The following is a 72,089-nucleotide window of genomic DNA, read 5'->3' on the forward strand; positions in this document are numbered from 1 at the left end:
TCAATACCTGCCATGTCAGTTCTATGTTTATGAGGAATCCCCGTCTGCAGGGTCATCTACAGACTCGGCAGTGTGTTGCGCCTTTGGTTTCAAGTGTTACTGATGGAGCTTCTATCTGTGGACTGCAGAAGGTAGTGTGAGGATTGCAGTCTGTAGATGGTGAAAGCTGTGACAGTTACTGACTTCATTTCCCCTTATAGGACATATGTTGCAACAAGCCATGTTATAACAGTAAATGTATGAGGTTATCAAAGCAACATGTCAATATTGAACCTGTGTATGTGCTTCCAGCCTCAGCTCTGTCATCCTTTGCACATATGTCGTGCATGAAGAGGTGCATATGTGCTGTACACCATAATTAGTGTCTTCATATCTGATAACAAGCCATTGAGATATCAGACTGCTACACATGTTATGTATAGTAGGGGTTATATTTGATGACATAACCTGGACATACTGTGGTTGTTTGTACAGTACTAAGGTCTGTGTACTTATGGTGAATGTCGACAGTATGTGTATTGTTAATATGTACCTTGGCCTGTGTACATACTGTGGTTGTTGTCATCGACCTAAGTCCCACCCTATCTGATGCTACATGGTGCTCCACTGTATGTTACCGTATTGGCTTACATGTTTGTAGGGCCATACACACGCATGTCCCATACCACAGTCAGCCATCAGACCAAACTGTGTAGCGGCCCAATATATGTAGGGTTAGTGTGTGAGTGGCACATATGAGGATGGTGTTGAACAGATAGTCCATATACAGTAATATTATGCTAGTTTGCCATATGTGGCTGTGGCTCTGTTCTCATTGGTTGTGGTTATGCACTTTCACACAGGTGTATCTTACCCTGTGCTGTGACATGCCTGTACAGCCTGCTATATATGCAGGTACATGTACATTTCCCCATAGGAGATGTAGACCAGTGTTGAGCCAGTCTGTCTGTAGCCTGCACAGTGCATTGTTACATGCCTAGCAGCTTAGTGTACTTACCCAGTGAGATGTCATGTGCAGATACTTGCCAGATGTACTGCTGCTGGGCCTTCCTTAACAGTCATGTATGTCAGACAGAGCAGTGGGATGCTGTACAGATGTATGTCAATATCTAGTGGGTAGTATGTGGCCATGGCACCCTTGTACCAGTGGGTAGTACATGTCAGGCCAGACAGTTGTGTGTGAATGCATAACCTATGGTGACATATATATATATCAGTTGTTATGTGTTATACTCATCTACATGGTGGTTAACATCCATGTTGTCAGGCATGGTACACATGTTTTGCACTAAGGGGTTCTGTGTCTACCTCTGGACTGTGCAGTGTGTGTCAGAATGTCGCCACATATTGGCCAATATCTCTGCTGCAGTCGATAGGGGCAGTACGTGCTAGCAGTAGTACTTTACTATGATGTCCTTAGGAAGTCTGTCAGTAGCCAATGGCACATGTGGAAAACAGTTGTGACCCTCCACACACACACCATGTCTGTGAAGACAATCCCAATTGCAGTAGCAATAGTATATAGAGCTGTAATAGTACACAAATAAAGATTTTCCATTCCTGCAAACCTGTGTGTGGTGGTTTTTCCTATGATCTGTCTGTGGGTATATGTTGCAGGCAATGATTGTCATTCATATGGGTGGCCCATACAGTGTTCAGTTGTTCAGGTATGAACTGTAGGCATAGTGGCTGTTCCATATTTTGTGCACCTCCTACATATGTATCTTACTGTACATATCTCTGCATGTAAATGTGTAGTCACATGTATATCTAATATATATATGTGTGTGTGTGTGTGTGTGTGTGTGTGTGTGTGTGTGTGTGTGTGTGTGTGTGTGTGTGTATCTGTATCTGCATATATGTGTCTGTGTATATGTATCTTGGGGCTGTTGATAGTTTCCACATTTTACATTTTCTATGGGAGCCAGACTGTACTGCATGATATGTTACCAATACCAGCCTGACATCATACAGGTGGGATGTAGTACTGTTAACATCTTGTGCCCATGTCATGTCAGGTCCTGGTTATGGGATCTGCAACACTTGGAGGGCAGACGTGTTTGGCTGGTGGGGTATGCCTATTCGTACAAGACGTATATTGTTTGGGGCCTCTCAACCCCATTAATGGTGCATGTGGGCATATTTGTTTTTGTTAATCTACCATTGCTATCTACAGATGTATGGCCACATATATACCTATATATATATATATATATATATATATATATATATATATATATATATATATGTATATATAAATATATATATATATATCAGCTTACATATGTATGATTATGTCTGTATATACCTACATAGTTATATACCTGCGTACATATACGTACCTTGCTGTGCATATGTTGACAAATAGGTGTACACATACATATATGTCGATGCAGGCATTTGCATGTATATATGTTCATATATATTTATATATATGCATATATTTTTAAATATGTATGTATGTATATATATATATATATATATATATATATATATATATATATATATATATATACATATATAAATATGTTGTATTTGTTTAGATATTAATATATTTACACACACACATACATCTAGTTGGTTACATTCTCTGTACTGTAGCATGACTGGGCTGGACGATATGTTTCTGAAAACATCAGATTTATGTTTATCTATCATGTGTTAGAGGTAACTCACTTTGTCTTTGGTGTGCAGGGTCTTGGGTTTGAGCCTTGCAGAGGCTGTTTATTTTGTTGCTGGGCAGAACACGGGCCATTAGATACAATGTGATTAAGGTACTTTAAAGCAGTTGTAAGCGGATTTGCTCAGAGGAAAGCAGTGCTAACTTCCGGTTACAGTTTCTTACTCTCAGTTAGCTTCTAAATTGCTCAGTCTGTGTAGGCATTGCTTACCCCCATGCAAACAGGCTTAAACCTGCTCACTGCTGCTTAAATGTGCTTACTCCTACTTACCCCTGCGCTAATTTCTTTAAAAGAAAAGAAAAAGGGGTTGATAGGAAAGTGGTGAAAAATAGGGCACAAAGATGGAAAGACAGTAAGGACAATAGCCAGAGATGTGCAGGAAGGGTGTAGGGAAGGTCCATAGCTGCCCATTTCTTCTACAGCAACAGCTGTGCATATACACCAAATTTGGAGGTAGATTTGCACAGTCAAACTCCTGGGAGGGGGTGAGGAGGACAACAATAATTTGTTGTGATGCCAATTAGACCGGATTACATGTGTCCAGTGGACACGTGTGCAAAATGGACAGCTTTGTATGGGGTGAATTTTTTTTGTGGGAACAGATTGCCCTTTTTTTTCCCAGGTGAGAGTGGGATGTTGGGGAGGGGTAGTATGTATATTTGGGGAGGTAGGTTGGGTAGGTTAACAGACAAGACAAACAAGATGCATACAGGGGCGGTATATGACACATGTTGGGGTAAACGCCTTGGATGGGGAGGGGTGTTTGGAAGTCACAAGCCCATGAGCCCCAAAATGGAAACAACAGGATTGAGGACTCCACCCATGGGCAGTCACCACTGCACCTTCATGGCCCCAAGCGTGGCTGTGCTGGGGGCTTGGTAGGAGGGGCAGGCTCACCCTCTAATTGCACCATGCCGCCCTCAAGCTGGTGTAGCCGGTCTCCAAACTTGCTGTCGAGCTCCCTATGCACCACAGCCTGGACCTGATGGTGGGTGACAGGTACCTCTCCACCCTCGCTCCCAGGGGGGGCTGAGCCCCATCCCCTGTGGAGGTTCCACCCAAAGGTGGTACAGGGCCAACGGAGGAGGAGGTCCCAGGCTGGGCCCCAGATGTGCTGGTGCCTGGTGCCATGGCCAGCTGAGGTGGGACAGGTGGGTCCGCCGGGACCGACCTTCCCATATGAGCTATGGTGTTGCAGTTTTAAGAATGATATGGGTTAGTAATAGTCAACAGCATTCAGGTTATAACAGCATGCATAGGTATTCCCATTAACCCAAGACATCAGATTTACAGTTGCAGAGCAAGCAGAACGCATGCATATATGGGACAACAGTGGCCATTACAACAGCATGCAAGTTTCATTGATGGCAACAGGTCACCAGTATGGAGGTATTTTAACATGGCACATGCATAGAACCAAATGTGAATATTTGTAAACCAATAGGACATATTGTCCCAACAAAAGTATGGAGTGTACACATACCCATTGAGGTGTGTAATTGGGTTATTGCTGCACATATGGTGGGGGTGAGAGAGAGAGAAAGAGATCAATTAACAAATAATATATCCCTGCAGTTTTCACAACTTTCTTAGTCACTGAAGTGATCTGCCCCTTACATGTATTATTACACTACCCAATGGCCTTACTTTGTACAATGGTATGTTTGTAGATTAGTATATACGTGGACTGTGTCTTACGTATAGTCTACACCTCTTACCTGTTATAACTATTGAGAAAATCATTGTTAACACTACCTGACAAATTCTACACATACTCCCAGATGCCATGCTTGTAGACAAGTATGAGTGAACTGTGTTGTAACTACAGTCTACACCTCTTACCTGTTATAGATGTGGGGAAAATCATTGTTAACACTACCTGACAAATTCTACACATACTCCCAGATGCCAGGTTGATGTTATACACATACCTAACAGTCCATTATTGCACACACTCTGGTCAAGGCTTGACAGGATACAGGTGTTAATGTGACATATTTTGGAATAGCTGTCATATAATTTGGGTGAGATGCTACAATGACTGGTTTGTTTTCATATGCATTCTCTTTTTATGTTCAGGTTTGACTATCCACTATATGTCAGTATAAGCTGCCTACATTTCTTGGATCATCACACTTATTTGTCAGGGGAACAGGTTACCGGGTAGCATATTTATGCCCGTTATCTGCACATGCTGGACAGATCAGGACAGTTGAGGGGTATGACTATGTATACAGCTTACTACCTGAACATTCTGCCACAGTCTGTAGAAGTGATGGTTATGATTATGCTTACAGCGTACTACCTGAACATTCTAGCAAAGTCTGTACAGTTGTTGGGTCTAATTATGCATACAGCTTTCTATCTGAGCATTATCACAAACTCTGTACAGTTTTGGGGTATGATTATGCATACAACTTACTACCACTCCTGGGATTCAAACCCCTGCTGTGTGTGGTAAAAATATTACAGTTAACATCACAGTACACTGTGCTATCAGGGATATGGTATAAAGCATTCCAATCTTTTCTGTCTCCCTCAGTTGTTCTATATGTCTGACCTCTTAGGACTTCCAACATTGTTATACTGAACTTCCTACACATTTTAACTGCGTTCAACAGTGTGGGTAAGACTGCTTAATACAGCAGTACTGTTTCTAGAATGCAACACTACAACAACATATGAAAGCAGAATGTACACAAGCACTCCAGGGGTTATACTTTTATTCACAAGGTATTACACCTTTTTTCCATACAACCTATATGACAGTCTTCCTGCCATATTATCTGGTTTATTTAGTACATTCCATACACAATACATTTTTATACTGGTACAATCCTTTCTAGTACTGTTATATTTATTTGTTATGACAGTACATGCAAGAATATTACTAACCTGCCTTGTGATGCAGCCTTTGCAGCCTAGCAGCAAGGGCTTGCTGGTTCGCAACCCGCTCAACTGCAGCTGTTGGAGAAATACAGTGATATTTAGCCATTACCTATCCATAGTATACACAAGCTAGGCAAACATTATCTACGTAGTAGAATGAGTACTTACTCAGTGCTGGGGCATCAGCCATTTGCCTGGATTCTTGGATCCACTGGTCCAAGAGATCACCCCTCCACTGCTTTAGGTCAACATGGCGATGCCTGATCTGCTCACCAGTCCTGGGGATACCAGTGGCACTGGTGAGGTCATGGGTGAGACTGTCCCAGGCCTCCACTTTAGACTGAGAGCTCTGGTACTGGCTCTGCAGTAGTCTCTCCTCATAGTGTTTTACCAAGAGCCATACCATGAATCTGGACTCCTGGGTGCACCAGCGCTGCACTCTAAATTGAGTGCCTTCCCCAACTCCAGCCATTCTGCCTACAGTAGGGAGCTGCAACCAGTTATGGGAATTATTGGTGCCTGTGGGATTTAAATACACCCGATTTCCCCACACTTTCCCGTGATAGGATGGTTTTGAAAAGGCTAAAATATGGGCACACCTGCTTACCTAATGTTGGCATTGCTTAAAGGGGCATACCACTGGGCAGATTGAGTTAGTCATCCTACACATTGCTTACACCATGTAAGCTGACCTGTGCAATGCTTAGCATTGCTTAATATCTAATTAGCATTATATTTTCCTTTTGACATTGATTTATTATTTGTTACATGTTATATCTGTGTCTGGTATCCAAGGTTCCCTTGGAACTAAAACTTTCAACTTAAGCACTCAAGCCACTCATTTCTCAGCCTGACACTTACTCAAAACTTATAGCAAGCACTTATAAACCCTAGCACTAGACCCTCCTGTACTGTACAGAAGGACAAGGCTCTCTATTCGACCTTACCAGCCATCCAGTAAAACAGTTCACTGTACCTATCCAGGCATGTCCAAAGGGCAGTTTCAGGTGTACTTTCCAGTCCAACTGGTGAATCTGGGCATTTTGAGCCAATGTTACAACTGCCTCATGTACACAGACAACCCCCTCCTCCTGCCACCAAACGCTAATACATGCAAGAGATGCAATTATACAGCCAGACTGGAGGCTAAGCTCTCTCAACCCAAGACTGGATCAGACAGTCAAGAGGAGAAGGGAAATACTTGCATCAAACCACCAGTCTCACATAAACCCATTAAAGCAGCACTGGAAAAAACACACATAAATACATGAAAACATACTTGGAGGCTCTAAATAAACATCTGCAAAACCAACAGAGACCTCCAAAGCAAACATCCAAGCAACCTCCACGCCCCAACACAAACCATGAAACACATACTTCACAAAACCAGTGTGCCATGCAATCACAGCCCTTAAGGCAAAATAACATACCCAACATACTAGTAATAGGTGACTCTATAGTCAGGCACAATGACGTCCCACTCACAAGGCTGAATGAGTAGAAGGTTACTGTTAGCTGCCTGTCGGACGCCAGGATCTGCCACATAACACAATCACTCAGGTCACTACAGAACAAGTACAAATATGACTCTGTCATTGTCCATGTTGGTGTGAATGACCTGAGCTGTACCTCTCTGGACTACATGAAAAGAGACATGGAAGAGCTCTCTGATCATGTAGCCCAGACCGGTATGACCCTGACCCTGAGTAGCATCCTGCCCTCACCAAGAATGATACCACGGTATAAAGAAAAAATTCTCAATTTCAACAATTGGCTAAGTTTCTGGTGTCATTCAAAAGGGATCAGTGTCTGTCCACCTGGGATGACATGCTCGACAAGCCATGCTGCTTCACTAGAGACAGCTTGCACCTGTCACCCTTAGGCTTTCGAATACTGGCCAAGGCTCTTGCCACCCCTATAGTGCCTTTTTTAGGCAAGGCTCAAAAGACAAACCTACCGCCATAAATAGCACAAGTAACAAAAAACTGAGGGTAGTGCTACTCAATGCCAGAAGTCTGAATCTCAAAATGCATGCACTCGAGGCACTCCTCAGTATGGAGAAAATTGATATATGTGCAGTAACAGAAACCTGGTTTAAGGATCCAGAGAGCATCCCAGCACTACCAGACTACAACTCATACCATACATTTCAGCCACAGAACCCAAACCAAAACACAAAAGGCGGGGGCGTATCCATATTCATCAAGGATACCCACACCTCCAGGTTAGTGGCACAGCACAATGCTTCAGAGATCATCCACGTGCAACTAACAACGAGCAAAACTGCAATTCAAATTGTAGCTTGCTACAGATCACCCACCATGTCCCAGGACCCCCATTCCGCTTTCCTGGAAACACTGGGAAACATAAAGGTCCTACCAAACACCCTAATATTGGGCGATTTCAATTATCCAAACATTAACTGGGAGAACTACTCAAGTACTAACTCCCTTGCCCAACATTTCCTAGAATTTATAAACTCAAACACCCTGGATCAACTGGTCAACACTCCCACCAGAGGTGACAACATATTGGACCTGGTCGTCACCAACATGGGCGACCGGTGTTCCACACCGGAGGTCAACCCCTTGCTGGTTAGAGCTGACCATAAACAAATCACTTTGCATATCCACAGTCCGCCCCCACCCCTGGACAAGAAAACCACCGTGAAAAACTTTTCAAAAGCAAACTTCACGTTACTTAAGACCGAGGTGGAAAGTTTCAAAGTCCCCATGCTGAAGGATAACTCTGTCCAAGCTGCAAAATTCTTTACTAATGCATTCTATGGGCATCTACAAGAATACATGGATCATGCCATCCCAAGCAAAATCAAGACTCACTCCTCCAAGAAAAATAAACCAGTCTGGTGGACTCCTGCCATAAACAAGCTATACAATAGAAGGAGGAAACTAGTACAGAAAAGAGTAAAATCCCAAGAAGGCAAGACATCCCTGATCAGTATCAGCATGAAACTACGATCCCTCAAAATCATCCAAGGTGAGTTTTGAAAGAAAAATTGCCAAGGACTCCAAAGATAACCACAAGGCATTCTTTAGCTATGCCAAGAATCTAAGTGGCAATGCTCAGATCTGCTCGGAGTTAGTGCAGAATGGCACAAAATACACTGAACCGACCGATATCGCCAACATCCTGGCAGACAGATTCAGCGCAAACTTCACCCCCCTCTCACCCCCAAGAGGGCCCATAACCATACCAGAAGAATGTAGAGTCCCTGAAATCACAGATACTCAGGTTAAAACAGCCCTCTCCAAAGCCAAAAACACAGCATCAATGGGACCGGACGGTGTCCCAGGCTGCATCCTACACGACCTGAAAGATGAACTAACCCCTCACCTAAACACATGGTTCAAACTCAGCCTCTCCACAGGCTACGTACCCATAGAGTGGTGCACAGCAGTGGTTATTCTGCTCCACAAAGATGGAGCCACAACAGACCCTGGGAACTATCGCTCTATAAGCCTGACTAGCTTGGTCTGCAAGGCTATGGAGCGCATCATCATGGAACTCATTAACAGAGACATTGGGAACCTTCAGACACTGGACCATACCCAGTTCGGCTTTGTTAAGGGCAGATCATGCCTCCTAAACCTGGTGGACTTCTTTGAGATAGTTACCAAGGCTATAGAAGAGGGAACGGTGGTACACACAGCTTACCTAGACCTCACAAAGGCCATCGACACCATTCCCCATTCTGGTATTATAGACAAGCTTACCAGCCTGAACATAAACCCCTACGTCACAAGATGGGTTGCCAACTGGCTCATGGAGAGAACCCACATGGTGAGAGTTGCGGGAGCTAGGTCCGACTCTAAATTGGTTACAAGTGGAGTTCCCCAGGGCTCAGTCCTGGGACCCCTCCTGTTCAGCATATACTTCTCAGAGGTACAGGCAAGCACAGGAGGACTATGGCTGACCAAGTTCACAGACGACTGCAAACTAGGGGCTATAATTGACACTCCAGCTGACACAGACCTCCTCCAAAAGGGTCTCACTGAGACAGATACCTGGTGTCCAAATCATGGCCTCAAGCTAAATGCCAAAAAGCGCATAGTCATCCCCTTTGGAAAAAAACAAAGTATCCACAAACTACCACATAGGTGGTAGTCCCCTAAATATGGAAGACGTAATAAGAGATCTGGGGACCCAAGTAGATAGTAATCTCACCTTTGATAATCACATTGCCGAAGTGGTTAGAAAATCCTTCTACGTGGCCCACCTAATCACAAAAGGGTTCACATCCAGATCAAAAGAGGTCATTGTGCCCCTCTACTCATCACTCATTAGACCCATCATAGAGTACAGCGCCCCATTTGGGATGTACCTTACAAGACACCTGCAACAGCTGGAAAGACCACAGAAGTACCTCACCAAGAGGATCTCTGGCCTCAAACAGATGCCCTATGCAGCTCAACTGAAGAAATTACAGCTGTACTCAGTTGCATACCGCCTACTCAGAGGTGATCTCTGCCTGACATACAACGCCATGTCCAACCCAGAACTGATGGACATGCTCCACCTAAAGAAAACCTTATCCCCGCGAGCCACATGCTCTAAGGATCTAAACCTCACCACAACAATAAATAGGACGTGCTGGAGGGATAGATTCATGTCCCAGAGACTTCCCATGCTCTGGAACAAGATTCCAATCAACATTAGGCAGAGCTCCTCGCTAACCCTCTTCAAGAGAAACCTTGATGAGTGGATGGGAAACAGAAAGTTTACCTCGGGGATCACTTCAGTGGCTCTGCTGGACAGAGGAACACTGAACTAATCTAAGGGGGTGGCAAAAGCCAACACATTCTGGCTAGGCTTATAAATGCCTTTGGGCAGATAGCCTAGTTACCTACCTATGAACCTATGATTCATGTTTACATATACTGTATGGGGTCCTGGGGAATTCAACACTTTATTACAATAACGCCTCACATCTGGCCTTACTGCAGTACTCTAGTTCACATATTTATGCTATGTAGCAGATTATACAATATCACACTGCACATAGATTCATTTCACATGTTCAGTTTGATTTCCTTATGGTGAGGATTTGTTTGTTGAAACCTCAATCTTATGTACTGCTGTGATGCCTTAGTGGTTAACTACTGTGACTGTAGTGTATAGGGTCCTGGGTTTGATCCTTGTAGAGACTGTTTATTTTGTTGCTGGGCAGAACACAGGCCATTGGATACAGAGTGATTAAGGCACTTTAAAGCAGTTGTAAGCAGGTGTATGCAGAGCTAAGCGCTGCTAACCTCTGGTTACAGTTTCTTATACTCAGTAAGCTTCCAGATTGCTTAATCTGTGTAAGCATTGCTTACCCCCACACAAACATACCCAAACACGCTTACTAGTGCTTACATATGCTTACTACTACTTAGTTGTGTTTAGACCTGCTTACTAGTGCCTTATTCATTATGACACTGATACTTCACATGTGCATTTCCTGTAGTACTCTAGTTCATAATTATGTGTTATTTAGTGGGTTTTGCAACATAAATATTGGTTATAACGTGCTTTGCCATGTAAAATAGACTATGCTGCAGTGGGACTTGAACCAGGAATGCCTGCTTATTAGGCAAATGCACGACCCACTACACTATCGCTGTGTTGCTTTGTTTTCATATATCTTCCTTGTTATCCTCTTCAGCCTTTTTAGCTGCTTTAACTGTAGCTAAGTGGTGGGCACACCCGTGTACCTACGGTTAGCTTTAATCAGATTTAAAAAAATATAAAAGGGTTTCTTCATTTACTTTTTCTGTACTGTTGCTGTTGTACACATGGGGAACTGTTGGTGGGGATCTGCGGACACCTGTCAGTGATCTCGCTCATTTCTTCCCACTTTCTGCTGTTCTACATTGCAAGGGTGTGTTTATTCTGAGAACTCTGCTCTCAGACATGCCCCCTGCACTCGTACACGCTCCATGTAAGCCTATGAACTCGGGCAGTGTGCCTTCTTTGATATGCATGGCGCGCTGCCGTCCTGCTCCTAAATGGGTGCTTCCGTGCAGGACTAAGCTAGTCCTGCATGGAAGATCAGTGACTCCGGGGGTATGTTATCATCTTTAAACCTAAATCACAAGATGCCTTCCCTAAACTTCAAAGCACCCTCTCTAATTATAATTGGACAATGATTATGCCTAGGCCAGACCCAGACTAACCTTCCAACTGTGTAACATCAATACTTCTAGCCGTATAAAACAAGCTATTCTCCCTAATCTCCAGACTCCACAAGTCCTGGATTAAATGTCTAACCATGGAATTACAGGCATTGTTGAGCTCTGACATGAAGCTCAGAAAGCATGGATGCAAAACAGCATGAAATGATCTAAAGAAAAATTCCTTAACCTCAGGAATTAGTGAAACAGACCATTAAGAGGCATAAAGCTATGCACTAATCAAACCAACCTAAAAAGTTCCTTTATAGCCCTATAAGCAAAACACAGGTCACCCCTAAGGACTCTATAACAAAATGAGTATAGAGATAAAACTTAAATTCTTTCTTTATAGCTCAGCTCTTTTAGGCCAGTGATTTTTTTAGTTACAGACATCCAGGGTCCCTTCTAATTGCTTAATATAATTATTACGGTACATCCCAAAGGGGACGTTGAAGTCAATGATGGGTCTAACCAGTGGGGAGTATAAGGAAGTGAGGACTTCTTTTGATCTGGAAGAAATGCCTTTTGCTATAAGCTGTGCAAAGTGAAATGATTTTCTAACCAGTGTTATAACGCAGTGGTCAAACATAAGGAAGCTGTCCACCAAAGTGCCCAGGTCTCTTATGACCTTTTTGTTTTGAAGTGTTGTGTTATCTATGCCATAAGGTGGAGCTGGAGCGTGTTTAACAAATGCTACAATATTGTTTGTTTTGAAGTGTTGTGTTATCTATGCCATAAGGTGGAGCTGGAGCGTGTTTAACAAATGCTACAATATTGTTTGTTTTGAAGTGTTGTGTTATCTATGCCATAAGGTGGAGCTGGAGCGTGTTTAACAAATGCTACAATATTGTTTGTTTTGAAGTGTTGTGTTATCTATGCCATAAGGTGGAGCTGCAGCGTGTTTAACAAATGCTACAATATTGTTTGTTTTGAAGTGTTGTGTTATCTATGCCATAAGGTGGAGCTGGAGCGTGTTTAACAAATGCTACAATATTGTTTGTTTTTGCACTGATCTTGAGCCCATTTTTAGTACGTCAGCTATTGATGAGTGTATGTTCCTGCTGGAGAGCATGTTTTTCAGAGTGGACTTGACAGCTACTCTCAGCTTACAATCATCTGCAAAGTTTGTTAATCAAAGATCCTTGTTTGATAAGGGGAGATTGGAGAAGTAGATACCAAACAGCAGAGGTCCCGCACAGATCCCTGCTGAACTTCATTGGTTACCTTCATGCTCTCAGGGGATACACTCCCTACTCTTACTGTGTAAACCTGTCTCTAAGCCAGTTGGCTATTCACATAAAGACATCCTAGTCACTTTAGGGATTCATCAACATGCTTATTATAATTGCATGTGGTATGATATTGAATGCCTTGGTGAGATCAAGGTACTCTATGTGGACAGCTTGTCCATAGTCCTATAGATTGAGTAAACCTCTCAATGGTGTTCACAAGATTCATTCAACAGAATGACAATGCCAGGCTGGTTAAGGTAGAGTCTGATAAGATTTTTGATATCATAGTTAGGTATGTTGGGATATGTTCTTAGACTTTGCATATGACCCATTAGGCTGATATCTCTGTAATTCCAGGGGTTTGTGATGGGGCCACCCTTGTGAAGTGACATCACAACAGCTGTGTGCCCCTCCTGTGGTACAAAGCCAGTTGATGGGTTCAGGTTGAAGAGGATGAGGAGTGGGTCTGCTACGACTTCCTTCGTGCTGTTATTTAGACAACTGGGTATGTTGTCAAACCCCAAGGATGGATGGATTCTTCATTTTGAAGAGTATGTTTAGTACATGCTTTTTTGTGATGAATGGTGTATTGATTCCATAAGGGATAAGTGAGTTTGGAATAGGGGTGAAGTTGGCACCAAGTGTATTTGCCAGTAAGCTGTCAATTTTCATTTCACTGGAGTATTTTATAACATTATAAATAAGCTTGGAGCAATATTGGGTATTATTTCTTATTTTTCTGACATAACTAAAGAACTATTTATGGTTGTCCTCTGTAGCTTGTCTGAGTTTGTGGAATCCCTTTGTTTTTCTTATGCAATTTTTTTTTTTTTTTAGTTTCTTATCTAGCTGTTAGATATATACTGCGGTGGTGGTGCTGCATAAGACGCTGTCTGGTTCTATTCTCAGCTAGAGCATCTTCTGTGTGGAGACATGCGTGAATGGGCGTACCTTCGTTGAAGATTGTGCATCAGAGCTGGCAACTCGGCACGTAAAAATCTACTGCCAATCATTAGCAGACTGGAGTTCCACTGTGGTGACTCCTTACTGGGAAAAGCCGAAAGACACAACAATCTAGCTGTTAGATGCTCTCCTTAACTTGGGGAGTCATTTGTTCTGTTACGTAGGTTTAGGAGTTTTTCCTTTTTGTATTGATTATTAATGCTTAAGGACCACTGCACTGGTTTGCTTTACCTCTGCAATTGCTTGGATCTAAAAAAAAAAAAAAATATATATATATATATATATATATATATATGTGTGTGTGTGTGTCTGTGTGTGTGTGTGTGTGTGTGTGTGTGTGTGTGTGTGTGTGTGTGTGTGTGTATATATATATATATATATATATATATATATATATATATATATATATATATAGATTTGTATCACTTCACTGAAAGACCCTTTCACTGAAACCCAATTCACTGAGACCAAATCACCTAAAGTTCATTTCACCTAAAACACATTTCACTGGCAAGTAGTACTCTAAGGCAAGCCAAAGGTATATGTCCTTTTCCCTACTGTAGTGCAATCCTGGTGTTAGTATATATAGTTAGAGGGTGTGTGGGGGGCACAGCCTCCCACTTAATTTAGTTTTCTGTTGTCTGGTTTTGTTTTACATTATTTGGTAAAACTGAACTAGGTGGGGGGCTATGCCCCCCACACCCACCCTAACTATATATACTAACACCGAGATCACACTACAGTGGGGGAAAAGGACATATACCTTTGACTTGCCTTAGAGTACTACTTGTCAGTGAAATGAGTTTTAGGTGAAATGAAATTTAGGTGATTTGGTCTCAGTGAAATGGTCTTTCAGTGAACTGATACAAATCCATATATTCACTGAAACACATTTCACTGAAAGTTATATATGGCCTTTTCCCCACTGGGGCATAGCCCCCCACATATTTTAAGTATATATTATCTTCAGAAAAGAGTAATATATTGGAATTGCAAGTATCCATGTATATAGTTCAAAATATTTAAAATATTTAAAAATATGTCCCCCACACCCCTGATGTAGGAAAAACCACAAGAATGAGTTTAATGATCTGGAAATAATACATGTGTATGTAGCAGCTTTCTTAATATTCCTAGTAATTAAAATCTGTAAAGGATTTTTTTCCAGAATGTTAGACTCATCTTTGGAGTGATGCCTGCATATGTTATTTACAAGGAAGCGATAGATTTGTTGTTGCAAGGAATTTCTCATATGCCATCTTATCTAGATGTTATCCTAGCCAGGGAGATAATGATATAGGCATCTAGATAACGTGTAGAAGGTCACAGACAGGTAAAAAGATAACGAACTTAGAGCAAACAGAGACAAGTGCACATTTCTCAAACACAGAAACTGCATAGTATGAGAATGCTATTAACAAAATTGGACTGCACAAATCACAAGAGAAGGCAGTCTGTACTGCAGGACTCCAGACCTCAGAAAGTGTCACAACTACGGTCTCATCTAGTTATGTTAAATTACCGTCACAAGTCTCTGTGGAACCTCATGACAGTGCTGCATCTGCTATAGCTATTGTATCAGATGGGTCTGAATGGAAATGGGTGGAAGACTGCAAACATGACTTCAAGAAGTCAAAATCAGTGGTTACATCAGACAATTTGTTTACCATCATTGATGTATTTTTATCTGTTCAGTTGGCATGCAATGGTACATTACAGTGAAATGTTACTGTTCTATCTCATGAACCTCCAAGATTGTACAGTGACTAATACAGTGGACTTACCCCATTAACAAATGCTTAAAAATGTGGCATTCCCATAAAGGTTACCAACTAAAGCTGAATATACCCTTGCAGACAGACGAATGTTCAGAGTGAAGAAATTCATCTAAATCTTGTGCAGAAAAGGTTTGTTTAGTATGGATCACTTATCACTGTTAACCGTGTTGTCTCTGATGACCAACAACAGGTTACACAACTGATTGTTGTTGATTTGTAGCCACATGCAAGATATTAGATGCAAGGAAGCTGGGGAATCAAGCAAATTCATAATGCAAATGGAATGCTATACTTGCTGTTTGAAATGTTTGACAAATCATAAATCACCTACAGATGTAGAACATGGTGGTTGTTGTGCAATTATATATGGCAGACACTTTTCTACAAAAAGGGGCAAGAAATCAGGAATGATCCAGTGCTTTCAACTAGGACAGGTGTATAGGCTGGTTATAGAGGGATGGTTTCTAGTAAAGACCTCCTGCACACCAACTTTGCTGCAACAAATCTCTAGCTGTCCTTGTGTCAAAAGAATTGTGTGTTAGGCTCTGATGTCAGGAATCTGGGTGGCAACTCCTAGATATGCTTTGAGTTAGTGCAAAATGGCAAAAAATACACTGAACCCACAGACTTTGCCAACATCCTGGCAGACAAATTCAGTGCAAACTCCCCCCCTTCCCCCTCAAAAGAGCAAATGTCTATCCCAACAGAATGTAGCCTCCCAGACATCACAGACGCACAGGTGAAAGCTGCCCTCTCCAAAGCAAAAAACACAGCATCAATGGGACCGGACGGTGTCCCGGGCTGCGTCTTACACGAGCTCCAAGAAGAACTGAACCCTCACATAAAGTCACTGTTCAAACTCAGCCTTACTACAGGATACGTACCCAAAGAATGGCGTACAGCAACAGTGGTCCCGCTCCACAAAGGTGGTGCCACAATGGACCCCGGGAACTATCGTCCTATAAGCCTGACTAGTCTGGTCTGCAAAGCTATGGAGCGAATCATCATGGAACTCATAAACAAAGACATTGGGAACCTCCAGACACTGGATCCTACCCAATTCGGCTTTGTTAAGGGCAGATCTTGCCTCTTAAACCTAGTTGATTTCTTTGAAACAGTTACCAAGGCCATAGGTGAGGAGAAGGTAGTCCACACAGCCTACCTGGACCTCACAAAAGCCTTCGACACAATACCCCACTCGGGCATCATAAATAAGCTTACCAGCTTAAATATCAACCCCTATGTCACAAGATGGGTTGCAAACTGGCTTAGGGATAGAACCCACATGGTCAGAATTGCAGGTGCCATGTCAGACTCTAAACCAGTTACAAGTGGCATCCCACATGGCTCAGTCCTGGGACCTCTCTTGTTCGGTATTTACTTCTCTTAGGTACAGGCTAACACGGGAGGACTATGGCTGACCAAGTTCGCAGATGACTGCAAACTGGGAGCCATAATCGACTCTCCGGCTGACACAAGCATCCTCCAAAAGGGTCTTACAGAGACAGATACCTGGTGCCAGAACCACGGCCTCAAGCTAAATGCCAAAAAATGCATAGTCATCCCCTTTGGGAAAAACAAAGTGCTCACAAATTACCACATAGGTGGTAATCCATTAAGTACGGAAGAAGTAATTAGGGATTTGGGGACCCAAGTAGATAGTAATCTCTCCTTTGACAATAATGTTGCCAAAGTGGTTAGAAAGACCTTCTATATAGCCCACCTGATCACAAAAGGGTTCATATCTAGATCAAGAGAGGTCATCGTGCCCCTCTACTCGTCACTCATCAGGCCCATAATCGAGTACAATGCCCCATTTGGGATGTACCTTACCCGACACCTGCAGCAACTGGAGCGACCCCATAAGTACCTCACCAAGAGGATCATGGGCCTCAAACAGATGCCCTATGCAGTTCGACTAAAGAAACTCCAGCTCTACTCAGTTGCTTACCACCTACTCAGAGGCGATCTATGCCTGACGTACAAAGCCATGTCTAACCCAGAATTAATGGACATGCTCCACCTCAGGAAATCCAAATCCCTTAGAGCTACACGCTCCAGGGACTTGAACCTCAGCACAGCAATAAATAGGACATGCTGGAGGGACAGATTCATATCCCAGAGGCTCCCCTCACTCTGGAACAAAATCCCAGTTCATGTTAGGCAGAGCCCCTCACTGACCCACTTCAAGAGAAATCTTGACGAGTGGATGGGAGATCGTAAGTTTACCCCTGGGATCTCTTCTGTGTCCCTGCTAGACAGAGGCACAGTAAACTAACCTTTAAGGGCTATCTTCTGTGACCTACTATACAGAGGCACAGTTAACTAATCTAAAAGAGAGGCGAAAGCCAAACACACTCTAGCTAGGCTTATAAATGCCTTAGGGCAGATAGCCTAGTATCTACCTATGAACCTATGAACCTATGTGATATTCCTGATTATGTTGAATATTAGATGTCATATGTAAGGGAAACTTAGGGGTAGTGCAGATGATATTTCATGCCCAAAGTTGCATGTTGTAGCCTAACACAGAGATAGAAACTGAAGATTTAGTTAAAAGAAGCATGCAATATGCCAAATGAAGAAAATACATTCCAGCCTTGGGAATGGCTATCCACACCATATTTATATTTACTTAGTCGGTACCTTTGAAGACTCATTCTTTCTAATCACAATGGATGCATACCAACAGCAAGCAAGAATTAGCTGTGTTGCATCAGTGATGAATTTAAGAATAGTATCATTGTTCGAGTCTACTAGACATGATCGAAATTGCAGAAAGCCAAAACCCATATGGCCGAGACCATATGTTTGACTTCCGCAATTTCGAACATGTAAAAAAAAAAAAAAAAAAAAAAAAGCAGCACAACATTAACTCACTTTCTAAGTGTTAGCAGGGGGCTATGCCCCCAGCACCCCCTGTGGGGGGCTATGCCCCCACCACCCCATAACTTTAATATACCAACTCTGAGATCACACTACAGTGCGGAAATGGAAATCTTTCCATTTTGCACTGCACAGAGATGTCCATTACACATGGTCGGGATTTCAAAAGTTGACCATATGGTCTCAGCCATATGGGTTTCAACTTTGTGGCATTTTGACCATGTGTAGGGGACCCCATTGTTCATAAGATCATAGGTTTGTAGTTATATACTTGACTAATGACCACAAGTGACTTTATAAGCCTAGCTATGCAGTCCAACCCAATTGTGTCTCTATGCATCATGGACATTTGTTAGCAGGGGGTATGTTAGGACGTTTCTAGAGGTTATGTGGGGGGGTATGTTAGTTTGAGCATTACTGTTTGCCTTTGTTTATCAGAGACATAGGGGTCAGACCCAGGGTGAATTTCCGATTTCCCAGCCATTGGTCAAGGTTATGCTTAAATAGGGATAGCAATTGATTCTGCTTCACATGGATGGTGTGCCTGTTCCAGAACATGGGGATCCTCTGAGACACATATCTGTCATGCCAATATGTCTTATTTATGTCACAAACAAAATTTAAATCCTTGGATCTAGTGGTTCTGATTTTATTCATTTTGCGGATGTGCAAAAGGTCCATCAGAGCTGGATCTGAGGATGCTTTGTATGCCAGGCATAAACTGCCTCTTAGTAATCTATAGGAGACAGAGTATAGAGATAGGGCTTTAAGGTGACCCATATAGGACAACGTGTTTATACCCTGGATTCTCCTGGTAAGGAACCTTTGTGTGCATTCCAGCTGTTGCATATATCTGGTAAGGTACATGCCAAAGGAGGCATTATGCTCAATGATGGGTCTGATAATGGCTGAATAAAGTGGCACTATGACTTCCTTGGACCTGGATGCTATACCTTTACCTATAAGTTGGTTGACATAGAATGAGTTTCTTACTACCTTGGCCCATGTTTGTCAAAGCCAGATTACTGTCTACATATGTTCCCAGGCCCCTGACTAGTAGGTCAACTCTTAGGGATGACTTATTGATGAAGTAATTAGACTGGGCGACAGTTTTCCCAAAAGGCAATAAAATATATTTCTTGTCATTGAGTTTTAGTCCATGACATTGGCACCAATCATTTGTCTGTGTTAATTCCTCTTGTAAGATGTTTTTGTCATGGGGGAATCCATGATAGTTTCCAATTTACAATAATTTTTGAACTTGGTCAGCTAAAGGCCCTTGATATTAGCCTTTACTTCTGAGAAGCAGATGCCAAATAGGAGCGGTCCCAGCACTGAGCCCTAAGGTACCCCACTGGTGACCTCTTAGTGGAAGTGGTATCACCAATTCTGGCTTCCTGGGTTCTGTCTGTGAGACAACTAGCAATCCAGTGAGTTATGTAGGGGGTTTATACCCAGTTCAGTGAGTCTGTCAACTACACCCAAATCAGGTATCTTATTAAATGCCTTATTCAGGTCCACGTAGGCGGTATACATCCTTTTCCCCTTATCCATTCCCTTGGTGACCTTCTCAAAGAAGTCTGGCAGTTTAGTAGGCATGACCTTCCCTTGCCAAAGTGAAACTGGGTTGGGTCCAGTGTCTGAAATTTGCCTATGTCTTTGTTGATCATTTCCATGATAATTCATTCCATGGCTTTGCATATTAGTCTAGTCAGAGGAATGCATCTCTAGTTTCCATGGTCAGTTGACAATATACTCTTGTGAATTGGGATAACTATTGCCACCCTCCATTCTCATGGTACAAAGCCTAGTTTGAGACAAGAACTGAAAAGTGATTCAAGTGGCCCTGTTAGGTCATGTTTCCAGCTATTTAGAAGGCATCCTGGGATATTGTTATGCCCATTGAGGCTGTGATTTGGTCTTAGCAAGAGCCTTTAGGTCCTGCTGTCTGTATGCTAGTAGGTGTTTCATGGAAGGAGCAAAGGGTGAAGTTTGAGCTGAATTTGTCCACCAGCAAATTTGCTATATTGCTCTGCTCACTGAAGGTGGCACCAATGACCAGCAGTTTGGCACACTGATGTGTGCTACTTTTGAGGTTTTGGACATAGCTGAAGAAGGCCTAGTGGTTGTCTTTAGTCTGTGAGGCTATCTATTGACCTCATAATTGGTCTTGCTGGATTTAATTAGTTGTGTCAGTTTCCTATCATTATGGGAGTTGCTTTTCCTGATTTTAGCCTTGACTTTTTTCCTTTTGTTATATACCTTATTAAGGTTAGTATTTCACCAGTGTTTGTTTTTAGTTTGTTTTGGGCTCACTTCTACTAGGTACAGCAAGCTCTATGCAGCCATTTACATGGTTGTACACAGTCTCTGTGAACAATTCTACATGGGCTGTTGTAAACTCAGTTGAGAGCGGTATTGAATTATGATAAAATATCACTTAATTGAATGTAATTTACTTTGGAATCATTTCTGATACAGGGTTTGCTGAGGCTACTAAGTTGATTTTTATTTTGAAGGAGACAGTTCTGTGGTCCAACCTTACCATTAAGGATGTGACACTTGGGGGGGGGGGGGGGTGCAGCACTCTGTCCTATATTGGTGAACACCAGGTTCAGTATGTATGTACCTTTGGTAACCTGCACACTATCTGTACAAGGTTATTTGTGTTAATAAAGTCCAGGAATAATTGAGCCTGCAAGTATGAGGTAGTGTATGTTTCTCAGTCTATACAGGGGTGATTAACCCAAAAACCCTGTTCTTGGGAGACTTTAATGGTGAGTATCTTTAGTACATCTAGGTATGAGTTAATGGATTCTAGGGACATAGAAGATGACCTATAGCTTGGTAGGATATGGTATGGGACTTTGCATGTGATGATTTGCACATGGATAAATTCCAGGGCATCATTCTGTTTAACCAATGTTAAACAGAAAAATGTTTGCAAAAATGGCTTGCCTGAACAAAGTGACTGTGGTAGCTCTTCACAGTTCATCAAAGAAATGTAAGACATTTCTGAAACAAAATTATATTAGACTAATTATGTCTACAATGCACCATACAACTACAAATGAACTTCACATAAAATCAGTGCAGAAAAACTTAAGAACTTGAGTCTTAAAGCAGTAGATGCTTAAGAAGCTCCTCCTGGAACGCAATATGAAACAGAAATCTGCTTTCCTGATGGGGCTTAGGCAAACCAGATGTGTGGAGACAGCAGTAAAAAACACAATGCTAGCATATAACTGATAAGTCAGAAGTGCTGACCATTTAAAGTAAGACTGAAAAACTTTAAGTTGAGTCTCCAAAGATGCACTTTGAAAGTGAGACATTGTACCTAGAGAAGGCAATTAAACCACAATTTGTTCTTTATTTTATGTTATTTTGTTTTAATTGAAGTTTCCTATTGAGAGCTAGGGACTTGTTGTCTGAAAGTTTGGGGATGCTCCCTGGTATTTTAAGTACTTAATCTGATCCTCTAGTGAGCATCCTTTTTTGTCACTGAGTTGTATATAAAGTTTGAACTTTGACTGAGTTTCTGTGCTTGCTTAGCCTGAGAAATGTATCTGATACCTAGATAGATCCAGAGTCTGGACTGGGACCGTGTTTCTGTGCAATGCTGTGTCTGGGGATGTGTCAGTTACCTAGACAGGGACATTGTGTCAGTAACCTATCCTTGTGTGAGCAAGAACCCTCAGATTTAACTGCAGATAACAAGGCGAAATTGTAGAACCCATTATTAGTCTTTTTCTCCTTTTTATTTTAATTTAATTGAATTTTACTTTTGAGGATTAGACCTTCATCACTCAGAGTTTAGGGACGCTTCCTAGGATGACAAGTACTTAAGCCAGTTACCCATTGAGCAGCCACGTATGCCAATCCAGATGGATGAAAAGGGTGTGCAAGTGAAAATATATCAGTATGATTTGTTTTCATTTATATAAATGCATGATTGCCTATGTCGTAAGAGACAATTTAATAAAATGTTTGTTTAAAAAAATAGGATGAAAAGCATAATCTGCAAAGCAATCAACAATTAAGCAATATGAGGTAAACAAATTAAGTACCGATACCTGTAAACAACACAGTACTCTTACACCACCACATGACCATTCTGGCCTGCCTTTTTTGGCAGGTTATCCAGTTTGTTGAAATTATTTCCACTGCTGCAAAACAGAAATAACACATTAATGAGCACATTGTACCAAAGACAGCAAAAATGTATTTATAGCTATTCTTCATAGGGTCTATATCAGAACATCGAAGTTTTAAAACTTTGAATGTTCTAATATCGACCCATTTTGAGCGAATGCTAAAAATAGCGAAGCTGCAGAACACCAAATTCTTTCCTAGGGAAAGAATTCGGTTGGCCGGTTCTGTAGCTTTGCTATATTTATTGCTGTGGTGGAAATTTATGGGTCGGGTTCAGGTAAGTGTGCGATTATGTGGTTGTGTAAGTGTGCGATTTTGTGGTTGTTAGGATTAGGGCTATAATCACTCTTCATACGCCTTCTTTGCCTCAGCATACACAGATATCTATAGCCTGTCTCTGCCTCTCTCTAATCTCTTCTTCCCAGTAGAAGAGAAGGTCTGGGTGGGGCCCTCACAAATCGCTATATTCATATTAGCACTACTTGTTAGAGTGGTGATGTCAGTGGTGTCTCTCACCGCCCTGCCTAGTTCATGCCTGACGTTTTCATAAATGGAACCAAAATAATTCCCCAGCAGGTGCTCCTTATGTTGTTTTTGCAGCAGGTATAAAGATTTTGCACTCCCTGCAGCACTATGCAGGAATCTGAGCCTGCTGAGGTGACATCCACTTGCCAGTTCAAATCCAAGAGTGAAAATAATAGCTGGGACACAATACCAGATGTTGCGGACACCTTGTGATACGCATCAAAGAGAAGCATAGTAACATCATACTCATTTATAGCAGCATGACAAAAATGATCCGAAGCACAGCAGAGGGTGACAGTTCTATGGCCGGTGTGAACAAGTGACCTGCACACCTGGGCATGGTCACTGTATACAGCTAGATAGCATGCTGAACATGGTTGTTAGCAGGGGTGTGACAAGCTAATAATGTACCTGATGCCATCCCCCAATCTGGATCTTCACAAAAACAAAAAAAAGCTTCTCTTCCTAGCACAAAGAACAAAAAAAACCCACAGTGCTCCAGTTGCAAAAAAAAGTCTCTTCCACTTTTAAACTGTAGCAAGTGGTTGTCACAGTTTATACCACACACGGAGTAGTCATTACAGTTTATACCACATACAGAGCACTTCAGCATTCATTTTTGACTGCAAATCCAATACCTGTGTTTTAATGTCAGTATTCACAGATGATGAATTGGGATTGTCTGATCACACCTCCTAGAACCTTGCCCCTTCACCCCACTCTGTCTACTCTATAGGCTGTTAGCATGATGTAGATATGTTGTAGCATTGCCAGATTTCACAGCTGCAGACCCCTTATTTGATCTCCATGCTCATGCATGTGCTGTAACTGGGCCTCTGGTATGGAACAGAGGTGATAATACATCGTGTTATTGGTGAGATAAAGAGGTAATTTATGTTAGATCACCTCATTACCATAGTATCTATGTTATTAGCCCTGTAATAGCGCAATAAAAAGCATGGTTTCCAATTTTTGGAAGACTATGTTATCGTAAACATAAAATTGTGATGATAGTGGCTATTACAGTATACTGACATATTGGAAAAGTGACAGTAGACAAGAGTATTAATAATGGATACAAGCATTGCAGTCATTGGTCAAAGCTGCATGGCTGCTACATGCTATCACACAGTGGTGCATTGTGTGTTTGCTAACACTGCACTGGCTTTGGCAGGGGACTTGTAGGATGAAGGGAGGCACAAATTAACAAAATACATGGAACCGCAGGACAGATTACACTTCTCTGGGGGATTGGGCATCCAGCCATTGTTTAAAGAACCAGCAAGACAGGTTGTAGTCTGGGGGGGATAGGCATCCATACAGGGAAGATGTAGGCTTCATCACAGTCCTGTTGTGTCAGTGTCTATGTACTATTACATAGGTTTATAGACAGAAAGGCAGGCTACTAGCTGCCATTATATAGCACATTGTCAGAAAAGTGCACAGTGCTGTTTTCACTGACTATCCCAATTTTTTGCATCACATTTTCAGTCTATTCCTCATAAAATTGTGGCTTTCTGGCAAATCACAGAGGATTGAAGTCACTAAATAATGATATGCATTTCAGTTTCAGAGCATAGTACTGGTCACAGAAGCAACCATCATTCAAAAGCTTGGAATACTTTCCCCTTGTCCATGTCCTCATCTCTTTAACATATTTTAGGTTCATAGGTGTGTACTAGGCTAATGGCCCTGGAGCCTTTACAAGCCTAGCCCACAGGATTACCCTGGTATTATGCCACATGGCCTTAGTTCCTAGTGCCTCTGTCGAGTAGAGCCACTGGAGTGAATCCCAGGATGAATTTTCTATTTCCCATCCTCTCATCAAACTTTCTCTTGAAGAAGGCCAGTGAGGTACTCTGACATGTATGGGAAGTCTATTCCATAGCATGGGCAGTCTCTGGGTTATGAACCTGTCCATCCAGCATGTTCTGTTGATTGTGGCAATGAGGTTGAGGTCTCTGGAGCATGTGGTGTGCAGGGATTGGGATTTCTTTAGATGTAGCATTTCTAACAGAGCTGGGTCAGACATGGCTTTGTAAGTCAAGCAGAGATCGCCTCTAAGGCGATATGAGACAGAGAATAGTTTGAGTTTTTTGAGTCTATCCATATAGGACAAGTGTTTAAGGCCTAGAATCCACTTTGTGAGGTACATTTGCGGCCTCTCCGATTGTTGCAGGTGTCTAGTGAGGTACATGCCAAATGGGCATTGTATTCAATGACTGGCCTAATGAGGGAAGAGTAGAGGGAGACAATGACCTCTTTCTTCCTGAATGCAAAACCCTTAGTAATGAGATGTGCCACATAGGACATTCTGACCACAGTGACAATGTGAAGGGTAGATCATGCATGCTCAACTTGGTCAACTTCTTTAAGTCAGTCACCAGAGTTGTCAAATAACTTTGTGTGGACTACCATGGACTGAGAAATGGCATTTCATCTTAGTAATAGCAGCACTGCACATTAGGTTAGGTAGCAAATCAATCTCAAACCAGTTGGAGTAAGAGTCTAGCAGCACTAAGTAATGTTGACTGTTCCACTCAAATATGTCAGTTGCTACTGTTGACCAAAGTAGTTTAGGAATTTGGCTTAGATGAAGTGTCTCTTTTTGCAAATGTGGCTTAGTACTGTTGCACACTGAACAAGAAGAAAGCACTTTATTAGTGTCTTTTGCTAGAGACGGTCAAAATACTAGTCCTCTCGCCCTTCTTTTGGCAGAATCGGAACCTGGGCAGTCTCCATGTAAAATCTGAATGTGTTCATGTTGTAAGGAAGTAGGAACAACAACTTTTGGAACTTTGAAAATGATACCATCTTCCATCAGAATGTCATCTCTATGTGGAAAGTAAGGTTGTACTTCTAGCGGTACACAGGATTGCTTTGACGGCCATCATACACTGATGAAGTGGTAGAGCTTTTGCAAAATTAGATCAGTCTTTGAATGATCTCTTAGCTCATCAAGTCTCATGACAGAAAAAGTACGCACTTCCATGACATCAAAGTCAAAATTCTCTGTATCAAGCTGTTCTGTGGTCTTTCTGGGTGATCTGGATAAGGTATCAGCCAGATAAAAAAGTTTAACTTTTGTAAAGACCATTTTGAAAGTATACTTTTGCAATTTGAGGATCATTATTTGTAGTCTTGCTGGAATGGAACACATAGACTTCTTTAAAATAGTAACTAGAGGTTGATGGTCAGTTTCTAAGTAACTAGAGGTCGATGGTCAGTTTCTATCTGGATTCCTTGGCCATAAATATAATCATGGAACTTCGAACATACAAACACAACTGCCAAAAGTTCCTTCTCTATTTAAGCATACTGCATCTCAGTTTGGGTAAGAGTTCTAGATGCATAGGCAACAGGTCTGCCCTCTTGGAGAATAGCTGCACCAAGTCCGAACTTTGAAGCATCACAGGGAAGAACTACTGGTTTGTGGACATCATAGTATCTTAATGTAGGCAGGGTAGCAATTTGCTGTTTGAGGTTATCAAATGCTCTCTGGTGTTGTTCTAATCATGACCATGCGATATTTTTGTGTGTCAGCTCTCTTTAAGGTGCTGACAACTCACTAAAGTCAGGGATAAATTTGCTCAAATAGTTAACCATACCAATAAAACTCTGTAAGGCTTGGACATTGTCTGGAGCTGGCATCTGAAGAATGGCTGCTTGTTTGGAAGGATCTGATCATAACCCTGTACTGGTAAATAAATGACCTACATAGGTTAACTTATGGTAGTCTGAATTTGTAAAATTTGCACTTCAGAGGATTGAGCTTTAAATTCACTTCACATGCTCTGTCCAGAGCTTTCCTGAGGTTTCTGTCATGCTCTAATTCACCGTTGCCTCCAACCAGTAAATCATCTATTACTGCACACGGGTAGCTTGAAAATATTTGCTCCATTGCATGCTGAAAGACTTCCCTAGCAGAATTTATTCCAAAAGATATCCTTAGGAATCTGTATCTACCAAATGGGGTACTGAATGTAATCAATAGGGAAGATCTGTGATCAAGCATCACTTGCCAAAATGAACTCTCTTCATCTAAGACACAAAAAAGTGTGGCATTTGGCATGAGGGTTGCAATTTTCTCAAATGTATGCATAGGATGATGAGGTCTTTTTAATGCCTTGTTCAAGTTTGTTGGGTCAATGCATATTCTGATTTTGTCTGAATTTTTCTTATGAGCAGCTACCATGGAAGATACCCACTCAGTTGGTTCTGTGACTGGACAAATCACACCTTGATGCACCATTTTGTCTAACTGGATCTTGAATTTGTCCTGCATAGCTATTGGAAGTTTTCTTGCTTGTCTGACCACTGGACTGATCTTGGGGTCTAACTTCATGGAGCACACAACTGGAAGTTTACCTAGCTTGTTGTCAAAAACATGAGCATACTTTGAGAAAATAGTGTCAGACAGTGAAGCTGGAACTAGGATATGTGCTTACATGATGTACTTCTTTGGTAAAATAAATCAGTTTCATTCTCAAACAGTCTCTGAATCCTAATGATGACTGCACATGTCTTCACACTACATAAAATTGCAAGCTGTAACTGTTTCCAGCCGATTTCTTATCTCTCCTTGAATTTTGCACATCCCATTTGGCCCTTAACAGTTTTGTGTTCAGCTACTTAGCTACTGTTCTGCTGGTTGATTATTACATATAGCTACACTGTAAGCTAATCTCTGACACATTCAAAAGAAAAATCTTTAAAATAGGATCCTCCTGTCCTTTTAACAGTTTCAGCAGCTATGTTTTCATAAGGGAACTGTTTGTTTTCAATGATAAATGGTACAGTTTTTCTCCTGCTGCAATGTGGCCTACTCTGTGCCCTTTGTCCACTGGCTATCTTCTCTAACAGCATCCTCATGAAAAGTTTGTTTCAATTTCCCTACAAAGCTAATGTGACAACTGGCTTCCATTCCCTCTACAGTTCCAGTCAAGCAGAGATAATCATGGTTGCACAGCTTCACTTTCATGTTTACAAATGTTAGTTGTCTAAAAGTCTACTTTAACCAGCATATTACCAACCTTTTACTTTAATGTAACCATTTTCTAGTTAAATGTCATATGTAGCATTTTTGAGACCGGTTATTTCTCCCTTGAAGTCATTATTCTAGTTTGATTTAACCACATGCTTATAGAAATATTTTCATAAGATGTTCTATGTGTACTGAGTTTAGTTAAGGCCTACTTTATAAGTAAGGTTTGAGTATTGTTTTTCTTTCAGTATGTCTCATCATATCACATGCAGGAATATAATGGTTTGGTCAGAAGAGTGAAGTATCAAGAAAAAAAAAAAAATCAAAAATTTAGTGTAAAAAGAATGAAAGACAAGTACATTAAAATGAATACTGCATCTTGAAATACAAACTCACAATGTAGTAAATCCCTCTGGTGATCCATGTCTGATCATAGTTTAGAAGAAGTGAAAACTGAGCTGTTGAACTCCATCTGTCCTTCATTGGCATGGATGGTGATGAAGGCCTCCATCCATTCATTCTCTGGTGGAGATCCATTGACTAACAAGTCTGAAGAACTCTCAAAGACTTGACTGACATCCATACTGGTAGCACACACATGGCTGCATACCCCTGCATGCTGTTATGACACATAGATATTGAATGCTGTAGCACAAGAAAGCAATTTGTTTGTTTCTTTGTTTAACTGTTTTAGTTGACAGAGAAAACTAGATTATATGCACAAGCTATGAGATTCATGAGACCTCCAAGCCAGATGGAAGTGCTTTAAGCTGTCCAGGCATGCCATGTACTGTACTGCCTAGTTGTGTCTGCTCATCTCTAAATTTTACAGTTTTGTGATACAGCTGACCTGTCAAAATTCTACAGTAATTTCCAAAATTTGTAACACACTGACATGTTAAGCTATGCTAAACTGAACTGTCATAATGCACTGCACCTTACATTCTATAGGGCAACGCAGTAGTACGCAGCTCAGACACTATAGTGCAACTGCAGGTACTGAGAGAGCACCTAAGGGACAGCACACAACACAACCATGTCCATCAGTAGCATTTTAGGACTTAGCAGAATAAGGGGATCAGGCACCCTGGAACCACGATAGCTAGCTTGCAACTAAATTATTAAGAAGTACAGTCGGCACAGTGCTATGTGGCCCCTCCATTCAAGAATCACTTTTTTTTTTAAGCCTGGCACATTGGAACGTTTATTTGTATTCTCCTATGCCATACTTTATTTAAAAGGGCATTTTGAGCTAATACTGGAAGTGGGACATTGATGAATTGTGCTTCCTGACTGCCAGTACCATCCTTATGCCAGTTTATTCTATGCATATGTTCATGAAGCCCCCCCACCCAGCATTTCTCTAACATCTGTGACAGAATGACCCTAGATCTCCTCGTCCAGTCTTCCTTACCATGCTAACAGGGTAATATTTGGGTAACACTGTGCAAATCACAGGGACGAGAGGCAGATGCTAACAGTGGCAGGAAGATACCAGAAAAATTTCAATATTTTGTCTCAATGTTTGTATGCAGACACTTTGTTCATGGCACCTTATGTAACTGTCATTTTATAGAATCTGGTAAAATTGTTTTCTGTAGCTTGACAACTGTCAGTTCTTCCAGACATAAAACAGTAAGCATTGCAATAACTAATATTTATTTCAACTTTAATGCCACAAGTGATGAGAAGGAAAAATAAATAGTAATTTCACATTGTAATAAGCCCATATGACCACTAGATGGAGACCTAAAATCACAAAACCTGACTTAAATTGCAGCATATTCTTGAATAAGACCTCAGAGCTGCAGTTTATTATGAAGGGCAAGTTCTGTTTTTTTTTTTTTTCAAAATTCATTGTTTAATATAGACAGCACAGTAAGGTAGCCCATCTAAAAATCTGTACAGAAAAATGTGATGAAGCATGAGCAAAACACACAGTGGACAGTAGTGCAAGTACATAAAACTGTTCAAGTATTACTTAATGCCTGTACCATGAACCTTGGCGGTTTTAAATGCATATCCCTGAAGAAGAAAAAGACAGAAGGCAATGAACATGATAGAAACTCTGCAGTATCTCAGGTGACCTAACAAAGCTGAAGAGGATAGGCTATAGAAAAAAGGGAGAGAGAGAGAGAGAGAGATGTAATAAAGCAGCAAAATCAAATGCTTGAAGAGTAACAAAGGAATATGATAGCACAAGGAAAGTAAATTAATTTTATTGTCACATTTGCAAGATGCAACTCTTACAGTGAAACTGTAATAAATGCACACATTGACTTCACTAGGGGTATTACTGAATGAGAAAAAACAAGGGGATTTAAGAATTCCTGATTCAGAAGGCAGGTTGGACATGTGGCAGGAAGAGGAAGACTATTTCTATATTTTATAACCTGTTTACACTGTATTACTATTATCTGTCTGGCTATCTGTCTCCCTATTTGTTAACCAGGTTGGTGGACTAGCTGTGACCATACCTCTCAAATGTACCAAATTCCTCGGTATTTACCGGTTTTGAGGGCAAAATAATGGGGTGCCACAAATTTCCAAGTGGCCCCTTCAATTCCTTATTTTTTTAAATATTTTTATTTACAATTTTTAAGTCAGTGCCGATGTCTTCACACATCACCATCAATGATGTGCAGGGCATTTACAATGACATAAGCTTCATGAGGCAGTGCCTGACTGCCTGGCGGTCTTGGAGACTGGTGTGAGAAGTGAGACTGGGAGTTTTGATTTGTATTAACGTGGGCGGACAGTCACGGCAGAGACAGCTGCATCATTTTTATTTCGTAAGTAGTTGAGGCAAAATGAAGTACTAGTGGCATTTTGAAGGAAGGCTTGGTATTTCATTCAGACAATGAACTGTTCTGTTTTGTAGAGTACTTTAACATCCTGTTACCAAGAGTGCTGCCGAGTTGTGCTGCTTGATTAGTTTGTTTCCATCTTGCCGACACCACTCCCATTACTTTAGGGATGTGAAGCTAGTGACCTTATGAGTTTTACATTAACTTAAGGTAGAGACTTTTTTTGGCAATTGAATCTACATAAGCTGTTCTTGGCTTGCTGTGTATTGTCTGAGTAGCATCTGACATAAGAAGATAAAACATTCTGGCACCGCAAAGCTCAACATCCATGAAAGTGAAGTTTTAAAGTCTTTATTGTTGTTGAGCTTCGTGGTGCTGGTATCACTTTGATTTATCTTCTTTCAGTCATTGCTCTGTGCATCCGGCTTTATCTACATGGTGGCACTTTGTTTATATTAGTGTTTTTTGTAGTGTCTGATGTACCCCTTTCCCTACAGCAAAGAAAGTTTAATGTGCAGTAAACTGGATTAGAAGCAATGAGATGGGGCCTGGCCTTGTAGCTCTTTGTGCTTCTTGCACACTGAGAAAATAATGGAATGTGCACCTGTTGTTGCAATAAAATTACAAAAATCATTTGTTTTTATTATTATTTTTTATAGTATCTGATGTACCCTGTCTCCTACAGCAAGGAAAGTTTAATGTGCAGTAAACTGGACTAGAAGAAATGAGATGGGGACCAGCTGGGTAGCTCTCTGTATTTCTCGCTCACTGATAAAATAATGGAATGTGCACCTGTTGTTACAACAAAAATCACTTGTGTATATGATGAGCATAAAGTCTTGTAAAGTGCTTGAAAAGTATGTGCATTGCAGTTTAGCTAATTATGGAGTTTTGTGCATGTTTGGTTTACATGAAGGACTTCTTTCATTTGGTTTCTGTGTGCATGTGTGCATTGCATATTTTTTAGGAGCGACATTGTTTTGTAAAGGTACAGAATTGCTAATTGGAGTAACAAAGGTTGTGAATAGGTCTTTTTGTGGATGAATGTTTTCTTTTCTGTCTAGCTGTGTCCTTGGGTAACATAGATTTGCAACTGGGAAAAAATGCATTTACTGAAGAAGATGCATATTTTAATAAAAGTACTTGCTAGATTTTGTTGATCTTTGGCATATATTGTCTTCAGTTTCTTATTCAGTCTCATTAGTATGGACAGTGATCACACCAAACTCCTGGGTGTAGAAATTGACAAAAACCTACAGTTTGATGTCCACATTTCACAAACCATCAAAAAAGTCCATAAAAAAATGGGAACACTATACAGACATAAAAACGTTATCTCAAAACAAGCGAGAATCTCCCTAGCCCAAACCCATCTATTGTCCACTCTAATATATGCAGCACCAATCCTTACCCATATCAGAAAACATGATTTTGCTAGACTTGTGACATGTTACAACAAAATTGCCAAGTTCGCTAATAACTGCACGTTCAGAACCCACCACTGTCAGGCTCTAAAGGAACTACAATGTCTAGAATATCCCCAACTACTCAATTACCATCAACTAACCATTGCTACAATATTGTGAGACATCCCAATAGAAACCCAGCACTTAGTTGCCTACTCACACCCTACAAATCAAATTGTCCTAATCGTTCCACTGACAAATCACTCCTTTGTATCTCTAAGGCTAATAACACTGCAGGTAAAGCAATATTCTCCCATAACGTAGCTAAATCCTGGAATAACCTTCTCCCTGCTTTATCTTCTGCCTCCACTATTACGCTGTTCAAAAACTCACTTAAATTACATTTAATGAATTTCTGGCTATGTCCATGCATTACCTAACCTTCACTGTTTCTACCACCCCAGATGCAATTTTTCTACAGTATCAGGAATTTTATTTTCTGCTCAAGTTTCTAATAGTTATACTAGCTCATGCTAAACACACTAATTAATTTCTATGTAGCCTGTCTGTCTCTATAGTCAGTTATAACGCTTATCTAGTGTCAATTTTTGTTTTTGTAACGAAAGTTGTATTTTTTATTGTGTCAAATTTTGTTTTTTGTATCAAAAATTTTATTTTTTTGTCAGTTTTTTGCTTCTGTATAAATTATCATATTGTTCAAAAATTGAGTTTGCCCCTTGGGCCCTTATCCCCTCTGTGTTTGAGGTCACCTTAAAAAATTTCAATTATTTTGGTTTCTATTCCTATTCAGAATTCTTTCTGATCTCCGTGGAAGTGAGAATTCTTGTTGAAAAACCTCATCTGTCTCACTTTCATATAATTCTGTATCATAATTATTTGACTCTAATCTCTGGTCATATTGACCTGACCTAACTTCTGTCACTTGCCTGTTCTGATTGCAAAGAGGGGGGGTCGTCATAATAACACTTAGGAAGTAGATATGCTTCCTTATGTTGGTAATCAAGCTCATCCCTTCTAAGTTTCCCTTGTTTCCTCAACATATTTTCTTTTACTTGTTTTTCAGTTCTGTTAAACATATTATCATATTTAACTTCAAAGTTCATGAAACAATCATCTTCAGCAATATTTTGATTTAAAACATTAATTTCATCCAACTTTTTAATTTTATTACTATTGATTTTAATAATAAAGTGCAAAAGTTCTATGCCATTCCAGTCAAACATGGCTAACAGTTCCTTAAGTTCTTCCTGCCCTGCTGTAATGCCATTTGGAAATTTGTACATACTTAGTCCTTTAGGTACTTTTTGGACCCGAATGCATTCAGCCAAATAGGTATTATCAATTTGTAGGCTACGTACCTTATTCATTTTTATTTCATAAGTGCATAGACGAGAATTAATGTCCGTAGGTCTATTAACACCTTCATCTCGGTTAAAGTTCAAGCCTCTGTTAATCCATTGTTCGAAATGCGTAGTCCGTTTGGAATTATTATGCTTATTAGAGTTCCCCTGTCCACATGGAATACTGTTAGTTTGTGTTGAGCAAGATGGACCTGGACTAACAGTAACAGCTTTTTCTGTGGATCTTAATCCACCGGAAGTCGTTTTCGAGTGCGTTAGCTCACCAGCAACAAAGTCTCTTGGGAACTGAAGTTTTTCCAAAGTAGATTGCATCTGCTGGTACAGTGATGCCATTAGTTTTATAAGATGGGTTAAATTGCCTGCCTCATTTATTAATGAAAACTCTGACACTTCCTGAACTGGTGAAGCCAGTGTAAAGTTGTTCACAGTAATGATGTTGTTGGTATCTATTAACCACTGTGTCAGGCCACAATAAAGGCAAGGTTGGTATTCAAAACATGCTCCAAAGCACCAAAAACATGTAAAAAGCAATCTCCAAGGAGAAACACAAACTGTATGAACCCACACACCTCATGGAACCAGACCTAATACCAAAAGAAAAGTCCAAATGGTAAAATTCTCCAGTTTATTCACAAACCACAAAGTAAGTAAAGCGCTTTCGTCTGCCAGACTACAGGATTTTATCAAAACTGTAATACCCAGTCAGGAAATTGCTTTTATCCTTCAATTAATTAGTAATCAATTAAATAAACCAATCATTCAATAAAAATGCCTATATCCTTTAAAACATTCTTGTAATTTTTTAAAAACCTCATTGCAATCAGTATAACAAATACAAGTCAAAATAAGTACAAGTTAACATATGATGTTCAGAACTTTTATAGACTTTAACAGTTCATAATACAGATGCCCTTTCTTTAAGTATAGGTACAAGGGAAACATGGCCATTTAGACATGTTTATATCACGCTATTGAAAGATGAAAATAGCGAACGCTATTACACAAGCACACCTAAAAACATCAATCCACACACATACACTTATGATCCTACAACTAACCCTACACTAAATTGTACGTACAATACTATCTATCCACTTACCTTAACCCAAACCTTAACCCTAAGATCCGTCACTATCGCACACTCACCTAACCCACGCCCTAACCCTAACTCACTTAACCCACCCCTAACATAATTCACCTAACCTGCGCCCTAACCCTAACTCATCTAACCCGCGCCCTATCTCTAACTAACCTAATCTGCGCCTTAACCCTAACGACCACACAATCGCACACTTACCCGAACCCGACCTGTAACTTTCCACCACAGCACTGAAAATAGTGAAGCCACAGAACCGGCCAACTGGGGTGTTCTGCAGCTTTGCTATTTTTAGCATTCAGTCAAAACGGGTCAATATTAGAACATTTGAAGTTTTAAAACTTCGATGTTCTGATATAGACCCATTTAGACCTGGGGGATGAGTGGCATTTAAAAGAATCTGCCATCTGTATTCACTTCTATATATGTTATTTGACCAATCTCCCCCCTAATATCTTTCTTTATGATTTCCAGGATTCCAAAATGGAATCCTAGCTTGACCCCACAAGAGAGTGTATGTTTATACAATGCATTATTACAGTTGTCTGTCTCAATAGCATATAGATGTTCATATATTCTTTTATGCAGGGATCTCTCTGTTTTCCCCACATAAAACATATGACAATCCTGACAGATAACTATGTACACTAACCCACTGATGTCACAGTTGCCTTGTATTTTTATCTATTGTCAGTTTTTTGCTTCTGTATAGATGATCATATAGTTCAACTATTTGTTTTTCTGTACTGAATGTGGAGCTTTTCTCCCCAGGCCTCCGCTGCAGATGGACATGTGTCCAGTCGGACTATCCCAGAAACCAAATGTAAAATAAAATACATAAAATAAAATATGGGATATGATGTTTTGTAATTTTGCTTTAATGGCACAGAGTCATTTATGCTTTACATACATTTACAGTAGTTCTCGAAGGTGCTGCCAAAGCTAACAAGTTAAAATGTGTATGTTCATTCCATAAATGACACAACATAAATCACATGTTCAATTTAATTTCAGGTTAAATAAATGTTTTTATTGTTTTACTTGTTTGTTTTAAAGGCATTTTTAGACTGTATTTAAAGGTGATCTGGAAGGGGTAGGTCCAGTTTTGCAAAATGTTTTATTAGTTCGGCAAAAAAAGACTTTCAATTGTATAGTGCTGTACTGATGACAGATTTTAAATATTGCTCCTGTAAACTCCTATAAACTCAGTTAGTTGCTAGAATAACAAATTTTGCATTATTATGTATTTTCTGAGGAATATGAAGTTTGAAATTCAAATGTTTGTCTGCCATTATTTATTATTTAGTCACTTCAGTCTTCATGTTTGTGTCCCAAAATTACATTGGAGTGGGTGGGGTTACATGATTATGTATGCAAATTTTACGTTAACTAGCATCCTGATTTTTGGCCAGTTGTACCTACTTTTCATGGGCTTTTGTCCAGATTTTTGATGATTTCAGGTTGAGATGTATGGCTGTGACATCCAGGTAATATCCCACTGAACTGCCACCAAATAATGTCACATCCCTAACTATCCTGGGTCAGTAACTAAGGAGCTTCAGTCCTCACTATTGACTCCAATGTGAGACTGTCACTTAAACAGGAGTAATATTTCACAATTTTCCCCTAAGAGCACAACAGGAATATATCTTGAGGCAATGTTACAACTGCCTTATGTACACAGACCACCCTCTCCTTCTCCCATCAAACTCAAATATATGTGACAGATGTAACTATATAGCCAAACTGGAGGCTGAGCTCTCTCAACCCAGCACTGGCACAGTCGGTCAGGAGGAGAAGGTAACCACACACACCACTATTCCAGTCTCACATAGACCTATCACATCAGCAAACCAAACACATAAACACACAAAAACATACTCGGAGGTTCTAAATAAAAATCTGCCAAAGCAGCAGAGACCTCCAAAGCAGACATCCAAGCAACCGCTACCCCGCAACAATACCCACATTTCACATATTTCACAAAGTCAGTGTGCCACACAGCCACAGCCCTTAAGGCTAAACAACACACCTAACACACTTGTAATAGGGGACTCTATTGTCAGACACACTGACGCCCCTCTCACCAGACTGAACAAGGAGAAGGTCACTGTAAGCTGCCTGTCGGGTGCCAGGATCCGCCACATAACACAAGCACTCAGGTCACTCCAAAGCAAGTACAAATATGACTCCGTCATTGTCCATGCTGGTGTGAATGACCTGAGACATACCTCCCTGGACTACATGAAAAGAGACATAGAGGAGCTCTCTGATCATGTAGCCCAGACCGGTATGACCCTGACCTTGAGTAGCATCTTGCCCTCACCAAGAATGATGCCACAGTATAAAGACAAAATGATCAATTTTATCAATTGGCTAAAGTATTGGTGTCATTCTAAGGGGATTCAGTGTCTGTCAGCCTGGAATGACATGTCTGACAAGCCACGTTGCTTCACTAGGGATGGCTTGCACCTGTCACCCCTGGGCTTTCGAATACTGGCTAAGGCTCTTGCCACCCCCATAGTGCCTTTTTTAGGCAAGGCTCAAAAGACAAACCCACCTCCATAGACAACACAAGAAAAAAAAAACTAAGGGTAATGCTGCTCAATGCCAGAAGTCTAAACCTCAAGATGCACGCACTCGAGGCTCTCCTCAGTATGGAGAATATCGATATCTGTGCAGTGACAGAGACCTGGTTCAAGGCCCCAGAGAGCACCCCAGCACTACCAGGTTATACCTCATACCATGCTTTTCGGCCCCAAAACTTGGACCAAACCACAAAAGGAGGGGGAGTATCCATATTCATCAAAGATACCCATACCTCCAGGTTAGTGGCACTACACGAAGCATCGGAGACCATCCATGTACAGTTAACAGTGGGCAAAACTGCCTTTCAGTTTGTAGCCTGCTACAGACCACCCTCCCAATCTCAGGAACCCCACTCGGCCTTCCTGAGAACACTGGAGAATATGAAGGTCTCTCCAAACAAAATAATATTGGATGACTTCAACTACCCAAACATCGACTGGGAAAACTACTCAAGCCCCAACACCCTTGCCCAAAGTTTCCTAGAATTTATAAACTCAAATGCTATGGAAAAACTGGTCACCACTCCCACAAGAGGGGATAACATATTGGACCTGGTCATCACCAACATGGGGACTCTATGTTCCACACTAGAGGTATGTCCCTCATTGGTAAGATCAAACCATAAATTAATCTCACTGGGCATCCATATCCCATCCCCACCCCAAAGCAAGGAAATCACGGTGAAAAATTTCTCAAAAGCAAATTTCACACTTCTCAAAACTGAGGTGGAATCCTTCAAAGTCACCGGGCCAGTGGAAAATACTGCCCAAACAGCAGAATCCTTTACAAATGCATTCTATGGACACCTACAGGAATGCATGGATCGTGCTATCTCAAATAAAACCAAGACTCACTCCTCCAAAGGCAGGAGACCAGTCTGGTGGATCCCGGCCATAAATAAGCTATACAACAGAAGGAGGAAGCTACTACATGATAGAGCAAAATCCCAAAAATGGAAGGCATCTCTGATCAGTGCTAGCAAGAAACTACGATCCCTCATAAAATTATCTAAGGCCAGCTTCGAAAGGAAAATTGCACAAGACACTAAAGATAATCACAAGGCCTTCTTTAGTTATGTCAGGAATCTGGGGTGCAACTCCCAGATATGCTCTGAGTTAGTACAAAATGACAAAGAATACACTGATCCCAGACATTGCCAACATCCTGGCAGACAGGTTCAGTGCAAACGTTTCCCCCCCTACCCCCCCAAAAGACCAAATGTCTATCCAAACAGAATGTAGCCTCCCTGACATCACAAATGCACAGGTGAGAGCTGCCCTCTCCAAAGCAAAAAACACAGCATCAATGGGATCAGACGGTGTCCCAGGCTGTGTCTTACACGAGCTCCAAGAAGAACTAAACCCTCACATAAAGTCACTGTTCAGTCTCAGCCTTGCTACAGGATATGTACCCAAGGAATGGTGTACAGCAACAGTGGTCCCGTTCCACAAAGGTGGTGCCACAACGGACCCAGGAAACTATTGCCCTATAAGCCTGACTAGTCTAGTCTGCAAAGCTATGGAGCGTATCATCATGGAACTCATAAACAAGGACATTTGTAACCTCCAGACACTGGATCCCACCCAATTCGGCTTTATTAAGGGCAGATCCTGCCTCTTGAACCTGGTTGACTTCTTTGAAACAGTTACCAAGGCCATAGATGAAGGGAAGGTAGTGCACAAAGCCTACCTGGACCTCGCAAAAGCCTTTGACACAATACCCCACTCGGGCATCATAAATAAGCTCACCAGCTTAAATATCAACCCCTATGTCACAAGATGGGTTGCAAACTGGCTCAGGGATAGAACCCACATGGTCAGTATTGCAGGTGCCATGTCAGACTCCAAACCAGTTACAAGTGGCATCCCACAAGGCTCAGTCCTGGGACCACTCATGTTCGGTATATACTTCTCTGAGATACAGGCTAATACGGGAGGACTATGGCTGACCAAGTTTGCAGATGACTGCAAGCTGGGTGCCATAATCGACTCTCTGGCTGACACAAGCATCCTCCAAAAGGGTCTCACAGAGACGGATAACTGGTGCTAGAGCCATGGCCTTAAGCTAAATGCCAAAAAGTGCATAGTCATCCCCTTCTGGAAAAACAAAGTGCCCACAAATTACCACGTAGGTGGTAATCCATTAAGTACGGAAGAAGTAATTAGGGATTTGGGGACCCAAGTAGATAGAAACCTCTCTTTTGACAATCACGTTGCCAGAGTGGTTAAAAAGACCTTCTATATAGCCCACCTTATCACAAAAGGGTTCACATCTAGAGCAAGAGAGGTCATTGTGCCCCTCTACTCATCACTCATCAGGCCCATAATTGAATACAATGCCCCATTTGGGATGTACCTTACCCGACACCTGCAGCAACTGGAGATGCCCCAAAAGTACCTCACCAAGAGGATCAAGGGACTCAAACAGATGCCCTATGCAGTTCAGCTAAAGAAACTCCAGCTCTACTCAGTTGCTTACCGCCTACTCAGAGGTGATCTATGCCTGACATATAAAGCCATGTCCAACCCAGAATTAATGGACATACTCCACCTCAGGAAATCCAAATCCCTTAGAGCTACACGCTCCAGGGACTTAAACCTCAGCACAGAAATAAATAGGACATGCTGGAGGGACAGATTCATATCCCAGAGGCTGCCCTCACTCTGGAACAGAATCCCAGTCCATGTTAGGCAGAGCCCCTCACTGACCCTCTTCAAGAGAAATCTTGACGAGTGGATGGGAGATCGTAAGTTCACCCCTGGGATCTCTACTGTGTCCCTGCTAGACAGGGGCACAGTAAACTAACCTTAAAAGGGCTATCTTCTGTGACCTACTCTACAGAGGCACAGTAAACCGATCTAAAAGGGCGGCAAAAGCCAAACACACTCTGGCTAGGCTTGTAAATGCCCCAGGGCAGATAGCTTTGTATAAACCTATGAACCTATGAACCTATACTCTCTCACATCCAAACACTCCTGGGAAAGCCTGACACAGATTTCCAGCTTTGTCCCTTCCCCAAAATATTATGGTAATGATGCCACCAATCAAAGTGTCTTCTTGTATTTCTAAAGTGGCATCCAATTATGAAAATTAAATATTTAAACAGTGGCAAATGACCAAAGCAGCCATGATTTCAAAGTGGCCCTGGGAATTATCAAAGCAAGTATAAGCACTCTCAAATCACTAAAGAACAAAAAACACTGATTGATCAGCCACAATGTAAGTTAAGAAAAATATTTAATATTGAGTAAAATGATTAAAAATATAAAACAGTGGTTCCCAATAAAGATCGTTCAATCACCAGGAAAATTAAATCAATACTGAAGGATAGAAATTCAACATTTAGAAAAACTCTAACTGATCTAACTGATTAATTATAATTTTCCTGTCTGACTAAAGAATACTGTCCCTGATCTAAACTAAATTACTACAACAGTGCAAAGGCAGGCTTACAGTTCCTAGTGATTCTTTTTGGGTATCCACTGCACAGTACATCTGTCACTGCTGTTAACTGACAACTGTAACTGACTACTAACTATCTTCAGCAGGCTCTTTTACAGACTAGCCTAACTGTCAACTGTTCCAGTTTTAATTTTCATTAAATATTTTGAAAATCAACAGCTGTTTTTTAACAGTTCCTTCCTGTATTTCATCTTCTGACAGTAACACACAGCAACTATCAACATTCCAATGACGTCTTCTGCTGATCAGCTGAATCTGAGATGGCTTGCCTTCAGAATTTCTCTTCAAAAACATGCACAATTAGAAATGCAAAAGGACACTGTTCAAGTTTTTAAAATATTCTGTAGTCATACTGGCATATAATATACAAGTTAATCTAAAATTATGTACAAATACTCAGCCAGACACAATCACACAAATAACAGTGTCCAATTTCTTCACATCGACCCCATGACTCAAGACCAGTTTTCAAATGACCCTTGAAAAATTGGTCTATCTGAGAATATCAACCCACTCCTCTGCTGGGCAATCCAATTGCATTGGCATTATTAACTCCACTGCAGCATTTTTCTCCTTCTTAGGAAACTTGGCTGAGCACAGCCCCTACCCAACAATTTGATACATCTGCTTGCACAACAAATTTTTTACTATAATCTGGGCTGGCCATCACAGATGGTCATCCCAAAATCTCCTAAAGTTTTTGGAATGCCTGTTTGCAGTCTATGGTCCACACTATCTCATCCAGTTTATTTTTTCCTGGTTGGATCAGTAAGAGGTATAGCCATTGCACCACAACTGGACACAAAGTTTCCACAGTACTCCACTGCCCCAGAATTGCTCTCTCTCGCTTTTTAGCAAAAAGAACTGGCCACACTTGAATAGCTTCCACTTTGACAGGTTCTGGCCTAATTTTACCACTCCCCACTCTGTATCCTTAGTAAGGGTCCTCTGCCATACCCGCCTGACACTTAATTGGTTTAATGGTTAATCCTATTCTTTTAAACTGGTCTGCATATGCCCATAGCACAGTATTTAATGGAAGGTTTAACCTCTCCACCAGACCATTAGTCTGGGGATAGTAGGGGATAGTCTTTATATGTTTCCCCCACAATCCTTCCATGAACAAGTCAACAGGTCTGACATGAAGTTGGGACCTTGGTCAGTCAGTATCTCCCTTGGAAAACCTACCCTGCTGAAAATTTATAGCAAAGCATTTGTCACGTTTTCTACATCAATGTCACCTGTAAAAGGAATATTAGGTACTATGGCTAGAAGTGGCAGATGGTAGGATCTAGGTTCTACCAACTGCCATACTACCTCACCATCCAGCCCTCCCTTATGAGTCCATTTTCTATATAGCAAGCCTTCCTTCTCTGCCTCAATATCACCTGCACAATGAATATTAGGGACCATAATTGTAAGTGGCAGATGATAAGGTCTAGGCTCTACCAACTGCCATACTACTTCACCTTCTAGCCCACCTCCAGGAGTCCACCCTTTATACAACAAATATTTGCTCCTGTATACAGACTCCCCTCTTCCTTGAGACTCAGGTGCTTCCTTAGCCATTTCCCTCAAGCTTTGTAATGTAGGGTCCGTAAGTTGAGCCTGTCTCAAATCTAAATTTGTGACCCCTCCAAGCTCCCCTTCTGCAGGAAGCCTAGTAACTTCTGACAACTGTATCTCAATGTCACTCTGAGTACTATCACTCACCTCCATCCTTGCAGTCACCATGTCCAAGGGGATATCAGTAAATATCAGCAGCTGTGGCTCACTTTCAGACTTACTGCTACAGGATAGCTCCTTCTCTGAAACAGCCACCACACCAGTCTCAACTTCAGGTATGAGATCTGTCTGGGTCTACCTTAGGCTACCAGATCTACATGCCTATCTTCAAGCTTGACTATGTGTCACTGAATGCACACAAGGTACTGCATCATCACAGTCATTCCCTATCAGGACATCTGCAGGAATATTCTCAAACACAATTACCTGCCTACTTTCTCTTCCACCCTTCCAGTCAAGATGAACCCTAGCCAAAGGTATTTGGAAGGTTTACTATCATATTTTTGAAGTGAACTCCATCGACTGCACTTTTGTTGAGCACAGAAATTCAAAAACGGTAATGTCGAACACCAAAAGCCAACCTAGGAATGGTTTTAACATGGGTCAAGATAGGTGTTTACTGTTATTGCCGAACTACAAACCTCTCCCCTATCTTGACCCATGTTAAAACCCGTTTTCGAATTTCCGTGTTTGACAAAAGTGCAGTCAACGGAGTTTGCTTCGAAAATATGATAGTAAACCATTTGGGATGGGGTTCCTCCCAAAGCTCTGACTGGAGTGGACTGTCCAAGCAAGTATGGTTCTTTTCTAACCACTGCAGGCCTCACAATGGTTATATCAGAAGCTGTCTCTCTATCAGCAGTAACCTGTTTACCATCTACTAAGATAGGATATAAATTTTGGTGACAGATTGGCACCCCTGTTGTTTCCAAACAACTTACCACTGGCAGTTTGTCATCCCCACTTGCTGTCTCCCCTTACCTTTTGTTTCTCACCTTGCCTCGATGGATATTTGGCTGCTATCTGGCCCCACTGGTTACATTTGAAACATCTCATCCCTAACCATGTACTTGGACTAGTAGTTTCCCCTGTTATTGGTGTACTCTGTTGGAGTGGTTTAGACTGCCAACCATGGGTTCCCCTATGTCGGTGTGCAGCATTGGTTATCCCTTTCTTATGCATTGGTGCTCTGCTTGCTAAGTACAGATCCCCTTTTCTCCCCAACTTCTCCGCAGAGTTACAGTCTCTGTCTGCTAACCAGATTCTCATTTCATCAGGCAAGTACTGAGGGCTTGTTCCCTCACCAAAAGGTCTGCCAGTCCCATAAAACGTGGTGACCTGAAACCGACTCACCCATCTGTGAAATTAAGTACTTCAGTCAGAAATATAATCACATACACTTTCATCTGCCTTGTGTTATGTGTTCATGAAACTTTTTTCTATAAGCTTCAGGTGTTAGTTTAAAACAATCTAGGAGACAGTTCTTAACTTTAACAAAATTCAAACAATCTACATCAGACAATTTTGACATGGCCTGAACAGCTTTATCATGGAGTAAGGAAGTCAGGAGTTGAACCCAGAGCTCACAGTCATCATACTGTCTACATACCCTCTCAAATATGTGAATAAAACTATCAAAGTCATCCCCCTCCCTGCATTGAGGAAAACGTTTACTGACCTTTACAGCTTCTGGGGTCTGATTATTCCCTTCCCCATTACCCTCTTGAAGTGTAAGAAGCTCCATTTCATGCTGGCACTGTCTCTTGTTTTCTTCAGCTTCTAAATGTTTGACCTTCAGTCATTGGGCTTCCCAAAGCAGTCTCTCTTCAGTTTCCAGTCATTTGGCTTTCAGTTCATATTGACTCTGTTTCTCCTCAACCTCCAGTCATCCCATTCTCTCCCTTTCCTCAGCCTTCAGTTCATATTGACACTGCTTCTCCTCAGCCTCCAGACATCACATTCTCTCCTCGGCCTCTGGGTGCAGTCTTGTCTAACTCCAGACAGATTCTCAGGTCCTCCAAAGAAAAAATGGACCGTCCTGTCTCAGCAGGCTGCACATCCCCAGTACCACACTGGATATCCTCCGAATAGCTGGTCTGAGCTGAAGCTGCAACTGAGGCTAAAATCATTGCTTTCTTAGGTTGGCATGTACCAGTCCTCTGACTTCACACTCATTGGCCAGCTAGTTTTTTTGTCAGCTTATAATAGTCTTCTGCTGACATCTTTGCCTGCTACCCCTGACTAACTAACTAAAAATAAATAAAACTGTGGTGAACTGAGATTCTGTATGTTTACTTTGTGGCTGTCGAGAGTGTACACCATAATGACAACTACCCCCAGGCTACTGAAGTTCAATTAAAAATCCCACACCACTGGCACCAATTAATGTGGCATCCAGATAATACCCCACTGAACTGCCACCAAATAATGTAACATTCCTTAGTATCTTGGGTCAGTAACTAAGGAACTTCAGTCCTCAATACTGGCTCTAATGTGAGACTGTCATTTAAACAGGAGTAATACTTCACAGTTTTCCCCAAAGAGCACAACAGGAACATGCCCTATAGCCTGGGACTGTACTGTATACTTCTTTCACACATCTAAACACTTCTGGGAAAGCCTAACACATATTTCCAGCTATGTCCCTTCCGCAAAATAATTTGGTAATGCTGTCTCCAATCAAAGTGTCTTCAAGCCTTTTTAAAGTGATGTCCAATTATGAAAATTAAATGTTAAAACAAATAGTAGCAAATGACCAAAGCAGCCAGGCTTTCGGAGTGACCCTTGGAATTATCAAAGCAAGTATAAGCACTCTCAAATCACTAAAGAAAAAAATGTTAATTGACCAGCCACAATGTAAGTTAATAAAAATATTTAATATTGAGCAAAATGATTAATCAATCACCAGGAAAATGAAATCAATACTGAAGGATAGAAATCCAGCATTAGGAAAACTCTAACTGATCCAATTGATTAGTTATAATTTTCATATCTGACTAAAGAACACTGTCTCTGATCTAAACTAAATTACTACAACAGAGCAAAGGCAGGCTTACAGTTCTTGGTGAGTCTTTTTTGTCACTGCTGTTCCCTGACAACTGTAACTGACTTCTGTCAACTGACTAAATGTCTTCAGCAGGCTCTTTTATAGACTATTCTTAACTGTCAACTGTTCTAGCTCTAATTTTTATTTCATATTTTGAAAATCAACAGCTGTTTTTTTTTAAGTTCCTTCCTGTCTTTCAGCTTCTGACAGTAACACTTAGCAACTGTCAACATTCCAATGACATCGGCTGAATTTCAGACAGTTTGCCTTTAGAATCTCGCTTCACAAACAAGCACAGTTAGAAATGCAAAAGGACACTGTTCAAGTCTTTAAAACATTCTGTACAAATAGACTGTAAATCAACATGTAAGAACTTATTTACAATATCATAGCTAATCATGCTGACATATAATACACAGGTTAAACGAAAATTATGTACAAAAACTCAGCCAGACATGCTAGCATAAATAACAGTGTCTGATTTCTTCACACTAGCCTTTTTCAGTAATTGCCAGGGTTTCAACTGGAAGAATCTGAATATGCATGTAAAGCAGAATGAAAGGTAGAGAAATAAGATAAATGCAATGTGATTTGTAAATACATTAGGAAATAAAACACAATACAATATATAGCACCCATTAATAAGTAGAATGCAAATACAGTATACAGTACAAAGTAAACTATATTTGGTATATAGTACACACTATTTTGATTAGTACATTAATCCAATCCCTAATAAGCATACTGCACAAACAAGTAGAATCTCTCTGTGCACACTACTGTCTAATATGCTTCTGTTCTAGATTGGAACTCACAGATATGGACTGCAGTCTCTAAAGGCAGCATACAACTGGTTGTGTCTATGAATTGCATACAGGACAGCATTATTTTTGCTTGTTTGTAATCCACTCCTATGTCAATTCAACCTGCACTCCCCTGGCAGCCCAGTAGCTTCTTTACCATAGTGTGTTCCATGACAGGAAAGGACAGTACAGTAGAGAACACACATGTACAGATGTATGCTTTGTAATCTTTTGTAAACAAATGTCCTGTGCTGCACTGTACTGTGCTCTGATGTAGAACTATGATTCATAAAGAAATCATAATAATTAGGTATAATGATGGAGCTGACTTCTTCCCATATCGCACTAATGAGAGGAATCTGCTGCTGTATGAACTCCCATTGTTCGGAACTTGCCAGGATCACTGTGTAATAGCACCCGTATGTAGTGACAGGTTTGCCTACACAATAGGGAACTCTGTTTCTGATGGTGATTTTCCTGCCATACAGTAGGGGTGTTTTTTTTTTCTCTTTTGGCAGAACTACTCTGCTACTCAGCAATATATGCTGAACAGCCTAATAGCAGGGGAGGGAGATTGCTGTATTCACAAATCTATCTTTTACACAACTGGACTGCCAACCTTCCCTCCTTTAAGACCTGCTTATTCTCAGTTGTTGTACTATTTGTGAACTGTATCCAACCATGGAGTTGGGTGCATTTGTTTGGAACTTGGTAGGTGGTGTACTGCATTAAGACAATGGGGCAAGGGTTCGTATTGCGTTTTGCCCCATTGCATCATTTATTTTTTGAATTGCTTTGAGCTTTGGTATGTTGATATAGTGTGTACAAGCCTGCTGTACTGCATACTGATGATTATGAATAGCATCCAATGTTATTTAGAGTATCAGCCAAAATATATAGCAGTTCCTTTATAGCAACAACTTAGCATATCAGTCAGTATAATTATGTTAGCGCTGTACTTACCTTGGCAAATGACTACCATGGCTGTAAAAAGAAGTTTTGTGAGTTGAGTAAGGGAAGTCAAATATATTAATTTTCTAGTATCTTATTAATGCGACTAGCTCAATAGCATTATAGGCTACATAAATAAATCCACATTAAATATTGATGGGTATTCTGAAACAAATAAAACGGTATGTTAAGTGAAACAACATGGTGAACCATAATTCATGGGAAGGGACAATTCAAAGACATCTGTATCATGGCGATGCTAGTGGGAAAATAATGTGGTATTTATCACATGGAAAGGACTGCATAATAACATGGAGATGATTGACAATATGCTAGTGAAGTCATTGTGTATATAAATGATACAATCAAACATGGTGGCACAGTTCCAAAGCAAATAAAATTAGCACTATGGGCAACAGTGATCAGCTATTCTTAACACTATCATTTTGGATGTACAATTATTGATCATGCTAAAAAGTAAGGAGTAACATCTCCTTTAGCTGGGCACCACATGTTAGTAGCTGCTTTGGGTTCCAGTGTCCATTATGTTGTGAGCTGCTGCCCTCCACATCACAGAAGAGTCCACCAGTGTCTGACATATCATCACTTCCACAACTGGGGCACAGTCGAATGTTACTATCTGAAAAGTGACATCATAAGCCAGACATGAAATCAAGGAGGATGTGGGAACTGCCTATCTCAGTGGATATGAAGGTTTGTATGGCATTAACTAACCTTGCTATGGGGACCTTTCAGACTCCAACAGGAGACACATTTGGAGTTTCAGAGGCATTGGTTTCTTGAATCCTGCACTAGTTCCTTGATATGACACTGCAATATTTGGAGGAACATGTTTGTTTTCAAAGGACAGCAGAGGAGATGCAGGGATTGTATAGCCCATTTTTCTAAGATCCTGGGGGCCACTGATTGCAGCTACATTGTTACTAATGACTCCCTGTCCCACACTGTATTTAATATATCATCCAGTAGGGCTTCCATTCACTTTATATCTAATATATCATACAGTAGGGCTTCCATTCCATCAACTGCCATGTGGCCTGTTGTGTGCACAAAGTATTGTATACATTGTGTCTGTATACCACTTAGGCTATTGCTCCCATATTTGGCACACATGCAGTCTATACCGGTGACTAATGCAGAGTGGCTTTCCACAAGGTCATCTAGTTGGGACGTGTACATATTGCCACATAAAGAGTGCAATTGTGTCCACTTTTGTGTGTTGTAGTTGATGTTGGATAGGCCCTGGAACTGTAGCTAAAGACCTCAATTTGAGTGCCCAGACTGCAGCAGAGATGGAATATAACACTGCACTGATGAAGAGATATCATTGAATGTGTATTGGGACTGCTAATGGTCTGTTTCCTTTGCCTGGATATCTCTGGAGGTACACTGCAATATGTTCCAGAGAACCTGCTGCAATATATTTGTGGTCTGTTAAAAGTGTTACAATATTAGTAGACCACAACACTGCCTGAATTACCTGTGGAGGAGGGTGATGAGTTGCCAAAGGAACCTGTTTTGTCAAGCCCTTATGTGGATGCAAAATCTGTGGCACTGGCCAAGAGTCAGTGTCTGTTGCACAACTATGGGCCAAGACCATAGTAAGATAGAATAAAACTGATGCATGCAATGAGACGCCACAGACTGCACATTACAGTGTATTGTGTATCAGACATTACTATACAGGCCAGAGGAATGGGCAAGGCAGAGTTATCATTTACACCGGTGGGGTGGGGCACACTGACAGGGAACAGCAACACTGCCATAGGTGGAAGGTTTATGGGGGATGGATGTCATAGCATCACATAGGGCTATGAAGTTTGGGGAGTAAGGGATTACATCACCTAAGGATGGGGTGGAGCTTCCAAGGGCAGAATGATGAGGAGTGTACCATGTGGTCTCACAGTGTCTGTACTGGAGGGATCCTATCCAATGGATGGTGTACAGCACTGTGTGTGTGTGAATGCAGCCATAGACCCTGCTGTGGCATTCCAACAAAATGTTGGCATTCATGACCATGTGAAGAGGCATGGGTAGCTGTTATGCATGGCTGAGCTATGAGAAAGCACGATAGTGTTGAAATATGGGACCATGCTTGGCTTGCTCATTTGGTATTTCCATGGTGGAACAGAAAGAGCATTGTGTATATCCCTGAGAGTGTCCACAGACTGAGGTGGAGGCAGTCATGGACAATGTGGTCAGTAAAGCCAACTGTGGAAAGATATGTGCCATTTGTGTATGCTTGGCATGTGGTCATGAAATGTACAACGGTCTTCTAGCACTACCATGCCGAGCAATTTCCTCTCATGAAATGTACAACTGTCTGCTAGCACTACCATGCCAAGCAATTTCCTCATGTCTGAATGGATGCACCAATGGATGCCAGCTGGGTCACTACCAGGCCAGGTAAATCTGCTTTAGCTCCCTACATGTTGTGCCACGCTGCATGCCTTTCAGAATGCCCCTCCATCCCTGTAGCAGTTGTAGGTGTCCACACAAGCATACTCAGCATCTCTGACATGGTGTGATTAGTGGACATTTGTGTCTGGATCACTAATCTGCACATCCTTTGACTGAAGCCAAGGGTATCAGACAGGTTAGGGAATAATTCTGGAGTCATGGTAGTGGCAGCCATCTACACACTTTTCCCCTATGCTGTGTGCACACACCTTAGGGACTGTGTGGCCCTCTGATGACATCAGTGTTGATGACACTTGTGTAGCAGAGGTGGGGCTGACATTGGTGTGATGACCTTTGCTGAATACAGATGATGTCAGGGATTCATCCTGACCCTCTGCAATTATTTCAAGTTGTCAGTAGTGTGAATGTGCCCTACAGTGGTGGCATTGCTGTTAGTGCCACAAGGTCATCAGACTGTGACATATGCATGTTACCATCACTGACAGCTTCCAGTGACTGGCATCAAGCATATGTCAACCTGTTCTTCTGGATCCTACCCCAGTAGAACCTATGAAATCATACAGATAAAATACCCGTGGAAATACTGGTAGATATTTGTAATTTTGCTCCAACACATGTCACACAAATTATTACATGGCAATCCTATACAGAGCATATGAGAACATACATACCTTGTAGTGCAGGTTGTGGCTGTTGTAGTTCTGATGTCCCTAAACCCCATAAACGCATATGTGTTTGAGTAAACCATACTCATTTGTAGGTCAGTATCTGATGGGAATGGCACATGCCACTCACCTGGGGCACCCCCTACAGATTCTCAGTCATCATTAGCTCCCACATCTAAACCACTGACAGACATAAGGGTTATCTCACTTCCTCAGGTCAGAGATACTAGGAATTTCTCTATCTCTGTGGCACACTTCTGTGGCCCACCCCAGTAGTCTACCTGCCCATGGAAATTTCCTGTTCCTTGGTCCTGGCATGCAGTAACATATCTGTGATCCTACAACACCCCTGTTGTATTGTCTTACTATGGCCACCTACTGCACTGACATCCTGAACCAGAACCTGTCACACCTGTTCCTGGAAAGTCTAGTCTGCTTTCAACTTTTGAATGAAAAGCATGTTATAGGTTTACAGGCTTGCTTTACAGTAGACCATTGAGGAGTCTAGCACAAATTCCCAATTGCCACAAGTCACTGTCTAATTAAGTGACTTGCTCACACCACTACAGCAGATTCTTCCTTGGTAGGAACTCCCCACTTAGCTTACCCCAGGCAAGTGATACCTAGGTTTTATGTTTTGCCCTGAGGTACTTCTGGATATACTGAGGTTACTTGCCGCCATCCTGACCAGGGCTTGGCTGTTTCATTTTCAAGTTCACACAGTAGGTAAATGAAGGCTAAGGGAATCAAACCCTGTTCCACAGGAAGTTGCTCATTAACAGCTTTATAGCCTTAGTACTCTGTGCCAACTGACAGACTTAGTCATGTTTGCATAAAGCTTGTTGTAGCACCTCTACCTCCTATGTGGTGAACTCTCCAGTCATTGCTGTTCCTTCTGTCCCATGCAGGAAAATGTACACCTGTAGGTTATACATGAGAATCAGTGTATGTCTACATGACAGTTCATGGCAACCAACAGTTGCCTCTAAATTGTCTCTAACACTCTTGTGGCAGTTACAACCTTGTCACTGCTATAAGGTATAAGGTAATTGTTCTGGCACAGTGCCACATTGTGACAGCTGTGGATTTATGAACCATGCTTAACGTCTCCCAAATGTGTTGCTGTCATAGTCTGTGACTGGTGTACTGGAGGCCCACCATCCTCTGTAGAATGTCATGCTATCTGTGTGCATATGGTACAGTCTGTAGACACACACATGGCAGGACTATGACTGTGTTTGGCTGTGTTTCCTATTCCCTGTCAGCTTGAGGACCCTTCACAACTCTGCATCATGTCCTGTCTGCTCCTTGTACCCTGTCAGGATGAGCCCTCCAGCCTGTCAGTCCCCAGGTATGGTCTGTGTGGTGTTACCACACACAAACATTCTCCACTACTGTGTGACAGTGTTTGTTACTGTCTTTCCCCTTTGAGTGGTGACTGCTTTCTTGAGGTCCTTTTAAAAGTTGTCCTTTTTGCAGTCATTTAGTTTCTTTAAATGGCAGAACACTTTGAATTCCACTTTATTCTGATTCCTTACATTGCTCGCTATAATGTAGTCTCCAACAAAATGGCAACCATACTTTTTATGTCATTAAATTGGCACCTGTAGCAAGGCTGTTATATTAATGAGGAGATTTATCAAGATTCTCTATGAATTATAACAGCAACATGATGCATTATCACCCTTATTCTGCACTACAGGGCCCGTTCCTTCTTGTACATAGACTGGTATGTCACATATAGCATGTGCACCTGTGCAGCCTAGCCTCGCTACTTATACTTTACATCATGTTAATGATCATGGGTATCACCCTATCCTACTGCCTAACATGCCTATTCACAGGCTTTAAGGTCACATAGGGTGTGCATGTCACTAAAAATGACAGTGCTAATGGCATGCTGCATTGGTTTACTGATTACATGCATCTCGTTACCATTGATGGACATTGTGCTATCTCTCTGTCAGTAGATGCCCATGATGTGGTATAGGCGATGTTTGTCAGTAGATGCCCATGATGTGGTATAGACAATATTTAGAAACTATAGCCTGAGCATGTAACCGTGCAGCAAAATATAATGACTTAAACACAACAGGAAGCCCACATAGCATGGTGGGGTGCAGTAAAAGTGTTAAATCTCCTTCCACAACAAGATTGTACAAAAGTATAAAATAGCAACAAGGTGCACCTGATGTCAGGAATAAAAGCTCAGGATTCAGAACTCACATCGGTTTATTAAAATAAAAAACTGGTTTATCGCTTTCATCCCTAAAACACTAATGGGACTTCTTCAGAACCATTAATAACAAGAAAAATCCAAGTTTAAATAAGCAAAATCCATGTCATGTGACACTAAAATGACCAATAGAAATGAGTGCAGTGAAATTAAGAGTAATTTCGACATGATCGACAGTCCACGATGCTTTGCCAGAGATGTCCTGTACCTGTCGCCCATAGGATTCTGGATACTGGCTAAGGCTCTTGCCACCCCTATAGTGCCTTTTTTAGGCAAGGTTCAAATGACAAATTCACCACCATAACAGGTACAAGCAAGCAAAATCTGAGGGTAATGCTACTCAATGCTAGAAGTCTAAACCTCAAAATGCACTCACTCGAGGCACTCCTTAAAATGGAGAACATTGACATCTGTGCAGTGACTGAGACCTGGTTCAAAGCTCCAGAGAGCACCCCTGCATTACCAAGCTTCAATTCATACCACACCTTTCGGCCACCTAACCCAGAAAGAAGCACTAAAGGTGGAGGCGTGTCCATATTCATTAAGGATATCCACACCTCCAGGCTAAGTGCACAGCATAATGCATCCGAGCTTATCCAAGTGCAACTAACTCTGGGCAAGACCGCAATCCAAATTGTAGCTTGCTACAGACCCCCCACCATGCCTCAGGATTCACACTCCTCATTTCTTGATACACTGGACAGTATTAGGGTACAACCCAACACCCTAATAATGAGTGATTTCAACTACCCCATCATTAACTGGAAAAACTACTCATGTACCAACTCTTTTGCTCAAAGTTTTCTAGAATTCATAAATTCCAATGCCTTGGATCAACTTATTCACACCCCCACCAGGGGCAGCAATATCCTAGACCTGGTCATTACCAACAAGGGAAACCGGTGTTCCACACCAGAGGTAATTTCCTCGTTGGTCAGATCCGACCACAAGCTAATCAGCCTAGACATCCACATCCCAGCCCCACCCCCAATTAGGGAAACCATTGTAAAAAACTTCTCCAAAGCCAACTTCACACTTCTTAAGATAGAAGTGACAAACTTCATGACACCCATGCAGACGGATAATAGAGGTATGACTGCCGAATCATACACAAATGCACTTTATAAGCACTTACATGAGTGCATGGATCATGCTATCCCTAATAGAACCAAGATGTTATCCTCCAAAAAAAGAAAGCCAGTCTGGTGGTCCTCTGCCATAAACAAACTCTACAACAGAAGAAAGAAACTGTTGCAAAAAAGAGTAAAATCCCATGACTGGAGGAACTCCCTGGTCAACCTCAGTAAGAAGCTGAGATCCCTCATAAAATCCTCCAAAGCTAGTTACGAAAACAAAATTGCCACTGACTCTAAAGACAACCACAAAGCATTCTATAGCTATGTCAAGAATCTAAATGGGAACACTCGGATCTGCTCTGAGCTACAGCACAATGGCACTAAATATACAGAACCAACTGATATTGCCAACATCCGAGCAGATAGGTTCAGTGCTAACTTTACTCCCCTCTCACCCCCTAGAGGGCCCATCTCTATACCGGAAGAATGCAAAGTTCCTATAATCACGGCTGCACAGGTAAAAAACACACTCTCCAAAGCCAAGAACACAGCATCCATGGGACCTGACAATATCCCAGGCTGCATTTTACACGAACTATAGAATGAACTGGCACCCTACCTAAGTACCATGTTCAACCATAGCCTCACCTCAGGTTTTGTACCCACTGAATGGTGCACCGTGACGGTTATCCCACTCCACAAAGGGGGAGCCATGACGGACCCCGGGAACTACCACCCCATTAGCCTGATGAGCCTGGTCTGCAAGGCCATGGAACATATCATCGTGGAACTTATAAACAAAGACATTGGTAATCTCCAAACTCTGGAAGCTACCCAGTTTGGATTTGTAAAAGGCAGATCATGTCTCCTAAACCTGATTGACTTCTTTGAAGCAGTCACCAAAGCCGTAAATGAGGGTAAAATGGTTCACACAGCTTATCTAGATCTCGCCAAGGCTTTCAACACCATCCCCCACTCTGGAATTATAGATAAGGTCACTAAACTAGGTATAAATCCCTATGACACAAGATGGGTTGCCAACTGGCTCATGGACAGAACCCACACTGTGAAAGGAGCGGATTCCAAATCTGACATCAGACCAGTGACAAGTCGAGTACCACAGGGTTCAGTCCTGGGTCCTCTCCTGTTTGGTATCTACTTCTCTGAAGTGCAGGCCAACACAGAAGGTCTTTGGCTAACAAAGTTTGCAGATGACTGCAAACTAGGAGCCATAATCAAAACTCCTAACGATGTGGACAAACTACAAAAGGGCCTCAATGAGACAGATACCTGGTGTCAAAGCCATGGCCTGAAGCTCAATGCCAAAAAGTGTATTGTCATCCCCTTTGGTAAAAACTCTGTACACATGAACTACCACATAGCTGGTAGTCTACTTAATGCCGAAAATGTGATAAGAGACCTTGGGACACAGGTGGACAGTAGTCTCTCCTTTGATAATCACATTGCCACAGTGGTCAGGAAATCCTTCTACGTGGCTCATCTCATCACAAAAGGATTCTCATCCAGAAAAAAGAGGTAATTGTTCCCCTCTACTCATCACTCATTAGACCCATTATAGAGTACAACGCCCCTTTTGGTATGTACCTCACAACACATCTACAACAACTGGAAAGACACAGAAATACCTCACAAAGAGGATTACTGGCCTCAAACAGATGCCCTATGCAGACCATCTCAAAAAACTACAGCTTTACTCCATCACATATCGCCTGCTCAGGGGCGATCTCTGCCTAACATACAAAGCTATGTCAAATCCAGAGCTGTTGGACATGCTCCACTTAAAGAAATCCGAATCCCTCTGAGCTACATGCTCTAGGGACCTAAACCTTGTCACCACAATAAACAGAACATGCTGGAGGGATAGATTCCTGTCCCAGAGACTTCCCATACTCTGGAACAGACTACCTATCTATGTCAAACAGAGCTCCTCATTAGCATTCTTCAAGAAAAATCTTGATGATTGGATGGGAAATGGGAAATTCACCCTGGGGATCACTTCTGTGGCTCTGTTCGACAGGGGCACAGGAAAATAATTTTCTTGGGTGGTGAAAGCCAGGGTACATTTTTTGGCTAGGCTTGTATGGGCCCTAGGACCGATAGCCTAGTACCTACCTATGAACCTATGAACCCATGAACCTATAAATGCTCTTTAAAGGAGAAAGACATAAAGTAAGTAAAACAAATACATCTATTCAAGTTGCATGAATATGGAGTTAAACTACATCTCATGTTAAAGAATTTTAATAAATACATAAAAAAAATATGTAAAGAATGTATATAAAAAAGCACATAAAACAGTTTAAAGCTTAACGACTTAATCTTCAGGGCAGGGATAATGTAGATAAATATATTGATACATGGGGAGGTTGATTGACGTTAAAGACATGCAGGTAGGTGGAGCATGAATGGGCGTGCCTTCATTGAAGGTTGGGCATCGGGCTGGCAACTCGGCACCATAAAATTCCACTGCCAATCACGAGTGGACCGGAGTTCCACTGTGGTCACCCCTAACCGGGGAAAGCCGAAAGTCATACATGGGGAGGCAGAAGTATTTTATCTGTCAAAAATAATTCTTTTTGTTTCAAGAATAATTCCAAAGGGCCCCCATGTTCATTCATTTGGGCAATTTCCAGAATGTCAAACTGGAATTTACGGAAACCTGTATGAGCAATAGAATGCTAACAAAGGGAACTGGCTTTGCTCCATCTCACTAAGTCATAATTGTGTTCATAAATCCTTTTCTTAAGCTGTCTGTCTGTTCTCTCAATATAAAAACAGGAACAAGAGAGGCAGCAGGCAATATATACTAAACCCTTAGTGAGACAGTTGCCATAAAATAATTTTATCCTAGAATTACAGTAGTTATCAAAGACAATAGTTTCTTGTTCAAGGATGAAAGAACATTGCGAACAAGCTCCGCATGTCTGAGTCCCCAAAACATTTCTTAAAGAGAAAGAAACCAGATTGTGAAAAATATTTTTCATATTCCTCCCAGTTTTGTAGACAATTTTAGGTGTCTCCCCTGACATATTAAAAACTGTTTCATCAATCATTAAAATATTCAGGTTTCTGACAACAATGTCCATGCTAGACCTAACATATGAGTTATGTTTGACCAAAAATGCATTGGTAAGCTCAGTATTTTTGGTAGAAACTTAACTAGATGTAGGAGTAGTGGCTATAATGTTAACATCAGATGAGCCTAATAATGGGAGATATGTTGTCCCCCAACCTCTTGAAACTTCATTTCTAATAGGTATCAGAAAAATCATGAGGATACCCCCCTTTCCAAAAACAGATTGTAAATTAACTCACTTTCCTTGTTAAATATCTCAAAAGTAAAACACATTCTAGCAGCCCACACCAGTTGCCCTTTAAATGTGCTTTTTTACAATGTAAGGATGGCAACTGGTAAAAATGTAAATAGTGGTTCAAAAAAGTGTGTTTCTTTTAAATACTCAGTAAGAAACAGTGTTGGTCATAATCCGTCCACAAATGTACATCTAGGAAGTATGAGTAGTATTGAGAGTAATGGTGGGTAAATTTAAGAAATGAGGTGGAATTTTGAGAAACTCGGTAAACACAACTATCTGTGCATCACAGACTACCAAAAAGATGAATATATCATCTAGGTAGCAAAGAAAAGTTACCAGCAGTTGCAAATTGAGTTAAATACCAGTGTCTTTTGTGTGTGTGCCAGTGTGGCCCCCATAGCTACACCAAATATTTGCTTGAAGTGCTCCCCTTCAAAAAAGATAAAGTTATTAAATAAAATAAATTCCATGTCAGTGGTGGTGAAGTTAATCAAGTCATTATTTAATGAAGTAAAATCCAAAAGGGCTAAATTAAAGTACTCCAAATTAGTCTGGTGAGAAATGCTAGTCATTAGATCAGTCGCATCCACTGTTAGGACACCACAATTGTAACTGTATAAGTGCAGGGTAATTTTAGAAAGAAAGTCCCAGGAGTGCCACAAAATGTGGTTGACCTGGTGTGATATGAGCCCTCCAATGGACCAGTAATCAAGGAGCCTCAGTCCTCACCACTGGCAACAATAGGGGATGTTCACTGAGAGGATGACAAGTACACACACAGTATTTCCAGATGCAGCTCTCTGCATCAAGTGCAATTTCCCTTAAGAGCACACAGAGACCACAGTCAGTCTGGGGCTGGTTTCTCATTATTTCTCCAGATCCCCAATAAGACTTCCTACTGGCACAGCTATAGAGTTGATATCTCAGCTGTTTGACTAAGCCCAGACCTCCAGCACCCTGTGTGTTCAACCAGCATTTTGTGTCCCTGCTCACGTATCTGACAAACACACTCATTAAGGTTTGATTTACACACACACACACACACACCCACACACACACACACACACACACACACACACACACACACACACACACACACACACACACACACACACACACACACACACACACACACACACACACACACACACACACACACACACACACACACACGGGAAAGGCTGGTACAGCTTTACTAGCTATGCCCACACTATAAGGTAGTTTTCACTGCCAGCAGTCACTCCTGCCAGTTAACTTAAGGCTCTTCCAAGGGTACCCGATGTACTGAATTATATTAATATTAATATAAATGGTAGTTTGACCAAGAACAAGGCTATTAGGAGTGGTCCACACAGTGTTACCAAATAAATACGCAAGTACTCTTAAAACATAAATATCTCTAAACATAACAGCCACAATGAAATCTTTAAATATATTAAATAATAAATAATAAAAGATCAAGTCAATACTAAGTATATATTTACAGTGACATCAGAGTTCAAAATCACAGGAAATACTTAAAATAACATTGCAGTACAGGCTCACACAAATAAAGAAAAACAAAATCTAAACTAAGCTTCACTATATTCTTGACTGTGTCTAAGTGAAGTATACTATTCCTTAGTAACTTACTATTAGAGCAAGGCAGATGTGGGGAATGATTTTTCCTTGTTGTTGTTGTTGGGTCCAAGACAGAATGCAGAATGCCCTATCTCACTAAGAGACTTTTTAAATTAATATCTAAAATATTACTGCTGGGATAGCTTGCAGAATGACATAATTTCTTGTCATCTGACTTCTAGTTCCCAGGTAAAACCCTATTGCTGAAGCTGGCAGTATTTAGCACCTATCTGTAAAAATATTCAGACAAGGGCTTTTGCTCAGATCTTTGGCAGATGCTGGAAGTCATGAAACAATTGAATTCCTTCATGCTTCAAAAGTAGCAATTAGTTCACTTCAAATACAATACAGAAAACTTCAGAGTACCGACTTTGTGTCTCTAGCTGCATTGAAACCTGTCAGATAGCCTCTTTTATGGCCTAGTCTATAAAGTAATTTAATTTCAGATATTTTTCTGAAGGTTGCTGGACTGAGGTTAATCTCATGTATTCCAGTTTCCACTGTTTCTGTTCTTTTCCAGTAGAGCAAACTGTGGATACATTTTAAACACAGTACTTTACAAATGCTTTTTCAACACAAACATCTGTACAGAGCAGATTGATATACACATGACATACAATTCTAATACATTTGTAACAAAAGCATGTTATATAAATTAGTTTGATATTCACAAGCACTTGGGCTTCAGGCCAGTTATTTTACATTAAGAAGGTTTGTGGTCTGCACTTTTGTGGGAGAAGAGGATGGACTCTGCCCTTCTGAGCTGGGAATTTCTGGTTAAAGGTTTATAGTGCCTGAATATCTGAACTGTATCTTACTGAAATTGGTACACCTTGTTTGCTGTAGCATAGACTAGATCCAGGCCTGCTGAATCTAGCTTTGTTTATATGCTTGTTGTTTGTTTGCTTGTTATTTCCCTGGAACGCTAATTCCACCTAATACGCGGCGTCTTAGCGCTTCTGTGGATCACTAGTGATATCTGCAATGCTTACTGTACTTATTTCCTTGTTTCACTTGAAAGAAATTTACTGTTTGTCATTTTTGCATTTAAGTTACCTGTAACACATTGCACTTAAGTTACCTGGCACTTGCTCACTAAAGCAATTATATAAGTCAGCACTAAAAATTAAAAGCACTACACCCTCACTCCACACTGGCCCTGGTTTTCAGTTATTAAGGAATTCCCAATATTATTCTAGCATGTCCAAAGGTCAGTTGTCAATCTCCTCTCCGGTCCAGCTGGTGAATCTGGGAATCTTGAGGCAATGTTACAACTGCCTCATGTACACAGACAACCATCTCCTCCTCCTCCCAACAAATTCCAACACATGTGAGAGATGCAACCATATAGCCAAACTGGAGGCTAAGCTCTCTCAACTCAGTACTGGCATAACTAGTCAGGAGGAGAAGGAAACCACACTCACTACAATTCCAGTCTCACATAGACCTACCACGACAGCAAACCAAACACATAATCACACAAAAACATACTCGGAGGCTCTAAATAAAGATCTGCCGAAGCAGCAGAGACCTCCAAAGCAGACACCCAAGCAGCCGCTACCCCAAAACAAAACATGTGCAACATATATCTCACAAAGCCAGTGTGCCGAACAGTCACAGCCCTTAAGACTAAACAACACACCTGATACACTTGTAATAGGTGACTCTATCGTCAGGCACACTGACGTCCCGCTCACCAGGCTGAACAAGGAGAGGGTCACGGTGAGCAGCCTGTCGGGTGCTAGGATCCGCCACATAACACAAGCACTCAGGTCACTCCAAGGCAAGTACAAATATGACTCAGTCATTGTCCATGCTGGTGTGAATGACCTGAGACGTACCTCCCTGGACTACATGAAAAGAGACATAAAGGAGCTCTCTGAGCATGTAGCCCAGGCCGGTATGACCCTGACCTTGAGTAGCATCTTACCCTCACCAAGAATGATGTCACAATATGAAGACAAGATGATCAATTTCAACAATTGGCTTAAGTACTGGTGTCATTCAAAGGGGATCCAATGCCTGTCAGCTTGGGATGATATGCTCGACAAGCCACGATGCTTCGCTAGGGACGGCTTGCACCTGTCAACCCTGGGCTTTCGGATATTGGCAAAGGCTCTTGCTACCCCCATAGTGCCTTTTTTAGGCAAGGCTCAAAAGACAAACCCACCTCCATAGGTATCACAAGGGATAAGAAACTAAGAGTAATGCTACTCAACGCCAGAATTCTAAACCTCAAGATGCACGCACTCGACACTCTCCTTAGCATGGAGAACATCGATATCTGTGCAGTAACAGAAACCTAGTTCAGGGCTCCCGAGAGCACCCCAGCGCTACCAGGTTATACCTCATACCATGCTTTTCGGCCCCAAAACTTGGACCGAACCACAAAAGGAGGGGGAGTATCGATATTCATCAAAGATACCCACACCTCCAGGTTGGTGGCAAAGCACGAAGTATCAGAGACTATCCATGTGCCCATGTGCAACTAACAGTGGGTAAAACTGCCTTCCAGTTTATAGCCTGCTACAGACCACCCTCCAAAACCCAGGAACCCCACTCGGCCTTCCTGAGAACACTGGAAAATATGAAGGTCTCTCCAAACACCATTATATTGGGCGACTTCAACTACCCAAACATAGACTGGGAGCATTACTCTAGCTCCAACACCCTAGCCCAAAGGTTCCTAGAATTTATAAACTCAAATGCTATGGAACAACTTGTTACCACTCCCACAAGAGGGGAAAACATACTGGACCTGATCATCACCAACATGGGGACTCTATGCTCCAGACCAGAAGTGTATCCCTCACTGGTAAGATCAGACCATAAACTAATCTCACTGGATATTCACATCCCGACCCCACCCCCTGCCCAGAAAACCACAGTGAAAAACTTCTCTAAAGCAAATTTCACACTCCTCAAAACTGAGGTGGAATCCTTCAAAGCCCCCGGGCCTGTGGAAAATACGGCCCAGACCACAGAATCCTTTGTAAACGCATTCTATGAACACCTTCAGGAATGCATGGATCATGCGATCCCAAATAAAACCAAGACCCAATCCTCCAAAGGCAGGCGTCCTGTCTGGTGGACCCCAGCCATAAACAAACTATACAATAGAAGGAGGAAGCTACTAAATGATAGAGCAAAATCCCAAAAAGGGAAGGCATCACTGATCAGTATTAGCAAAAAACTACGGACACACATAAAATTGTCTAAGGCCAGCTTCGAGAGAAAAATTGCACAGGACACTAAGGATAATCACAAGGCTTTCTTTAGTTATGTTAGGAACCTGGGTGGGAATTCCCAGATATGCTCAGAATTAGTCCAAAATGACAAAAAATACACCGAACCCACAGACATTGCCAACATCCTAGCTGACAGGTTCAGCGCAAACTTCTCCCCTCCCACCAAAGGGCAAATATCTATCCCAGCAGAGTGCTGCCCCTGACATCTCAGATGCTCAGGTAAGAGCCGCCCTCTCCAAAGCAAAAAACACAGCATCAATGGGACCAGACGGTGTCCCAGGCTACGTCCTACATGAACTCCAAGAAGAGCTAAACCCAAACATAAAACTACTGTTCAATCTCAGCCTTACTACAGGATATGTGCCCAAAGAGTGGAGTACAGCAACAGTGGTCCCTCTCCATAAAGGTGGTGCCTCAACGGATCCTGGAAACTATCGCCCCATAAGCCTGACTAGCTTGGTCTGCAAAGCTATGGAAAGGATCATCATGGACCTCATAAATAAAGATATTGGGGACCTAAAAACACTGGATCCTACCCAGTTCGGCTTTGTTAAGGGCAGATCCTGCCTCTTAAACCTGGTTGATTTCTTTGAAACAGTCACCAAGGCCGTTGACGAGGGGAAGGTGGTCCACACAGCCTACCTGGACCTCGCAAAAGCCTTCAATACAATACCCCACTCGGGCATCATAGATAAGCTCACCAGCTTAAATATAAACCCCTATGTCACTAGATGGATTGCAAACTGGCTCAAGGACAGAACCCACATGGTTAGAATTGCTGGAGCCATGTCAGACTCCAAACCAGTTACAAGTGGTGTCCCACAAGGTTCATTCCTGGGACCTCTCTTGTTCGGTATATATTTCTCGGAGGTACAGGCCAACACGGAAGGACTGTGGCTGACCACGTTCACAGATGACTGCAAACTGGGCACCATAATCGACTCTCCAGCCGACACAAGCATCCTCCAAAAGGGCCTCATAGAAACAGACAACTGGTGCCAGAGCCATGGCCTCAAGCTAAATGCCAAAAAGTGTATAGTCATCCCCTTTGGCAAAAACAAAGTGCCCACAAATTACCACATAGGTGGTAATCCATTAAGTACAGAAGAAGTAATTAGGGACCTGGGGACCCTAGTTGATAGCAATCTCTCATTTAACAACCACGTGGCCAAAGTGGTTAGAAAAACATTTTATATAGCCCACCTAATCATGAAGGGATTCACATCTAGATCAGGGGACATCATCGTGCCTCTTTACTCATCCCTCATCACGCCCATAATTGAGTACAATGCCCCTTTTGGGATGTACCTTACCAGACACCTGCAGCAACTGGAAAGACCCCAAAAGTACCTCACCAAGAGGATCAAAGGGCTGAAACAGATGCCATATGCTGCCCGGTTAAAGAAACTCCAGCTCTACTCAGTGGCATACCGCCTGTTCAGAGGCGATCTGTGCCTGACGTATAAAGCCATGTCCAACCCGGAATTAATGGACATGCTGCACCTCAGAAAATCCAAATCCCATCGAGCTACGCTCGAGACTTGAACCTCAGCACTGAAATAAATAGGACATGCTGGAGGGACAGATTCATAACCCAGAGGCTCCCTTCACTCTGGAATAAAATCCCAGTCCAGGTTAGGCAGAGTCCCTCATTGACTCTCTTCAAGAGGAATCTTGATGAGTGGATGGGAGATCGTAGGTTTACCCCGGGTATCACTTCTGTGTCACTGTTAGACAGAGGCACAGTATACTAACCTCGAAAAAGGGCATAGCAAAATAAATTTAAAATGGGTGGCGAAAGCCAAACACATTCTGGCTAGGCTTATAAATGCCCTAGGGCAGATAGCCTAGTATGAACCTATGAACCTATGAACCTATATAATTATTTACAAAATTCCAGCTGGCTGTGCTGGCAGGATCTCCTTTCGTCATACCTGGGATAAACAATCTTTCAATAGAGAGTCTAGAAAGACAGCCAGGGGGGTAAGATTTAGACCCACTGGCTGCCACAATCAGTCTATAAGGGTGGAGAATATCTTCGTGGACCTCAGGGATGCCAAAGGCCACAGGTATCAAAAGATTAGGGTTATAAAGAAAATTGTAAATGTCCTTGTTAATTAACCCCACAAAGAGAGTATTTAAGGAAAAGGTCAAGTTTCTTATATCAAATAAAAATTTTGTTGAAAGAAGCAGTAGTATAATTATCTGGATGTTATACTGTCTGGTTTATTCATAGCCAAATAAACTCCCTGTCAGGTCAGTACAGCAGGGCATCAAAATCGTCTTAACCACAGGGAATGGAAGAGAAAACTGAGGGATATATGTGTATATATATATATATATATATATATATATATATATATATATATATATATATATATATGTGTGTGTGTGTGTGTGTGTGTGTGTGTGTGTGTGATTCTATTAATCGTCAATTAGCTTTCATTGGCTTAAAATTAATTGCTGATTACTATAATTGAAAGAAAATAATATCCCAACCAAGTGATATAAGATATAAACAAATATGTTACATTTGCAATGTCAGAAAACTATCCAAAACTTTCTTTTTATATGGGAGATCTGCTTGACATGGGGAGGGGGAGCTATGCCCCAACACCTTTGGAAAACTCTTGAATTATATTACAGTCAAACTGCTGCAATTTGACTGAAATATAATTTGATCACTTTCACCACTGACATAACCAAAAACTCTAACATGTAATTAGTGTGTGCCATGACCAAATCAATGACATCCACAGATAGATATAGAGAGGTAGACAAATAGCTGCAGATATATAGATATACAGGAGAATTTGTTTTGCATCATAAAACATCTGTAAGAGCCAACATTTTTATACCTCTTAAGCTTTATGATGTTCTGTATATTTCATAATTACAGTTTGTTTGCTAGAGTTTAACTGAGTAAGCACTGTTCAGGCAAACATTTTATTCTGAATTGTGCAGTAAAGGGCATTACACCAGTACGGCAAAGTAGAAGGGAGAACAGCAGCAGAAAAGCATCCATGAGCAAGGTAAATAATCCATTGAGAACTAGTAAAGAACCGGTCTTGTTAAAGTCTGTGAAAGTGAATGGTGACGTTAGTAACAGTGTATGTGGTCAAAATGCTTATTTCAGTTTGTTGTAAAAGAATGAACTTCTGAAAAACTCTGATACATCTAGCAAACAAACAAAGCAAAACTCCATCCATCAAAACCTCCCCTGCTGCTCCAATGTTACAGACTACATCATTACTGGTGACCCTATCAGGTCAAACCACAACACAAAACAGAAACTACAATTTAAAAAAAGCAGCCTAAAACACACACACACATTAATTAAATCGTTCACTTTGTGTGTGCGTGTGTTGGTGGTGGAGGGTTCAACCTCTGCACATTCCTACTTTATATAAATTACTTCAAGATCTCTAGTCTACCTCTTTGTGGAAATAGGCTCTTTCCCCATTGATTTGTCCTCATGCAGTATGCAACATTTGGCCAAAGTGCATAGCCCTAGCAGCACTTGTTTGCCAAATCAAATAAATCCCCACGTCACTGAAATAATTTTTAGCTGCATTTCAATAACAACAGTTTATTTAATCAGTGTGCTGTCGCAGAACTGAACACATTTCACAACATGTGCTTCTTAGCAAGCATCATTTAAGTATGGAAAACAATCCTTATGAGACATAAAAAAAAGCCTCACTAGACTATGAAAGCCTTCATCCTGTTGATACCTTTCGACATCCAAGAACTGTGCCACAGAGATCTGTGAATTATAAACTCAGCATGAGACTGTATATTTGAGGTATCATAACCCGAGTGAAATGCAGCGAGCTGAACAGATGCAGAGAGCACATTCCCCAGAAACAGAAGAAAGGAGCACCAATAATGCAATAACATGTTTAAAGATAATAATAAAAGGGCTAGGAGTGGGAGAGGATCTGAGAAGTGGGATGATACGGTTCACCAAGAGAACATGTAGACTGACAGTGTGGTCCACAGCTGCAGAAAAGTCTAGAGAAAACAGCTGCAGTTAAAATGCTATATTCTGTGGGAAGTGACCTTACAAGACTTCTTACACAAAGAGAACATTTTTGTTTATGGATGACTGTGTTCTTTTCAAAAACACCCCTGCCTTCCCTCAGGCTCAGCACTGTAATTCAGATATTTAATGACTCAAGGTCAGTTTCACCCATAATGTGCATAGTTCTGGAAGCTTATAAACAGCTTCTTGTTAGTAAACTTAGGTGACAACTTTTTGTCACTGACCACACAAAAGGCTAGGAGTGGTGGTGTGGTGAACATAAAGTCTTCACTAAAGTTGCCGAAGCCTGCATTCTGTCAAGTTTGGGGAGGTGAAGCTATCACATCTGGCAGCTTGGAACCTCGGATTACAGTTAAGAGCAGCTAATGAACTTCATTCTGTAATTCATGGTTTGAGTTCCTCATATGGCATCTGCCTAATGCTTAACTGGGCAAATTACTTACCCACAGAGTAAATCACCCTTGAAAAGAGGATTGTGCCTTGTGAGGCTAAGGCTATGAGCTGTTAGAAAGCTACTTTATGTTCTGATTTTCTCAACCTCCATTTGCCTAGTGTGTGACTCTGAACAAGTTTGTTAACCTGGCAGTGCGAAATTGGGCTAGGCTCCTCAGTGGTCTTCAAACTGCATGCCCATTAGCTACCTATGAACTGATTTTGGTTTGTAAGGTGCCATGATACCAATACCTATGTATCAACAGGACAAATCAGCATATATTGATAAAATGTTTTCAGCAAATGTAAACCAATAGACAACAGCTGATTAAATTCATTTTTTTATGATTTACTATGCATGCCATACTTTTAGTGAAAAGATTGCTTATCAGACAATAATTTCACTTATTAGAAAAAAAGTGAAAAAAAGAGAGAGAATGTGCACAGTTTTGTAACTGGAGAGGGTAGCTACTGCAGACGGCATGTGCAGTTTTAAATAGAGGATAATGTAAGAAAATTGAGTCTAAAAAAAAAGGGACTTATTTCTGTATTAATTTCACGTGTGACTGCCTTGTTTGTTTCCAGTTTCTCATCTGTTAATAGTTGTTGCTTTTTGTGAAACAAAAATGCATGGTTGCTGTCTAATTGTATTCATATTTTATTCTGACATTTATTGGTTAACAGAAATAGATACTCTTGCAAAAATGAGGTAGCTTAAACAAGAAATGCAGCTCGAAAGGAAATAAAACAAAGGACTGAAGTGGCTGCTTATTCTGAGGAGTAGTTACTAACACTGGTGGAAATCCCAAAGCATTGAAGCTGAAGTGTACTCAGCAGTGACACAAACTGAAGAATTGGGCACAAAGTTTTCTTCCATAATGAATTGTGAAGGAAGTTATTTGCAAATATATCACAAGGGGTGGTGATCAAGAGACAGAACATTAATTCATTAGTGGTGAATGAACAGAAGCAACTAGAAGGTTTGCTTCCTGAGTTGCATGTGTATATGTATCTATTTAGTTATTGAGCATCAAAAGTCAGCATGCTATCTCCACCACCCCCTCTACTGAACTGCAACATTTCTGGGAACGTGACCTTGGCACTTCTTGAATATAGTAAGGCACTTGTGCCTAAATTTATAACTCAAACAAGGCTTTCTTCTTCATGATAATCTTTTAAAATCCCTTTTAAGAAAATGCTTGTATTCGTTCATGAAATGTATCAATGCTTTGTGATGTCATTTGCAAATTTTAGAAAAAAAGCTGAAAAGGCCGAACAAAATCAAATTGGTCTTCATGACTTTTATATAATATAAAATTAGAAAATAAATTATGCCTTTGTAGACATATGAGGTACTTAGGAAGAATCATATGGTGACTGGGCTGTGATAAATAGAATGACTGAGGTAGCACAATGTGGCTCAGAGAACATTAGGCATGCATAAGCGATGAGATAGTGTAGAGATCTCTGGGACAGTGCTGCATAATGATTGCCTTGAGTCACAAAAATGGCTTCCTTACACATGTTCGAGGTGGGAATTGCTCAAGCATCAGTAGCCTGAAAAAAAAAAAGTCGAATAGCATAATGCTGTGTGATTTCCTAATTGTATGTAGTAATGATCCATTTTTTAGGGAGACGTCTCCCTTCTTTTAGTTGGTGCTACCATGAAGTTGGTATATATCAGCTTATGGGGTGTGGGGGGCTTGCTTCCCTTCAAAAAAAACAAGTAAAAAGGACTTTTTCTCCCATGTGGATTATGGGCATTTTTTTCATCCTTTTGCAATGTCGACTTTCAGAAAGTTGACATTTCATAGCAGAACCTACAAAAATGGTAGTTAAATGCAAGACGTGGACCACATTATGTGTGCTCACTTGATATGAATGCATCAGCGCGGGTTAATGTGCCAAACACAACACATGATTACATGCACTTCCAAACACTGATTATCTAACACAGGCACGGCTGGGACATCAGCTTTTCGTTTATAAATGGGAGGGAATGAGAACGAAAAGGCAGTCAGAAACAAGGAAGACAAGCAGAAAAACACATAGAAAGACACAATCAACATAATAGAGGGAGAAGAATATTTTTTTTGGGGGTGGCATATTTTGAGAAGCTTACAGGAGGAGGGGAACCCAACTAAAACTCAATCACTTCTGTGGCTGAATGCATGATTTGCTAATCACTGCAGCAAGATGGCCAAGTGACTCTGGCAGGCACATGAGGAGGCACTCAGTGAACTGCCAGTCTACCTAGGACCTCATCTACTGCTGAACTTCACACTAACTGAGCCAGGATGACCCCTCAAGAGTGTCTCTCTAAAGAGTAGTCAGTTGTTCTAATCACAGACATGGCACCAGAGGCCACCAGTAAGTCCCCCAGGACACCCTCTATAGTATGTAATTCATTACCCTGCAGAGAGGCAGATCCAGGGACTGCTAGGGACCCAGCAGTCACTGTGGTTGCTGGTGCAGGGCATGGTGGCTGCTGCCTCATCCCTGCCTGCTCTGCAACTGATCCTAAACAAAAAATGAAAATCAGTGGAGACAAACATACACGCAATGCAACATAATTAAAACAAGAATGAGAAAGAGAACAGAGCAAGACCAACAGACAAAGGCCAGTAAGATATGGTACTCTTTATTAAGATAGGCCCTGAAAGGAGAATCAAGAGTCAGCACAACATTGCAGAACAATGGTTTGGAAATTCCTATTATTCAAGTGAGGATGACAGTGGGGGTATTAATGATAGTTTCAATTTCACTGGTGTGTAGGCCACTAGCACAGTATATGGATGCAAACCAGTGTTCACAGGTAAGAGCAACAAAGTGATGGTGACATTATTAAACAAAAACAAAAAAAATGCTCACTGCTACGGTAAAAAGATTCACTACAGGTGTGATACTCAACATGTAAATGCAGGGATGGCCGCATAGCCAGCCTTAGGCTTAGGCCAACTAGGCGGCCGCCTAGGGCGCTGCTCTAGCAGGGGTGCTTTTCCAATATTTATTTGGTGTAGGTAGACCAGGATAGGGGCACCAGGTGGTGTGGTGGGGGGCGCCATGGAGCCCTTTTGCCTAGGGCACCAGTTGACCTAAGGCCGCTCCTGGATGGTCGGCACACTTTAGGACAGCAGCAAAGATAATATGACTAAAATCTAGCAAGCTACAGTAACATAGGTTACTGAACAAGTAACCAATGGTTTAATAAGCAAATTAGAAAAATTTTAACTGCTGAAGTAAACAGCTTTTGTACAGTCATTATACACATGGCAAATGCAGGAATAACAGGCACAATTTACGACAGTAACAAATAAGATGGCTAAAATCTAGATAACTCTAAATAGGTAATGGGCAGCTAAACATTGGTTAAATAGTCAAAAAGGAAAACTTGATACAGTTTCAGTATAGTTCTTACACAAGTGGAAAATGCGGGGAGAGCTAACACAGTTTAGGACATCTGCACTCTAAAAATGGATAACAGATATATTTTATTTTTTATTTTATTTGACAGTTGTTAACTAGGTTAGTCCAAGTGGGCAGCAGCCCTTTTTCAGTGGAAACCCAAGTTGAAATGCTCCAGAAAAAATACAAGTAACAAAAATATTAAAAAGGCAGATAATTACAGGTGGTCGAGTCATAATCAAACATAAAATAGAGTAACAATTATAATAAGAGTTTGGAGGAAAAACAAGACAACCTGCTGGAAATGTTCAGTAGGTTAATCAACGTAGTAGAAAACAAAAGTTAAAAAACTATGAACTGAACATAAGGATCATAAATAGAGAAACAGAAACAAATATGCATATGTATTCTGCCATTTTTAATTTCTCCAAATCATTTGGGTTTCTAATATCATGACAGGAATGGACCCCATTCCTAAGTCAAAGTGCAATTAAAGTTCATGAAATTAGTATTGTTTCACTCTTTGATGTCAGCCAAAAGTGCTCTTTGCAGCACCCGCAATGTGCCCAGTAATGACTCCTCCTGCAATTCGTACGGGGTTACATGGATTGGTAACATATCTAAATACAATTGTAAATTCTTTTTTATAAGACCCGTTGCTCCTACTACTATTGGAACTGTATGGGTATCTTTCTTCCACATGGTTCTCATTTCTGCCTGCAGATCCAAGTATTTTATGACTTTGTGTCTCTCTCTGTACGCAAGACACTGTAGTCACTGGGTGTGGCAATTTCAATGATCAATGCTACTTTTGTCTTCTTTTCTTGGACCACTATATCCAGTTTTCTAGCATCTATCTTTTGAGCTGTTGGTAATGGGTGATCCCATGTGATATAAACTTCATCATTTTCTATGATTCTTTGCGGCTCATGTTTCCAGTGTTTTTCAACCAATTCGATACTATAATGTTTGCACAGTCTCTAGTGCAACAGTCTCACCACATTATTATGTCTTTCAGTATACTGTCCCTCTGCCATTAGTGCATCGCAACCAGCAACAATGTGTGTGACTGTTTCCAAATCTATTTTACAAAACCTACATTTGTCTGTTTCCACCACATGTTCAATGGACTTAGTAAACCAGCATGTACGTAGCCCACTATCTTAGGCTGCCAATATTAACCTTTCATTTCTTGATATGAATTCACCTCTCTTTAACCATTCCTGTGTTCATTCCTGATCACCATGAGGCTCTTCCAGAAGTTTTCTATACTTGCAACTATATTTATGTTTTTTCTACATTTCTTGCCTTTTCATCTGGTCCTTCACCTTATATTCTTCCTTTTGTTTTGTTTTTTTAGCACATTCAGTTGCTGCCTGGTTTTTATCTACTTCTGGTTTGATTTCCATTCCTGCTTGATGTCGATATGCTTCTGCTAAATTAAGCAGAGATGTCATCTTAGATTTATTCTCATGTTTCAAAACTTTCACTACATTTGGATCTTGTGAGGTCAGTAGATATGTGTGGAGTCCCACGTTTGCAGATCTATACATGTCATCAATTTCAAGGAGGCCCATCCCTCCTTCGGAATGGGGAATATATAATCTTGGTATACACTGATTTTTATAAATCATTTGGTGAGCATGAAGCATCCTTCTTGTTTTAATATCCAGTCTATCCAACACTTTTTGGGGCCAGTCAATCACTCCAAAACTATAAGTTAGGACAGGAAGAGCAAACTGATTTATAGCTTGGATCCTGTTCCTAGATGTCAATGCTGTTTTCAGGATTAATTTAAGTCTTCTAAAGTACTCCTTACTGAGTTTTATTCACATTTGGTCATGTTTTATTGCTGATCCTTCATCAATTCCCAAGTATTTATACACTCCCTCTTGCTCAAGTTCTTTTATATCACATTCTTGTCCCAAACTGATGTTTTCCTGGTGTTGCAGTTTTCCTTTTTTAAAGGTTGCTTTTGCACATTTATCAGGACCAAATGACATTCCAGTATCATCTGAAAAAGTTTTGACAACCTGCAGCTGTGCTTTCAGTTCCTCATCTGATGAGCTATACAGTTTTAAATCGACAAAGAGAAGATGAGAAGTCATTAGACTTTGTTGTTTTCTAGGAGACAAATTGTAGCCATGGCCTAAGCTGTTAAGTAAACAGCTTAATGGATTAATGGCAAGGCAGAATAGCAATGGTGACAGAGAG

The sequence above is a fragment of the Protopterus annectens genome, chromosome 13.part0 (assembly GCF_019279795.1).
Source record: "Protopterus annectens isolate FY-2018-M chromosome 13.part0, PAN1.0, whole genome shotgun sequence".
Lineage (NCBI taxonomy): Eukaryota > Metazoa > Chordata > Ceratodontiformes > Protopteridae > Protopterus > Protopterus annectens.